The sequence below is a fragment of the Bos indicus x Bos taurus genome, chromosome 7 (genome assembly GCF_003369695.1).
Source record: "Bos indicus x Bos taurus breed Angus x Brahman F1 hybrid chromosome 7, Bos_hybrid_MaternalHap_v2.0, whole genome shotgun sequence".
Lineage (NCBI taxonomy): Eukaryota > Metazoa > Chordata > Mammalia > Artiodactyla > Bovidae > Bos > Bos indicus x Bos taurus.
In genome coordinates, this window is record NC_040082.1 from 59973377 (window position 1) to 60045465 (window position 72089).

Below are 72089 nucleotides of genomic sequence, written 5' to 3' on the forward strand. Positions count from 1 at the left end.
ACAAGGTTTTGGTGAGATGCAGCTTAATTTCAATAATAAAGCAAATTTCTTATGTAACAGTCATGTTCCTAGAATACTGCACATATGTTTCATGGAAATTCTTTTAAGCTTATGTGTTTATCTTGTTCAATAAAATTACTTTCAAGATATACTTTTTACTGTGTAAACTGGAATTGTTTCATGATTTTGAAGTGCAACCAATATAAGTGAAAACATATCAGGGGTGGGAGAAAATCCACCACTAATCTCAGCTAGACAAAGTTCTTAAAATCAAAAAGCCTATTCACACAAATTATATGTAATGACTGTAGTAATCAGTTTATTACACAGATTAATCATTCTTGAACGTACAAGCTCCAGAGGAGCAACTGGGTCTTTAAATATACACAAGTATTTCCATCAAATGAATTGTCACCCTTACATCCAGATAGACCTAAGCAGTTAAAAACATAAGAAAAATAAGAGCTATTAGCTATGTATTAACTGAGAAACCACATACAAACCAAAGAATATGGAAGAGAGAAAGAGGGGCTGAAAGATGAAGGTTGAAGGGTGGGGAGATGTAAAAGAGTTGGGAGCAAAGCCCATCACATGTTACTTACTAATAGCTCCAATCCATTTAAATGTTGACCAGTTAAACTTAGACCTTAAAATACAGGATGTGGGTAGAGTTTAATCTGGTTGGTCATAACTTTCACCTAAGACGTAAGTCCTTCGGAATAAAAGGAATACAGAAACAGCTTCATGTTTTTCACCTTGCTTTTCATAACTGTTTTGAGTTTAATAGTATTTCACTTAAAAAACAATCTCCTACAGGTCAGTGGAGCTTTTCTTCCCCATCCAAGAACACACCATACCCACCACCCCTCACCTTGCCGTTATCCAAATTTAAGTCAATAAGGAAAGCTTTTAGTCTCACACCTAGGTTATGCCTGGAGAACTGGCTTGTCACACACACACTTCTCTGCTAGGAGGCAATGTTGGTACAGAAGTACAGTATTTCTAGTTTGTTGTTCCAAGTATGTACAACACGCAGCACTGCTGTATCAGGTAAACATGTGCACAGGGGAAGATGAGGCGTGGGCTCATAGAAAGCAGTCAAATGGAAATCAAAAGGACTTTCTCTTTCAGAGTTCCCCTATCTTTATTTGTAGAGGTTATCCAATAATTTCTTTAATTACATCGCATACTTCTGAGTCCATTCCCGAGCTATTCTGTTGTACCTGTACACACAAAGAGAAGCTTGGCTTAACATAGGTGAGGAGTCAGTCAGAAAGCAACAGAGTTCATTCATTATCCCATCTAGTAACTCGAGGGGAAGAACTTATAGAACTTCAAGTGAAGCCATCTTCCTACTCCAAATTTCTAATAAATGTTAGAAATATCCGATAAACGCTATATAGGATTCTAATTAAATTTCAGCACTTGCTGGCGTATCTTCAGTCTCTACTTCACTGACCTATTTCTGAGGTGATTTTCAACCCTTGTTTTACTTATTTGGAGTTCAATATAGTTCTATATTATATGGTTCTTGAAATCACATAAAAATGATCAAATTGACATAATACTTTTCCTGCATCAATAAACCAACCAGTTCTGGCAGAACTTATTTTATTTTATTTTTTTTTTTGGCAGAACTTATTTTAACAATTTGGTTGCTAAAATGAATGGGTTTATTGCTTCAGAAGAACATTCCAGTAATAAAATAAGCAGGGCAAAGGATCTTTAATTTTTATAGATACTATGTAGATTCAGATTAAAAAAAAAAAACTAAGACCAACTGCTGTTAGAATACCCCATTCTCATTGCAGCTCCTTTTTAAAATATCTTATCTATATGCCTCTCTATCAATAATTCAAATAACTATTTAATCTTTTATATTTTAACTTTTGAAAATGAATCATTTTCTCCCCATCTATCTCCTTCACAATCTTATTGAATAATATGCAAAACAAACAAAAGATTACAACATTTCATTTACTATATCTTTTGATACCCTGACCACTTTTCAATAATTCATAATACAATTCTAAAACGTGCAAATTCTCCAAGTTTTATTTTAAAGGAAATTTGGGGTTTTGGGGTCTTGTAGCATTTATTTACTTTCTTTTTTAGATTATTCCAAATGGTAGAACATCAATTCTCTTTCCCATTAATTTATAAATACCTACCTAAGACAACTGGGCTCTTGATGCAAAATCTTTGCATGTCAAAAACCAAGAAGAAGACATAAAGCTGTTGGAAAATATATTGTAGAAAAGTTCTTCTAGACAGTAGGAATTATACAAAACGGAGATAAAATCATCTACTTATAATACTTGATGCAAATACTGCTGTTTCCTGTCCCCAACTGAGTATATTAGGACTTCGTTTTAAGTGTCTGATTCATGCTCAGACCTTAGACACAAACATCTCCACCCTATCAGACACTCTTCTGTCTGGAGACCATACTTACTTTTCTCTATCTGTTTTGTAGATCCGAGCAATCTCAGGCACTAAAGGATCATCTGGATTGGGATCACACAACAGAGAACAGATGGACAAAAGTACTAGAATGAAAAAAACATATAAATTAGTAGAGGATAAAAGCAAAAAGACTGAAAGAAATATGAGATGCCAACACACGAGAAAATTCTAAGACCCTATTTACTGTAGTGTTAGCAGGTTTCTAAGCTCTACCTAAGTTTACAGTAATAGCAATTAACAAAGATTCTAAGACTTCTCTAAGCTTGAACCAGTAAGAAAGCTGGCCCAAGCTGGTGAACTGTCTTGCCCCATTTCCCTGGTTAGTGAGTAATCAGAGTGGAATTATTAATAGAATACAGGTCTTTCAAATCCTAGACCAATAAGACTTTCCCCAGCTTATAAATTTCCATTTTTGGAAGCCCATGTTCAGGGATAAATGGCTTCCAAAATTCTAAAGACAACCACACTACTGAATGCTCTTAGTAAGAAATGACAACTATGAAATCCAACAATTATTGCTTTCTTGATGGCAGGTACCATATTTAGATGCAATCGATTTGTTTCATTTTTAGTTGAAAACAATTTAGTTTAAGAACACAGAGGCCAGTACTTGTCCCCAAATGGAGCTGGCCACACTTATTACAGATGATATGACGTATCTCAAACAAAAGTCTCAAATTATCTTCAGCAACGATTTCAAATCTCATCTCAGTCATTTCCTCAACGACAACCTGAAATGTGGCAGACAAATCTCAATAGTACAATTTCCTCTGTTTAAATTTGTTAACTTACGTATTCCTTTATTGAAGGCAAAGAGGAAGCCCAAGCCACTAATTATATTAAATCCAGTGGCCTCTGACATACCAAAATAAATTCCAATCCTCCTATTCTGATGTTAACAGAACTCAGCTATCTTATTTCTCTCTAATGTTCTGTAGCAAGAGACAATAATTCAGAGCCCACTGTACTCCCAAAACATCAATTCAGCAGGAAAAGGAATTTATTCATTTTCCCATCAAATCTATCCTACAGAGATCAAGGGCTTCTGAGAGATGAAGAAAGTTTACATGCCCTTTATCATTCAGTTGTTAACAAAAAAGCTATTTCCTTGCCTTAAGAGTATATGGAAAATAAAAAACATCAGGAAAGATGTTTTTTGACTCTTCATTCCTGTTGCCCACAATTCTGGTAGATGGCATTCCCAAAACATCTTCTCTTCCCATTGTCAGGTGTATCACCTGATGCCCTCTTCAAGCACAGAACATTCTAACAGCAATTAGGAAAGATTTCATGTATTTCCTGGAAATGACAACAGGGAGTTATAGATTTTTGATTGTTCATGAAATTATTGACTACAGAAGAAACTTGTCTGACCTATCAAGCTGGCAAGAATACAACTGACTCTTCACCTAAAATTAGATACACTACCAAATTAGTATAAGTTCCCTTTACTTATTGTCCAACTATTTAAAACAGGCAACTTTAAAGAGATATTTTTTAAATTATAGTTGATTTACAGTGTTGTGTTAGTTTCAGGTATACAGCACAGTGATTCAGTTTATACATATACATTCATTTTCAGATCCTTTCGTATTATAGGTTATTACAAGATACTGAATATAGTTTCCTGTGCTATACAGTAGGTCCTTGTTTATTTTATATATATAGTAGTGTGTATAACTATTAATCCCAAACTCCTACTGATTTATCACTCCCCATCCCCCTTTCCATGTCAACCATAAATCTGTTTTCTCTGTCTGTGAATCTGTTTGTTTTGTAAATAAGTTCATTTGCATCATTTTAAAAAGATAAGCTTTAAGTAAATAACCTTCTTCACTTTCTTTCCAGGAAAGGAAGGTAGGATGGTGGCTATCTGGATCTAGTGAAAGGATTTTTAGTACACTACTTAGTTCCTTTATTGGTAGAAAATTAATTTTGGCTTATAATATACTATACTTTCTTTTTCTATAAAGAGAGTAACTTCTATTTCTACAGCTTGTAGAGACTCTTTACTGAAGTAACTAAATTTTCACTTATATATATTCTTCTTCAGTAAATAACCAATTTCATTAGTGTCATAACTCAATCACTTCCAATTCTAAAACCATATAACCAAGTAGCTTTACGATAGAGTTAACCTGCTTCAAGTTTTCTGTATATTTAGGTCCCTTACCTATATACTCAAAGAGGAGGGCATTTTGGGTCTAGATTATTGCCCTTTAAAACAGAATATGTTAAAGAATAATTATATCATACATAGAATTTGGGTCTTTCACAGAAATGCTTGCCCATACTTCAATTTACAAAAGAGTCTTTATAACACTAAACCTAGGTACCCTGATAAAACCAAATTCAACAAAATGGTACTGTAGTTATTTTAAAAGATAGCTATCCAGACAGAACATACCAAGTCAAATAAATTAACAACCCTTATGACTTAGAATAACTGAAAAACAAAACAAAACAAAAAACACCACCACTAGGCACAGAAGGGAAGAAAAAAAAGCTATGATGACAATTTCAGCTATCCAGACAGACTCCCCCCACCACCATCCACCCACCCAACTCACCCACACACAGAGTCCCACCTCTCTTGGCCCCGTTTATAGCTAGATTTATATCTCCAGTTACTTAGTAAAATAAGAACAAACAGGTCAGGAAATCACAAGAACAGGCATATGAATACTTTCACAAGCAACCACTGAATGGCATGGAGGCCTACAAAAACAATAGGGGCCACTTATCTGTAAAACTGTTTCAGTCACAACTTTTTAAAATGTGGTCCTTTGATTTTTTTTGTTCACATTTTTGCCTAGGACCCCAGAAATCTTAATTTAATGCCTCAGAGTTTTTGTGCCTTTAAAAAATTAATGTGGAAGGGTATACAAGTGTTACCGTAATTATAACATGACAAATATCCAATACTTTTTACAATAGTGCCTTTATCCCAGTTATTTGGGTGCTTACAAGGAATCAGTTAACTATGCATTTTTGCTGCTTTTTAATCTCCAGAATAATAGTGAATAGTTTTTATCACCCCTACTCTATAGATGAAAACACTGTGGAATACAGAAGCTAATCCGTCTCAAATCTCAACCAATAAGATGTGGAGCGGAGATCCTAACACAGGCAGTTGCATCCAGAATCTACGTTCTTTACCATGAAACTATGTTGCCTCCTGTCTAAATGTATGCATTAAAGAAATGATAAAATTTAAGTAGAGAGGAAAAAAAAAATTTCACGTACCAAATTTCAGCCTCAAATACCCAAACTATTTCTTTCTAGCTATTTAATATACCTTCTATACAATGCAAGTTACAGTGTATAACATTTTCTCTCTTTCCTGCTTTTATCAAACACTGTATTTTCCCATTTTCCACAGTATTTGTAAGGATCAATATTCTTTTGAATGCATGTGCCAGAACCGAATGTGTTTTTTCTGCTGTTGAACCTGTATGTCATTTCTAATTTTCAGAAATAACATTGTTGCAGATGTAGATTTTAGCAGTTGGGTTTGTTTTCTTAGTACAAACAAATGAACCTAGAATTACTGCGTCAAAGGATGTTAATATTAATGATTAAATCTCCTATCTCTTAATACATACAGGCAGACTAAACAAATCTATCTGTAGCATATATAAGCAATCATTCCAATGTACTTCACGAAGTACTTCAATGTACTTTTTCTTTTGAAAAGAAAAAATGTTTAGTTTCCTTTTTAAAAGATCTTTGTTAATTAAAAAGGTGAAGTGAAAATGTTAGTTGTTCAGTCATGTCTGACTCTTTGTGATCCCATGGACTGTATGTAGTTCACCAGGCTCCTCTGTCTGTGGGATTTTCCAGGCAAGAATACTGGAGTGTGTAGCCATTCCCTTCTCCAGGGGATCTTCCTGACCCAGGAACTGAACCCGGGTCTCCCACATTGTAGGCAGATTCTTTACCGTCTGAGCCACCAGTGAAGCCCCAAAAGGTGAAGAATGGGTACTTATTTTAATTTTTATCTCCTTGACTATTCTGTTCCTTTCTGTCCATTCATCTACTGGGATCTAGGTTTTTCCTCTTACTGATTTATATATGTTCTTCATATCTGTTAAACATACTAGCCCATTATCATAGGTGTGTGCGTGTGTGTATGTGTTAGTTGCTCAGTCATGTCGGACTCTTCACAACTCCACGGACTGTAGTCCACCAAGCTCCTTTATCCATGGAATTCTCCAGGCAAGAACAACACTGGAATAGGTTGCCATTCTCTTCAAGGGATCTTCCCAATCCAATCAGCCCATTATCATACTTGTAGCCTATTTCTTGTACTGTATTTTGACAACATTTAATGATGGACGTGAGTCTGAGTGAACTCCAGGAGTTGGTGATGGACAGGGAGCCCTGGCGTGCTGCGATTCATGGGGTCGCAAAGAGTCAGACATGACTGAGCGACTGATCTGATCTGAATCCTCTTGTGATTTCATGTTGAAAGGTTGTACAATTTCAAATCAACAAGTAAGATAATATTCAGTTCAGGGATATAAAAAAATCTCCAATCTACTCATATAATTAGGTCGTATTTAAAAGAACTACTGGATCTTTCATCACAAAGTTAGTAACTAACCTTCTCCACACATTTTCAAACACACACACACACACAGATGCATGCACCAATATACCACAGACTAAGATGCTCACATAAACATATACATTAAATTGATTATCTTAGATGATGATTCTGTTCTTGATAGAAACCTAAAGACAAGAACAGGTAAAACTTTAAATAATGTGAATATGAATTCATCTATACTTTGTCCTTCAAGAAACTAATATTTTAATTATAGTACAAATATTCCTCTACAAGGGCTGTTTTTTTCCTATTCCTGAACACTATCTATCCTTTCCATTCATGGATCTCAAGGCTGGAAAGACATTACTTGTCTTCTACATTAACCATGCTCTTAAAAAAACGGATTCACAAGGGCCATATTCTAATCTATGCCTGAAGAGCAAGAACAATGGACAGAGAGCAATCACAGCACCAAGGAACACGTATGCTTAAAAATCCAACTCTCTAGTGGGTCTATACCCCAGATCAAGAATAAGGGGGACCACTACATTCTCTTAAAAAAGAATTTGACTAACCCTTTCAAGAATAAGTAACCTAAAAAAGACACAAACACACAAAAAAAATAGTAGGCTTTATGTTGATATCAAATATCTATTCCATTACCTTTTGAAATAGTTAGTGCTGGAGACCACTGTGACCGTAGAATATCAAGACAAATGCTGCCATTACTGTTAATATTTGGATGATAAATTCTTGTTGTAAATGCAACCTATCAAAACAAGGAAAACTTCTTATAAACAGTTTCATTAGCATTGTAGAAAGTAGATAAAAACATAGTTTGCATATTCCAGTTACCTTAGGTGGTTTGAAGGGGTAATCTGTTGGGAAATGAATTGTCAAGAAAAATACTCCACCCTGATAGGGACTGTCATTCTGTTGATAACAAAAAAAGTTGGGTTAAAATGAGTGAATTACCTAAACTATTTATTCTGAAATTAATCTGAATACTTACTGGCCCCATTATTGTAGCTTGCCAATGGAACACTGAAAAAAGAACAACAAAAAGTCACCATGAAGTAATATCAACAGTATACCTACACCATAACAACATATTATTCCCCATGTAATCTCAGTTCATTCATAAGAAACATGGTGAGTCATTTAAATTAACTTGGAGTCTGAGAAAACAAAAATGACTAGCATGGTGTAGAACACTGATAAGGTGCTCAACAAGAAAGTTATTTGGGCTAAAACGTCTTAAAAATTCATGACAGGGAGACAAAATTCTTGACAAGGCCGAAAGTTTCACTTTTAAACAGGCACTTCCTTACTGCAAAGGGTAAAAAAGAACCACAAGATTCAATTCTTTGATTGTATCATTTCCCCAACACTAATATCTATAATATACTTCTTTTATAGTACTGGTATAGAGCAGAACAGTAAACTTAAAGTAGATAATACTCAAATTAGGAAATGCTAGTTTTTTCCAGTGAGAAAAAAATGTCCAGTTCTCATGTGTAGATCTTTAGAATTACTGGTATCTCAATAAATAAAGAAAACATATGCTGGAAGTCCCAAGCTTGATTACAAACTCTAGGGATAATCCCAATAAATCATAAACTTGTTTAGTAAGGAAATTTTCTCTTCAAACAGCAAAAAACGGTGCATGTTCTGTTTCAAAGGTGATGCCACTAAGTACAACACAAAGATCAAAAACCCAGTCTTCACTTCTAAGCAAGCTACTAAGCACTTAACATTCACACTAGGATCTGAGCACACTAAAGGAAGCTGTCAATGGGATTATACACGAGCAACTCAAACCAGCTAACTCTTGATGCAAGGAGGTAATGTGAAGACTAGAAAGCCACACAAAAATCCACTCGGATGTCAGCCCAAACCCTTAAATTCCTTCTGATCATCTGTATGAGAACTGCCCCTATGGTTGGCTTGCCCCTCACTGGGGCCTGAAGCTACAAAGAGCAGTCTGTTTACTAGGGATTAAAAATAAAGGGTAGGTATTGCTGAGGCTCTCCTTTTTAGATTATTCACCATTAGTACTGAGAAAAATTCCTCTTAACTTCTGCCAACTAATTTTTTTATGGATTAAGTAGCTAAGGAGAAAGTTACTTTGAGTCACTAAGATCAGTCCTAGTATCTTCAACAAAGGTTCTATTAAAGGCCCCATATTAATTAACAAAAACCATTTGGAGACCTACCATTTTAAATCTTAATTGCATATTCTGCCACACTGGTTATATATAAGAAAACCTACTTAAGAGTCACTGACTTAGGTCTCTCTCTGGAATGCATTTAAGTTGCTTCCATGTCTTGGCTATTGTTAAGCAGTGCTGCTATGAACACTGGGCTGCATATATCTTTTCAAATTAGAGTTTTCTCTAGATAAATGCCAGGAGTGGGACTGCTAATCATATGGCAACTCTATTTTTAGTTTTTTAAGAAGCCTCCATACTATTCTCCACAGTGGCTGCACCAATTAGATTTCCACCAACAGTGTAGGAGGGTTCCTTTTTCTCCATACCCTCTCCAGCATTTATTATGTTTAGACTTTTTAATGATGGCCATTCTCACCAGTGTAAGATAATACCACATTGTAGTTCTGATTTGCATTTCTTTAATAACTAGCTGTATGAGCTGTTTGTATATTTTGGAAATTAATTCCTTGTTAGCTGCATCGTTTTGCAAATACATTCTATTCCACAGGTTGTCTGTTTTGTTTAGTTTCCTTTGCTATGCAAAAGCTTTTAAGTAATTATGACCCATTTGTCTGTCCATCACTAGGTGATGGATCCAAAAAATATTGCTGCAATTTGTGCCAGAGTGTTCTACGTTTTCTTCTAGGAATTTTAGAGTATTTGGTCTTACATTTAGATCTCTGAGTTTATTTTTATAAATGGTGTGAAAAAATGTTCTAATTTCATTCATTTACATGCACCTGTTCAGTTTTCCCAGTATCACTTACTTTTCTCCACTGTATATTCTTGCTCCCTTTGCAGTAGATTAATTGATCATAAATGCATAGGTTTACCTCTGGGCTTGCTACCCTGTTACACTGATCCATATGCTTTTTTCTGTGTGTGCAACCACCATACTATTTTTTATTACTGTAGCTTTGTAGTACAGTCTGAAGTCAGGAAGTCTTCTTTCTCAAGATTGTTTTTGCTATTTGAGATCTTTTGTGTTTCCAAAATTTTAAATTTGTTTTGTTCTAGTTCCATGAAAAATGCCATTGGTTATTCAAAAGAGATTGAACTGAATCTGTAAATTGCCTGGGGCAATATGGTCATTTTAACAATATCTATTTATGTCATCTTCAATTTCTTTCACCAGCATCTTATGGTGTTCAGAGTATAGGTCTTTTCAGCACAATGTTTTTATGCTCATTCATGTTGTAGTATGTATCAATATTTCATTCCTGTTAATCATCAAATAATATTCTACTGTATGGATACACCATATTTTATTTATCCCTTCATCAGCTGGTGGGCATTTGGGTTGTTTCACTTTTTGGTTATTATAAATAAAATTTCTATGAACAAGCATGTGTGAGTTTTTATAGGGATATATGTTTTTATTTCTCTTGGACACCTACCTAGGAATGAACTCACTGGTTCATACGGTAAACTCTGTGTTTTGCTTTTTGAGGAACTGTCAGACTGTCTTCCAAGCTGGCTGTACCATTTTGCATTCTACCAGCAAAGTATGATGGTTCAAATTTCTCCAAATCTTCATCAACACTTACTATTTGACCTTTTGATTCTACCCATCCTAGTGGGTGTAAAATGACACCTCATTATGGTTTTGATATGCATTTCCCTGATAATTAATGATGCTGAACATCTTTCCATGTTCTTACTGCATTTGAATATCTTAGAGAAAAAGCTACTCAGATCGTCTGTTCACTTTAAAATTGGGTTATTTATCTTAATAATGTTGAAATATAAAGACTTTAAAATCACTTTCTTAACAGTATCATTTGCTGTCCCTAATTTTTAAATTTTGATGAAGTCTACTTTATCTTTCTTTTTCTTTTATTGCTTATGCTTTAGGGGAGTTTAACTCTCCAGGGTAACCACTTTTCAATCTGAGAAAGGAATGTAGTAGTACCAACTATGGTAGAAGCAAAGGCAAATTACTTTAGCACACTACAGTACTGAACTTCAAAAGTGAAATCTAATCCCCAGACTTCAAACACTTTTAATTAAAAATCAGTCTCTCAAAAAAAAAAAAAAAAATCAGCCTCTCTCAACTCTGAGCAATTTACCTGAAATAAAAACACTCTTTCAAAACTGAATGACCACATTGATGCAGATGGATATGATACCATGGAATGACAAAACTAGAATCAGAAAATCTGAGAATAAGTCTACTTCAAGAACCACCACAAGTCTCTCACTGGATTCTTCTCTAAAACAGTTAACAATTTCTCTTCCAAACACTTAAAGAATTGTGAGGCAAATGAGATAATGTGTTTAAATACTTGGCCTGTCCTGTTTGATATCAAATACTATATATACTCAATAATACTGGACAGATCTAAACATAACATAAATGGGATTTTTTCATAACAAGTACTTAAGTCTTATAATTTATAACATCTGTTTCATCTATAAAGCAATCCTTGTACAAGGATTCTGCTTTGATTCCTAAGGATTTAGCAAACCAAAACAACAATCTTAAGAAAAATGAGGAAAAAATTAATCTTACACACAAGTCCATATAACCTCATTTATTTTCTTAACCTATATACTTCCCTTACACAAATGCTTCTAAATATACTCCCAAGTATATTCCACTTTTCCCCTATTTGCTAAATATTGCATTTTTGTGTGTGAGAATTAGTTACACAGCCTGCTCAAATATCCTCCATTTTTAAAAGGCTGAAAGATGGCATCAGGGGGAAAAGCTGTCTTGAGACAAAGTGGAACAAAAGCAAAATTATTATCCAACATGTATGGTAAGATACAATAAATTATTTCAAACAGGATTAAGAAGATAAACTGGACATTAAAGGTAAGTTGTAGCTGTCTTCACAAATATGAGTCAATACAAAGAAAGACACAGACCCACATACACACTGCCCCCCCCCAATCATACTTACTATTATCTAACTAAAGAACAATAGCTTGCTGTAGACAAAAGCTTGAATATTTTGTCTTAGGTAAATACCCAGAAGGGACAAAGGATAGGAAGGAAGAGCCAGAACAACTACACAGACAACATCTGGCAGAAGAATTCAAAATGAAATACAGTACAAAAGATGATGGGATACACATAAAACTGCACCTTTCATGGGCAAATAAAGGTAAATTGCGTAATTAACTCTTCATACAAATAATCTTGGCAGATATATATTTATTAGTAACAGAGTTCACCAAAGGCAGACTGTTATGCTGTTTTATGTTTTAGTATTCCTTTTAGATACTTACTATCATCTCCAACGGGACCTGCTGAACACTGTGCTGGGGGGTCCCGTGCCAGGTCATTCAATTCCTTCAAGAAGGAGAGAAAAAGAAATGTATTTAACATAAATGTAACTATTATCCATTAATAAAACCATCACTGTTACCAATAATCTCTGTCTCACCAGTAAAGCTTTTAGCAGCACTCCTTCAAAGTCAGAGAAGAGAAAGGTAGATTAATTCTTTAAAATATTTGGAATTCCTGAATATAAATGTATGTTTTTAAAAGTAGATCATTTTTGCTTTGTTTGAAGTTTAATGGGTATTAAATATAAGGAAAGTAAACATGGATCATATACTAAAGAGCCACAAAAACTGTTTCTTTGGGTTTTCTTGGGCCGCACCATGTGGCGGGATCTTAGTCCCCAGACCAGGTATTGAACCCATGCACCTACACTGGGAGTGTGGACTGCCAGGGAAGTCTCACAAAAACTGTTTTTAAGTAAACACTTTACTTATTATTTTCCAATAAAGATCAACAGCTGGTTTTTGTACCTCAAAACCATTAAGTTACACTTCAGATAGGAGTCATAAATGTTCCAAATTATACAGAACCATCTGACAAGATACTGGTATTTTTTCAGCTCATATCCACTACAAAGCTTCCAGAGGTAGTAGGAAAAACTTTAAAAGGGATATATTACAAAGGCTGGTTGGATATAACCCATCATAAAGTCTTGAAATCAGAGATGGAATTACATGTAGTCATGCTCTACAAGATGTCAGCTTCTTAGCTATTTTAACACAAGAACCCACAAACTTGAGATTTGTTACTGGGTGGGGATGCCTTAAAAACCACAAAGCAGGAAATCATACTATATTCCCTTTCCCTTTGGCTTGGTATGTGAGATAAAAACAAACTCTGAGGAAGGACTAGTTTTAATTATCTTTTAAAACTACAACGGTAAAACCTACCATTTAAGAAGTATTTCAAACCTTATTGAGTTATATAAATATTTTAAATTGCAACACAGATATTTCTGTAAGTTCCTTCTTCTGAGTTAACTTCTTCAACCAGTCATTACATCAATTATTTTGTTTTATCCTATTTGTAAGCTTGGAGGATAAAGCATAAAGTATAGAAATAAAGTTCTGTTAAGTTTTTTTTAAGTGCTGGGATTGAGATAAAGATTTAATAATATTTACTTTCTTTCACATCTCAATTTGAGGATTTTGTATTTCTCTACAACAGAGATTCCTTGCCCATCTCAAGGAGAAAAACAAAAAACCTACTGTACAGTTCACATTCCTAAATGTTTCTAATACAGGTCACTATAACTAGAGAGCTTGCTTGATGTGAAACACAAAAGTTAAGCCACTTCTTTTGACTAACTTCATCTAAGTTGAATATAAGGATTCATCAGGTGGTGATCACTTTTTAACATATCAAACCACTATGTTGTATACGAGACAGTAACATAGTGTGGTAGGTCAATTATACTTACTAACACTTTTAAGTAAGTGGTAGGGCTGTAATATGTATGTGTGTGCACGTGCGTGTACGTGTGTGCACACACGCATGCACTCAGTTGTGTCCTACTCTTTGCAACCACATGGACTGTAGCCCACCTGGCTCCTCTGTCCATGGAATTTTCCAGGCAAGAAGAGGTTAATTAACACTGCTGTACACTATACATAAAAGTTTAACAGAGTAAATCCTAAGAGTTCTCATCCCAAGGAAAAAAATTTTTCTCTTTATCTTTTATTTTGCACCTGTGAGATAATGGATGTTCACTAAACTTATTATCATGATAATAATTTCATGATATATGTAAGTCAAATCATTATACTGAACATCTTAAACTTATGCCAATTACATCTCAAAAAGCTAAAAGGAAAAAAAAATCCTTGTCCTCTTCATAAGTCAGTATTATATAATTAAAAAAAAAAAAAAAGAAAACCTTAACTCAAATTTGTGCTAATTCACAATTAACATACTCATTCCAACACTTCCTTGGTTGAAGGCACTCACTTAAGTATGCTAAGTGAAATGAGACATAAAAAGACTATTATTCTGTATGATTCCATTGATACACATTCTAGGAAAGGCAAATTTATAACAATAGAAACCAGATTAATAGTTTTAGGGGCTAGAGGGAGTTGGAGGGGACTGATTACAAAGGAACATGAGGAAAATCTGGGGGGCTATGGATATATTCTATATTATGACTTTGGTAGGGACTGCAAAACTGTGAATTATACTCATTAAAACTCAAACTGTATACTTAAAATTGTTGATTTTATTGTATATACCATAAAGTTGTTTACTAAAAGGGCATATATTCATTCATCTTCATATTATGCATACAGTATCTCTGAAGAATAGATACAAAACTAGTTCAAAGTATTTGCCTTCAGAAGGAAACTTTGCTTTGGGGGTAAGAATAGGAACTACATGTATTTCTTTTATACCTTTAACAAGTATATTTATTGTCTATTTAAAAAATAACGTACCAGTTCTGACTATACATTTGGATAAAAGAAAAATAATTCTGAAAAAGCTGTGACTATCTGAACAGTAATCAGAATAGTGAAAACCCAGTTAGACTAAATAAACACAGAAGCTACAAAATTTGAAGTTTCCCTGGTGGCTCAGTGGTAAAGAATTCACCTGCAATGAAGAAGACCACCTACAATGCAGGAGACACAAGTTTGATCCCTGGGTTGGAAAGATCCTCTGGAGAAGGAAATGGCAACCCACTCTAGTATTCTTGCATGAGAAATCCCAGGAACAGAGGAGCCTGGTAGGCTACAGTCCACTGGGTCACAAGAGTTGCACATAATTTAGCGACTATACGACCACAACCACAAAATCTGATGTCCCTGCGTTATGATTAAAACTGAAGGGGGAAAAAAAACTGAAGGGAGTTCCCTACTGGTATAGTGGTTAGGATTTTGGGCTTTCACTACCATGGCCTGGGGGAACTGAGATCTTGCAACCCGAGTGGTGTGGCAAAAAGAAAACAAAATAAAGATAAATCTTGAAATTAAAGGCACATCTATCTAAATCACTGGGCAGAAAAAAATACCCTATTACATCAGGCTGTTGGCTTTATCATATGGCTTTATACCTATACATTAATTTTCTTGACTTTTTATTTCCCCCCAAATAGTATTCAGATTTGTCTTGTATATCATACAGCAAATCATACATTACTGGGATTGAGAGTAGAGCTAGGACAAAACCCAAAACCAAGCAATTTTTCTGTTTATTGGAAAACTTTTCTGTAGAAAGAACAATAGAGAGAAAGTGAAAATGTCAGTCACTCAGTCATATCTGACTCCTTGTGACCCCAAGGACTGTACCCCACCAGGATTCTCTGCCCATGGAATTCTCCAGACAAGAATAGTAAAGTGGATTACCATTTCCTCCTCCAGGGGATCTTCCCAACCCAAGGACTGAACCCAGGTTTCCTGCATTGCAGGCGGACTTTTTACCATTTGAGCCACGTGGGAAGCCGTTATAGACAAAGTACATATAATTAAATTTAGGGAAAAAAAGGGAGGAGGGAAGTTTGACAGTTAAGGTAAAGAATCCTCAATTTCTAAAGAGACTTTATGGTCTTAACTTTGAAATCTAAAAAAATATTACAATAAAGGTCTTATTTTCAAAATAAACTGTGAAAAAAAAATAAACTGTGGATTTTAATAGAGTTCTCAATTAAGATTTTCTTCTTTGACATTGTACACTCCCCTTGTTTCTAGGTATACAGAATCATTATTTTTAAAGATTAAGGGTTATAGACAATTTTGATTATCTGAAACTTTCCCAAGTGTTTAATTTAGTTCAAACAGCCCTCAAACCTTATACCAATTAATTATTTTCAAGTAAAGTTTAATTCACTACAAACTTTTTTGTCCATGTTGTGTGGCATGCAGGATCTTAAGTTTCTTGACCGGAACTGAACTCCTGCCCTCTGCAGTGGATCGTGGAGTCTTAACCACTGGACCGCCAGGGAAGTCCTCAAACTTTTAAATACATTTCCTACTACTATTTTTTTTGGCTCAGGAATATGTTTTCCCATAAAGACACACAGGAATGATTATAATGCCTTGTATATTATTATCTTAAGAATACCTATTTTCCAAAGGATTAACCCTTCTTTAAAAGGGACCACTGTTAAAGAAAACAAAACATTAAAGCCTCTAAGCCTGGGATATTTCTGTATTACAGCACTATAGCAAGAAGAAAGAGGACTTCCTAACTGTGGGGAGGGGGTCCTACAAGGGCTATGCTGACTTTACTTTCCTTGTATCCTCAAATACTCAAATAGGTCATTAATTGCTAAAACTTAATGATATTAGCTATTTAAAAAAACCCTGTTTCCCCAGTCTTAACAATTATGAAGCAAAATATACATAGTATGGAACACAGATTTGTTTCACCATTTTGGTCTTACCCTATGGCAAATGGTAAAAGGAACAAGATGGGAAAATGAGAGATTGTAGTTACTTTCATAGAAAACTGGCTTCAAAGTCAAGCGTTAATAGTTCTAAAATTTCCTGTACAAATCAAAGGTCTTTGGTGGAAAATCAGCATATGAGACGATTTAAGCAGAAATTGTGATTCAACATCAGAAGAGATATCTAGACTAATCGCCCATTTTATATATATAAAAAGATACAAAGTAGCTAATCCAAGGAAAACTTATAATTAGAGTAAGGATATGGTTTACTATATATGTTCTATTATATCATGCTTCTTTAGTCTGAATCTAAAATAGTAGAAATGTACAAGTTAGAATATCTGAGAATCTATAACTGAACCTCCTTTAAGATGAATGAACAGCAAAAAAAGAACAGCTAGATAAGTAGTAGTTCTCAAAAATGAGACCCTGGCACAGCAGCATCATTATCACAAGAAAACTTATTAGAAATGCAAATTCTCAGGCTCCAACCAGACCTACTGAATCAGAAACTCTGTTGTTTCAAAGCCTAACAAGATGCATTTTAACAAGTCCCCCAGGAAATTGTGATGTACACTAAATCCTGACTGCCTTTATGTTTGACGAATTAAGAATCAAAGACAAAAGACAAGGCTAGAAAACTCATTACCAGCAAGACTCAAAATGAAGGGAAGGTGAAGGAAAACATGGCAGCACAGAATGAAGAACTCAAGAAAGGGGTGTTTTCCACATTTTCAAGACACAGTGAAGGCAAGCAGTCTGTCATTACCATAGTACTGCATTCTCCCTGCCCTACCCTATCTCACCTGGGTTGCAACAGAAACGCTAACTCATGTGTCCAGCATAATATCTGAAGTTAGTATTTAAAAATTAACTGCTAGAGTATTTAAAATTACAAATTTTTAAAACTCTGGAAATATTAGTAACTCAGTTATCCTAGATCAGTTTGAAAAAAAATTATGATTTCTGAAAATAGCAAATTACAGAATCTTTTATATCTGGTACTGATAGACTTAATCCCTTGGCACTCTGAAATATTTTCTATTTCCCTCTTAATAATGCTACCTTCTATTTTAAAGACAAATTGATAAAAAATCTATCAACAGCAATCTTTCCCTGAACTTAGTATAAGCAGAAGTAGTAACCTTATTTGAGATTAATGTCTGTACTCTTTTTAAAAAATTCAAGTCAACTAAGACTATAGAAAATACCCAGCAAAAACCTATTACTCAGCTTCAATTCAGTCGCTCAGTCGTATCCAACTCTTTGTGACCCCATGGACTGCAGCACACCAGCCCTCCCTGTCCATCATCAGCTCTTGGAGTTTACTCAAACTCATGTCCATTGGGAGAAGGCAATGGCACCCCACTCCAGGACTCTTGCCTAGAAAATCCCATGGATGGAGGAGCCCGGTAGGCTGCAGTCCATGGTGTCACTAGGAGTTGGACACGACTGAGTGACTTCACTTTCACTTTTCACTTTCGTGCATTGGAGAAGGAAATGGCAACCCACTCCAGTGTTCTTGCCTGGAAAATCCCAGGGACCGGGTAGCCTGGTGGGCTGCCATCTATGTGGTCGCACAGAGTCGGAAACAACTGAAGCAACTTAGCAGCAGCAGCAGCATGTCCACTGAGTCGGAGATTCCATCCAACCATCTCATCCTGTGTCATCCCCTTCTATTCCCGCCTTCCATCTTTCCCAGCATCAGGGTCTTCGCATCAGGTGGCCAAAGTATTGGAGTTTCAGCTTCAGCATCAGTCCTTCCAATGAATATTCAGGACTGATTTCCTTTAGGATGGACTGGTTGGATCTCCTTGCAGTCCAAGGGACTCTCAAGAGTTTTCTCCAACACCACAGTTCAAAAGCATCAATTCTTCAGTGCTCAGCTTTCTTTATAGACCAATTCTCACATCCATACATGACTACTGGAAAAACCATAGCTTTGTCTAGATGGACCTTTGTTGGTAAAGTAATGTCTCTGCTTTTTAATATGCTGTCTAGGTTGGTCATAGTTTTTCTTCCAAGGAGCAAGCATCTTTTAATTTCATGGCTGCAGTCACCATTTGCAGTGAATTTGGAGCCCAGAAAAATAAAGTCAGCCACTGTTTCCCCATCTATTTGCCATGAAATGATGGGACCAGATGCCATGATATTAGTTTTCTGAATGCTGAGTTTTAAGCCAACTTTTTCACTCTCCTCTTTCACTTTCATCAAGAGGCTCTTTAGTTCTTCTTCACTTTCTGCCATAAGGGTGGTGTCATCTGCATATCTGAGGTTATTGATGTTTCTCCTGGCAATCCTGATTCCAGCTTGGGCTTCATCCAGCCCAGCGTTTCTCATGATGTACTCTGCATATAAGTTAAATAAGCAGGATGACAATATACAGCCTTGACGTACTCCTTTCCCAATCTGGAACCAGTCTGTTGTTTCATGTCCAGTTCTAACTGTTGCTTCTTGACCTGCATACGAATTTCTCAGGAGGCAGGTCAGCGGGTCTGGTATTCCCATCTCTTTAAGAATTTTCCACAGTTTGTTGTGATCTAAACAGTCAAAGGCTTTGGCATAGTCAATAAAGCAAAAGTAGATGTTTTTCTGGAACTCTCTTGCTTTTTCCATGATCCAGCGGATGTTGGCAATTTGATCTCCAGTTCCTCTGCCTTTTCTAAATCCAGCTTGAACATCTGGAAGTTCACAGTTCATGTACTGTTGAAGCCTGGCTTGGCAAATTTTGAGCATTACTTTGCTAGCGTGTGAGATGACTGCAGTTGTGCGGTTGTTTGAACATTCTTTTGCATTGCCTTTCGTTGGGATTGGAATGAAAACTGACCTTTACTCAGTTTAGCCCAATCTAAACGCTGCTGCTGCTGCTAAGTGGCTTCAGTTGTGTCCGACTCTGTGCGACCCCATAGACGGCAGCCCACCAGGCTCCCCCGTCCCTGGGATTCTCCAGGCAAGAACACTGGACTGGGTTGCCATTTCCTTCTCCAATGCATAAAAGTGAAAGTGAAGTCATTCAATCGTGTCCGACTCTTCATGACCCCATGGACTGTAGCCTACCAGGCTCCTCCGTCCATGGGATTTTCCAGGCAAGAATATTGGAATGGGTCACCATTTCCTTCTTCAGGGGATCTTTCCAACACAGGGATTGAACCCATGTCTCCAGCAGGCGTCTCCTGCATTACAGGTGGATTCTTAACCGCTGAGCCATCAGGGAAGCCCTATAAATAATAAGTACCCCTCCTCTTTTTTAACTGTGTATCAAAGCCTTTGATTATGTATGGGTTTAAAAAAATTATTTCCTCAACCTATACACCCAGGCAGAAATAACTGTACTGTTCAACACACTGGAACTTGCAAACCCAATCATTGCCTAGAGATGGGAAAATTATTCCTAGAGCATGCTTAACCAAGAGGTCAATTCACCTGCCAACAATTTAAGAACACAGAGATGAACATGATAGAAACTATCTGCCATCTGAATCGTCATTCACCACTATCTGACAAGCCTTCTGTAAATACTGGAAACTAACCATATCGTGTAATTATGTTAAATGAAAATTAGCTTCATAAGGATTATAATGGTTATTCTACAACTATGTTCCTGCTGGTATCAACAGGGGCAACAGGCAGAAGTCAGTTTTTCCGAAGTCTTAACATCCCTTGATGTTTTATTATTCTGCTCTTAGGTAACTTTAAGCAAGTCATTCGACTTCTCCAGATCAGAACTCCCGTATCTATAAAACAATGAAGTTAAACTAAAAAAACATGGTTTGGTTATAGGTTTAAGGGTTAAATCAATTTGGGAAATGTTATAATCCACATCCTTATAAGAATATTCAAGATTCTAAGCAAGTTCTGAATAAAGGCAACACTATTGTTTGGGCACAGAACCAGGCTTTGCTTCTTTCTGTGGCCCATTCTTCCAATGCCATGTTCCCCACCCAAGATTTTATTCTCACAAATGCCTAATGTCTGCAGCAAAGTCAGAAATAAGTCTGAAGGAACCAAGAACACTTTTTATCCTAAAGAAATTTTTTTGTTGTAGAATAAAAGACTTTTAAACATGACATAAAGAAATCTACCCAACATGGCTAATACTGTCCTAAAGTTATCTATACCTTGTCCCCTCCACCCCCAATCTGGACTATAAATTACTTCAGTGTGGTTTTCTGTCTGTGGTAAAATACACAAACATAAAATTTACCATCTTATCCATTTTTTTTCCATTTTAAGTATACAGTTCAGTGGTATAAAGTACATTAATAACACTGTGATCAAAATGTTTTAAGAAAATGTTTATAGTAAGAGAAAGCACATTATGAATAGCTTTTCAGATATAGTTAATACAATATAAATTTCCTTTCTAAGGCAATCACATGTTTTTATTAATTTTTAAAGACAGTTTTTTTTTGTTTGTTTATGAAGTTACTTTTGTCAAATTCCAGGAAATCCTTACAAGTGCTATTTGTGTGACAATGTTGATAGCTCCCAGTAGTGATCAAATATATAGCGGATGTGTTTCTGGCTTAAAATACTTTTTCTGTATAGAAAGGGGTGGGGGGGGAGCACATATCTTTTAAAGAGGAAATGATATGCTATATAAAGATATTAGCAAAATTAGTCATTTATATAATCTTATCTGTTGCAAACTAAAAGTTTGCAAATACTGAAAGCTTATACAACCAGTGAATTCCCTGAAATTTCTATAAAACAAATTACAGCTGAGTCATAAGGATTCATATTTGTTTTGGCACACAAAGGAGAAACCAATATGAAATTCTGACATGCATGTGATTAACCTAATTATGAATCTGAGGATAAAAAATTGTTTTAAAAAAGCTAGGCCCAGTTCACTTTCATCTATCTTCACAATAGCACAGTTATGATTTTAAAACACATCAACACTAAATATTTTCACTTTAAAAGATTACTGTCCATATACTGCTTTTTTTTAGGATGAAAAAAAATCTTATTTCCCAGGGACTTCCTTCTTTTTCCAAGCAGCTTATTATTAACTATACTATACAAATCTAGCATTATATGGTATAGTAATACTTTATGATCAATTTTTTATTCACAACTATCAAAATTTATGTGTACCCTTAACGCTACCCCTGGAATACTTAATTCTAAATTCCCTGAGTTGGAGACAAGGTATAATACAATCTTTACCGCATTTTCCAGAGTGGAACTTAAGAGACACTCAAATGTCTGAATGAGTAGATGAATGAATGTCTAGCACAATATCAAGCCGAACTGATGTTTAAACACTGGCAAATGAGATGATAAACAAAAGTACATTAACAACTTCCAGGAGGAAGTCCAGTCCAATTCAGCCTAATCACCTACAGTGCCAGAAAATAGAAAGTCTATAGTGACAAAAATATATTCAGATTTAATTACTGAACATGAATGGAATAGGTGTTTTGAGTGAGACTGGGTAACACTAGAGAATAAGGAGTTCATTTCTTTGAGCACTTTAGCAATAACCACTTAGATGAAAATGTTCTAATTAAAGATAATATTCTTTGTTCATTACTGAGGATCAAGAACCTTTTCAAGACCTTATTTTACCTATATGAACTACCATTTACTCATTTCAAAGCTTTTTCTTCGTCAATTAGCTTTTAAATTTCAACTAGTTCAAGACTCCAGAACAGGGTTCTTGGAATACTCTAGGCACCCTCCTACCACACGCACCTTTAGCCTTCACTTAAATGTGCTGAGAGGTTTCCTAGAAGCCCCTTTCCCCCATTTTCTGTTAAATACTATGATGAAAAAGTGCAAGTTGCCTTAGCAACTCAAGATAGTTTATATGTATGATTATTTAATGTCTCTCGACCCAATGACAAATAGGAATTTGATATCCAGCACAGTTCCTGATACAGAGGGAGTCCCAGTAAATACCTGTTGAAGAACAGATTGTTACAATTACACACAGTAATTTTACGTATGCTGCTGCTGCTAAGTCGCTTCAGTCGTGTCCAACTCTGTGCAACCCCATAGATGGCAGCCCACTAGGCTCCTCTGTCACTGGGATTCTCCAGGCAAGAATACTGGAGTGGATTGCCATTTCCCTCTCCAATGCATGCATGAATGCAAAATCGCTTTAGTCGTGTCCAACTCTGTGCAACCCCATGGACAGCAGCCCACTAGGCTCCTCTGTCACTGGGATTCTCCAGGCAAGAATACTGGAGTGGATTGCCATTTCCCTCTCCAATGCATGCATGCATGCAAAATCGCTTTAGTCGTGTCCAACTCTGTGCAACCCCATGGACAGCAGTCCACCAGGCTCCTCTGTCCATGGAATTCTCTAGGCAAGAGTACTGGAGTGGGTTGCCATTTCCTTCTCCTTTAAGTACCTAGAGAAGGATAATACTATCTTTCATTGATTGTATGATTTTTTTTTAATATACCTGACATCAAACTGCCTACTATAATCAATGGTATGTCAGCTTCATTGGCAATATCTTTTTTTCTTAGTAGTACAACCTTCAAGGCTTCCTTAGTGGCTCAGACGGTAAAGCGTCTGCCCACAATGCGGGTAGACCTGGGTTTGATCCCTGGGTTGGGAAGATCCCCTGGAGAAGGAAATGGCAACCCACTCCAGTATCCTTGCCTGGAAAATCCCATGGACAGAGGAGCTACCCTGGTAGGCTACAGTCCATGGGGTCACAAAAAAGTTGGACATGACTGAGTGACTTCACTTCTACATCTTTCAATGGATAGCATCTTAGATTTAATGAAGTAAGGCACTTGAGAAGGCAGTAATAGTCTGATACTGCAGCCAAAGGATCCTATAAATACCTAACAAAGAACAAGTTTAGAATTTTGGCAATCAAGGACAAAGTAGAAAGTGCCTGAGTAAATGACAGTTATGATAGGAAAATCACAAGTCTTCCAGAAGACTAATTCTGTAATAATTAAGGGGACAAAAATATTAAGGAGGTACAAATGGTACCAGAAGCAAAACAGGCAAGTAGCGGCTTCTTGCTCTTGGAGCTGATGATGGCTGGTAGCTAAATTGTAAGGTTAGGTCAGACTCCACACAGGGTCTCTGTCAGGATCTGAAATTACCTCTCCTTTAGTTACTGAGGCAGTGGTCAGTGTTCTTCCACACTCTATTTCCAAAATGAGCCTGGCATATAGCCAAGTAGATAGGAAGAGTCTATGCGCTTATTACATATGCCAAAAGATTTCAGTACTAAGCTCAGAAGAAAACACTGAAATAACTAAGAAAAGAGCTCTGTTCTTGGCATTCGAATAACCAGAATCTACACCAGTTGATTCCACCTCAGTTAACAACTACACAACAAACTAGAAACCTAAAGAACTCTTTTATGGCACTAATCACCATGTACCACAGTCCAAAGTCTGAGAAAATGGGGAAATAAACAAATGACATTATCACTATGTTGGTGTGCTTCTAGGCTACTTAAAAGTGGCAGGACAATGAGGACCTTAAAAAGAGTTAAAAACGACATCCTTTTTCTCATTATACTCCATAAAACCATGAGACCCTACTCGCCCCTAAAATAATTCACGTGTACTATTTTTAGTAGTAGCATATGGTTAAGTTCTGGTACTCAGATGCTTTGAAATATATAAATACTATTTAACTAGGGCTTCCCTTGTAGTTCAGTTGGTTAAGAGTCTGCCTGCAATGCAGAAGACCCGGGTTCAATCCCTGGGTCAGGAAAATCCCCTGGAGAAGGAAATGGCAACCCACTCCAACATTCTTGCCTGAAGAATCCCATGGACAGAGGAGCCTGGCAGGAGTTGTAAGTCCTGCATGGAGTCCTAAGTCCATGGAGTCGTAAGAGTCGGACATAACTTAGTGAGTAAACCACTATAAGACTGTAAATCCTCAAAACTTAAAAATAACACTTTCCATGGACTTTACTCTTCACTATTCCAAAGCACAGCTTCTGTTTCATGAGTTCTCTAACACCAACTCAAGGAGTTCACGACGATGAATCAGCATGTGCTCAGTTGCTCAGTCATGTCCAAGTCTTTGTGATCCCATGGACTGTAGCCCACCAATCTCCTCTGTCCATAGAATTTTCCAGGCAAGAATACTGGAGTGGGTTGCCATTTCCTTCTCCAGGTGATCTTCCCGACCCAGGGACTGAACCCAAGTCTGCTGTATCTACTGCACTGGCAGGTGGATTCTTTACCACTGCACCAGCTGTTCAAGATAATGAATCTATCCACAGTTAAATCAGTCTTCCTACAGGTTGAAATCTCTATAAGATGTGACCAACACTCAAGTAAACTTAAATTGTACTCTGCTAGATGACTTGCTACATACTTGCTTGGGATTGTACTTTAGAACAACTATAAAGACAGATAAAAAAATGACTTGTCCATCCCTTAGGAACAGTCCAACCTCTAAAACATGACACTAAACAGTATTAACCAAAGCATGAATAGGTACATCTGAAGAAATGTCTTTTCAAAGTTACATTTTAGGTTAGCCTAGAGACAGGAGAGTTCTCTGTCCACATTAAAATCACTTGATATGCCATTTAATCAACTATATGCTACACAATAATAGAAACATGTACTACTATCTTGGGGAAGGTACTATAGTATCACGACAGTAAGAGAAAACAACGGTTTCCTTTTTGCTATGATGAAATTCTCAGTATAAAGGGATTTCCATTTTGTCTGCAGCAAAGATTAGGGGAGGGCCAGACAGAAAATTCAAGTCGATAGTTAGGCTGGAGAAAGGTTTGGTACTATTACCTGCTTCAAAAACATTTTAAATTCCTGATGTTAACAACAAAGCTTAGTTCTCCTAAGCAGTTTTTGATATGGCAGATCTGACCAATTAACCTACAGAGAATGTTTAACCTATATAGGCATTATAGTGGTGCTACTTGAGGATTCTGAGAGCACTTTTTAACAAAGAGGAGGTGACAGGCAGAAGTTGTTCTTTGTTATGGTAACAGGAAAAGTATGAAAACATTATGAATCAAGTAGAAAAGAAAAAAAACCCCAGCATATCCTAGTCAGCCTTCGGAGAAGGCAATGGCACCCCACTCCAGTACTCTTGCCTGGAAAATCCCATGGATGGAGGAGCCTGGTAGGCTGCAGTCCATGGGGTCACGAAGAGTCGGACACAACTGAGCGACTTCACTTTCACTTTTCACTTGCATGCATTGGAGAAGGAAAAGGCAACCCACTCCAGTGTTCTTGCCTGGAGAATCCCAGGGACAAGGGAGCCTGGTGGGCTGCCGTCTATGGGGTCGCGCAGAGTTGGACACGACTGAAGTGACTTAGCAGCAGCAGCAGAAGCAGTCAGCCTTACGTTATCAAGATCATGAGTTATGTGACAGTCTTGGAAAGAATAAGACTGGTAGTATAAAATTATTTGTTCCTACAACAAGAGTACAAACTTCTAGTTATTAGATAAATAAGTTCTGGGGATCTAATGCACACGGCAATTATAGTTAACAATACTGTATTATATATTTGAAACTTGCTAAGAGAGTAGATCTTAAAATGGTCCCAACCACACAAAAAAAGAAATAATTATAGGACATGATGGCAGTGTTAGCTAACACTATGGTGGTAATCTTTTTACACTATGTAAATATCAAATTCACACTGTATAAGAAACTTACACAATGTTATATATCAATTATATATTTTATTAAAAATAAAGCAGGTAAACAAAGCAACTTAGGTTATTTTGACAGGAAAAGACAAACCCCCAAGTAAACGGTTATATACCTCTTCTCAAAACAACCACATTTTTACATTTCACATCCAACAAGCCTTTCCCTTCCCCTCTACTCTTCCCTTCCTCCCTCCTATTGATTGGCCAAACAAATCTTCATAAAAAACTTCTCTGAATTAAAACTGGAAAAAATGTTATTAATAACTTAATATTACTCAACCATTCAGAACTGTTTTTAATGAATCCAAAGAAGCAAAATTCTACTACTACAGAATTAAATTTATAACAAGGGACCTTATCCAAGAAGTAAATATGCCAGTATAAGACAACGCTTACTACAACTTCTCTTGCAGTAAATAATCTCCAAAGATCCCAACAATTTTTCCTTCCCTGTAAGAATATACCACTTCTCTTATTAGGAAGTAGTCTATTTCCTTTCCTCCTGAATCCCAGCTGGCCTTGGATCTTGTTCAACCAAAAAAAAATTAAGCAAATATGACACTGCATCAGTTACAAGTCTAGTGTTGAGACTTGACAGCTTTTTTTTCTGCTCTTTCCACCACAGCAGCTCTAAGCCACCACACAGAAAGTCCAGGCTTTCTTGCTGGAAAGGCCATTTGGGGGACAGTGGTGCACACTGCAGCCAAGTCAGCATCAAGGCCCCAGACACATGAGAGAGATCTTCTTGGACCCTCTAACCTTGAACACAGCCACCAAGAATAACCGTGGCTGATAACACAAGAAACAAAACCTTCAAGTCAATCCAGAATCCTAAGAAATAAATCACTGCTGTTTTATGTTTTGGAATCATTTGTTATACAGCAAAACTAACTGATAAATATCCCTAGGCAGCCTCTAAAAATAATAAGACTCAATGATAGATCCTTCCAACAATTATTACCATAGCAACTTCTCAGCAAAACAATATCAATTTCTAATTCTGCAACATACTGGAAAACAAACACACACACAACCCCCACCCCAAACTACCCTGCTACTGAAAGTTACTGGCCCAAGAAAGGTGGAATGTCATGACAAAAGTAGTTTATTTCAAGTGATCCACATTCCTTCAGAATTGACATTTCAATATATTGCCCAGGGTTCTTTATAACACCAAATAATATTCATGAACTATTTTAAAAATATGTAAATGTCCAATACTTTTATCAGCCACATAAACAGAGTAAGATTCACAGGAGTTTTGTATGACTTTTAAAGTGTTTATTCTTTTAGAGTTATAATTCCCAGAAATTAAATTTTTGTGTAATACAACAGCATGTGTTTAGAAATATATACAGGAAGAACCACTGAATGTACCTCAGACTTCCTTATCTCAGGATTTCTCAATCTGGGAAATGACTGACATTTGGGGCAGGATAAATCTCTGTTGTGGGGGCCTGTCCTACACACTGTAGGATGTTCAGTAGCTCCCTGGTCTCTATCTACTAGATGTCAGTAGCACCCAGTAGCCTCCGAGCTGTGACAGTTAAAAATGTCTACAACGCCAAACGTCACCTGGTAGGCAAAACTATCCCTACTGAGAACCAATGCATTATCTCTAAGTAACACATTCTGAATTCTTTACAGATAAAATGATATGACATTTGGGGTTGAGTTTGAAATAATCCACAAAGGTGGAAGAGGTAATCAAGAATAAACACAAAATGACGGGTGATGGGACACATGGTGATATGTTGTAGACTACTGAATATCTGGATATATCTGAAATTTTCACTAAAATTTATTAGACACCTGGTGTCTCAGATGGTAAAGAGTATGCCTGCAATGTGGGAAACCGGGGTTGGATCCCTGCGTCTGGAAGATACCTGGAGAAGGAAATGGCAACCCACTCCAGTATTCTTGCCTGGAAAATCCTATGGACGGAGGAGCCTGGGGGGCTACAGTTCATGGGGTCATAGAGTCAGACATGACTGAGCGACTTCACATTTTTGTGTACCTTTATATAGCCTGTTATGGTCAAAATAATGAAAAATTTTAAAGAAAAAAGTTAATTTGGCATTAACTTACAAAAATAAAGAGCCTCTTTCTACAACCAAACACTCCTACTGACTATAAAGAGAAACTCTCACCTATGTGCATCAAGGCAACACTGAGCTTCAGCGTCTTTACTAATAAAAACTTGGAAACAAAATGTCTATTATAGGAGGAATAAATTTTAAATATATTGTTGGAATATTTATATTCATTGAAAATGCATGCTATTTAAAATGTATACATTTCCATAACATCTATGTAAATTGACAACATCCAAAGCAGTATTATATGTTGTTTATGGGTAAAAAGCTGAAAATAAAAACTAAAAATGACATCTAGATCACTTCCCTGATTCTACCAGTGAATGTCCTTCCCATCCAAGCAAACCAAAGGTTTGTTCTCCAGAGAAGATAAAACATAAGATCTCAGAACTCAGAGACATGGAGCATAGTTAATGGCATGAATGATGTATGGAAATCAGAACGTTAAGTGAATGTTTACATACACACTTTGTCCTGAAAACATACACACAATGTCCTGAAAACATACACACAATGTCCTGAAAACATGGGAAGTTTGACCTATACATTCCAGGCAGGAGATGAAAAGACCCTTCTCAAGAAAAACTGACCAGCACAAGATAAAGAGCTATATGACTCACTGACATCAGTGATTCATCTGGAGAATAGCCCTGCCAGCAAACCATAGAGTTTCAGTTGCCAAACCTCACTCCCCTATGCTCAGACCCTTTAATCAGCTTTTTAATGCCCTATTCTAAAATAAGGATAAACAACAACAGTGAAAGAAACTGGCCATCTTCAACATCACTCAACATATAAAGACCAAAACAACGGGAAGAAAAAAAAAAGCAGGAAAAAGCAAAGACCATGCAGGGAGAAGAAAAAAGTTAAAAACTATCATGAATATCTTTAAAGCTAAGAGAAGCTACTGCTTCTATGAAATAAGAGGAAAATCCTTAAAACAAGCAAGCAAGCAAACATTCTGAGAAAGTCTTTCCAAAAAACAGATAAAAGATAAACATGGAAAACAGAAAATATAGGAAAACTAGCTCAAACACTCCCCAAATTTACCTGTAGATTCCATACAATCTCCATCAAAATTCCAACTGCCATTAAAAAAAACCTAGCAGAACCTAAAATTCATAGGGAATGCATGGGATCTAAAAAACCAAAACAGTCTTGGAAAAGAACAAAGTTGGAGGAGTCACACTTTCAAATTCCAAAACCTAATACAAAGCTACAGTATTCAAGACAGTATGGTACTGGCATAAGAAAAGACATACAGATCAATGAAACAGAATTGAGAGTCCAGAAATAAACCCATATATTTATGGCCAATTGGTTTTTGACACAGCTGCCAAAACAATTCAATGTGGGAAAGAATGATCTTTTCAACAAATGGTGCTAAGACAACTGGATATTTACATGCAAAAATGAACTCAGATGCCTACTGAACACTAGATATAAACATCAACTTAAAATGGATCAAAGACCACCATCCCATTCCATCAGGATGGTTACTATTAAAAAAAAAAAAAAAAAAAAAAAGGGCCAACAAACCAACCAAAAACAGAAAATATAACTGCTGGTGAGGATGTGGAGAAATTGAAACCCTTGTGTATCACAAGCAGGGAGGGGGAGCAAGGGCTAAATGTAAAACAGTAGAGCCACTGTAGAAAACAATACAGTAGTTTCTCAAAAATTAAAAAATAATCACCATATGATCCTGCAATTCCACTTCTTGGTATATACCCAAAATAACTGAAAGGAGGATCTTTTAAACATACACCCATGCTGACTGCAGAATTACTCAGAAGAGCTAAAATGTGTAAATAACCCAAGTGTCCAACAGCAAATAAATGGATAGGCAAACATGGTATAAACACACAACAGAGTACTAAATAGCCTTAAAAAGGAAGGAAATTCTGACACTATAGAAGAATCTTGAGGACACTGTGCTAAGTGAAAAAAATCAGTCACAAAAAGAGAAATACTACTTCCATGAGTAACCAAGTCAAAATCATAGAGAGATAAAGTACAATGGTGGGTTCTTAAAGGCTAGGGAGAAAGGTAACTTTTGAAAAATGAATTCGGGAGATAGCAATGGTTGTACAACAATACAAATATATTTACTAGCAATGAACTGTATATTTAAAAACAGTGAAAATGGTAAATTTTATATGTATTTTACAAAAATTAAAAATTGGAAAACACAGATCAAAGATCTAAATATAAGAGTTATAGCTAAAAAACTCTTAGAAGGAAATAATTTTAAATATTTTAAATAAAATTACCATATGATCCAGCAATTCCACTCCTAGGTATATATTCAAGAGGAATGAAAATATGTTCACACAAAAATCTGAAGATAAATGTTCATAGCAGTATTATTCTTAATAGTTAAAAAATTAAAACAAACCAAATGCCCATCAACTGATAAACGGAAAAAGAAAACATGGTATATTCATACAATGGAATATTATTTAGTCAGAAAAAGGAATTAAGTACCGATACACGCTACAACTTGGATAACGTTGAAAACACTGCCTCAATGAAAGAAGCCAGATACAAAAGGTCATATGTTGTACGATTCTATTTATATGAAATGTCCATAATAAGCAAATCCATATAGACAGACCCAAAAAGACCAACTGAATGTCAAGCAAAACAAATGAAAATTGACCTACACACCAAACATCAGGAAATTTCACAATACTGGGGACAGAGAAAATCTGTAAGCTTCCAGAAAGGCAAGTGGTAACATATATAGGATCACAAATCAGAATAGTTTTGGACTTAACAGAAGCTAGAAGATAATGAAAATACTGATTATAAAAGTAAAAAGAGTGCCTCAGACTCTGAGATTCAAGTCATGTTCATGATTCAAATGCCAATACACTGTTACTTGTTCCTCAAAGTTTGAACAATTTTCTTAACCTTGTATTAATGTTGTATGTAACCTCAGGAAACTGACCTACTATAACCTCAGTGATGATATATTACTGCCTTGATATAATGGGTAAAGTAGAGGAGGTTGCACAACCATCACTAACAACAATGTACTTTTATCGAAACATGATTATTTCTAAATATATGCAAAGACCCCAAGCTCATAAATTATCAAGAGAACCCATGGTTGCTGACTAAACTTTAACACTGAAGCTAAATTAGGTAGGTCTGAATCTTAAGCTGGATAGTAAGCGCCTAGGTGTTGGTCATTACCAGTATCTAAAACTTACATAATAAAAGATTAAGCTTCAGGATTTTAAATTATGATTGTTTCCAATTATTTCTAAGAATGGAGATGAGTTTACACAGGCTTCTGGAATTACCAAAATTGTTTCATAATAATAACACTAAACTAAAATTATGGTTTTAGTCTTTTCAAAAAAAGGACTACAGAAAATGCCATATTCTCTAACTGGGAAAAGTGCTATGTGGTCACAGTCACTAGACTTGATTTTTCCATATCTGTTTTAAAAAACAATTAGCACTACTATTTTAAAGTTTTTAATCTAAATATTTATGTCAAATAAGTCCTGTATTTTGTTTTTTAAAAATAGGGAGGCTATCCACACTGGGATAGGCGTAACTCAGTGCAGGATGTCCAAGTCAGGAAGGACGGAGTTAAGAAGGGCACCCCTAGGAGAGAGGGGAGCAAAGAACAGTATCTATGCAGGAGGGCCACAGCAATGGGAAGTTGATTATACACAGAGGAACTGATCAAATGAGTAATTACATTAATGAAAGCCAAGTTTTTCACTGTAAGAAAAGGAATGTCAATATCGAAAAGAAAAAATACAGGATGAATCCTATGGTACTGGACTGGAATTAAGATTCATCAGTGTAAATTCATGGTCTCTGATACACAGAGAGAAAAGCAAATCTACACATTCACATATTCCCTAGCTACATCCACTAATTACACTGAGAAAGTGTGGAAACAGTGAGATTCCAAAAGCAATCAGCATACCTAGATGATTACAGAGCTAGAGCAGGGAAAGTGTAAGAAAAAGGAGGAAACATCTTTTGTGCCAGAACTTAAAGAAGTGCTCAACTGATGGGGAAAAAAGCAAACTGGGGACAAGTTGAGCATTAAAGTAAATGATAGTAATCTAGTATAACTCACATGAATTAAAAACAAGAAAGCACGAGTTCACACAAATATAAATTTTAAAATGAATAAATTAAAACTTCTGAGTAAGCGCATGGTACCCAAATTGGCTCCCAGTGATCTTTAACTCCTGGTATTCACTCCCATATTCACTCCTCTGCCACACTGCCCTGGGGGGGAATCTGTGAGGTCAACAGAACACAGTAGAAGTCATGGTATGTTGCTTCTGAGATTAAGTTAATAAAAGATACTCCAGCTTTCACTTGGCTGCTCCATCTCTGGCAGATCACTCTGAGGGAACCCAGCGCTATGTCTCAAGTACACTCAGGCAGCCCTCAGTGGGGAGAAATGTATGTGGGGAGGAGATGAATCTGTAAGTCCAGCAACCCATAAAGAACTGAGATCTGCCAATAACCACGGGACCCTGAGCCAGAACCACCAAGCTCTAAGCAGCTAAGTTTTAGGGTATTTTCTTATGCAGCAATAGATAAATTAAAAAAAAAACAACAACACAGAAGAAGTACATATATTCAAAGTGTCTCTGAACAAATTATTTACTCATTATAAAGGGGAAAAAAAGTAACTTCATAGTATGAAACCCTGGTAGATACCCCCTTAATCAAGTGACAGAAGTGAAAATTCTCCATAATGGGTCAAACTAAAATTGAATAGTACCTGACAGGATGGAATGAAAAAAATGAACCAAAATCACGCATCACTAGATAGGATGCAGAGAGGGAAAGAGTAATGCTTCTGTGACATTCCTAACAAAGATGCGTGACCTAAACCTAATCTTGAGGAAATAGCAGAAAAACACAAACTGAGGGACATTCTACAAAATAACTGGACTCTAATCTTTAAAAGTGTCAAGGCCATGAAGCAAAGGAAAGACTAAGGAACCAAAGGAAACTAAACGAGTAACTATGGACTGGATCCTTTTCTACAAAGCACATTATTGGAACAACTGGAAAAACTTAAACGGGGTCTGAGGATTAGATTGCAGTAATATTTCAATGGAAATTTCCTAATTTTGATGTCCATGTTTGTAAGAAACATACATTAAAGTATTCAGGGTTGATGAGTCATCATGTTGGTACCTTACTCTGAAATGGTCAAAGAAAAAGATGTTCTAGGTATTGTATTTGCAACTCCCTGTAGGTCTGAGACTGTTTCAGAATTTTAGAAAGTTAAAAACAGAAAAGCCTAAAGGCAACTACAATCTAAAACAGTCATTTATTAGAATTTGGGGATTAGATGGTACACTGCATTGAATGCTCCTCAAAATGACATGTGACACATCTTAATTCCTATCACCTATAAATGTTACTTTAGTTAGAAAAAGGGTCTTTGTAAACATACTTAAAATTAAGGATCTTGAGATAAGATCATCCTAGATTACCTGGATGGGCCGTAAGTATCCTTTTAAAAGACAAAAGAGAAACCACACACAGAGAAAGTAGTGTGAAGACAAGGCAGAGACTGAAGTGATGTGGCCACAAACCAAGGAATGCTTACAGTCACCAGAAGCTGGAAGAAGGAAGGAAGGATTCTCCCACATAGCTTCCAGAGGGTGTGTGGCTCTGCTGGTATGCTGATTTTGGATTTTTGGCCTCCAAAACTGTGAGAGAATAGATTTCTGCTGTTTTAAGCTACTCAGTAATTTATTGTGTCATTTATTACAGCAGCCCTACGAAGCTGATACAGCTGGTGTACATGAGGACATTTAATCTAAAGAAAATCACTCACTCCCAATAGTACACTATTATTTTAAGAAATCTATTTCTAAACTATTATCACTGTGGCTTCTGTAAAATTCAGCTTTGATTTCAAATTTTTTTATCTGATATAGGCCCTTAAAAAGTTGACGAAGGAGTGTTATGATTTAAACAGGTACTGACGTTCTGCAAGTGGCAGGGGCGGGGAGGGGTATGTGCTCAAAGGACAGAAGCAGATACTTCTATCACAAGATACTGTTAAGAAAATTGTTCTTACATCTAAGCTTACAAAAACATCACATGTACTGGAAATATATTAAGATTACAATAGATAGTTTATTGAAGAAAAAATTTGGAATTCAATCCCTTTTTCCGATTAGAAGTATTATAAAACATAATTTTTACAACATCAGGGTGTACATTTTTTTCCTTCTTTTTTGACTGGGGTGGCAACAAAGTAAAATGGAAAACACTTATCACTGACACCATCTAAGATTTCAAGATTCTGCCAATTTCACAGGTCAACATTACTGGGCAATTAAGCCAGTGGTAATTAATATTAACAACTATCTTTTATGTGGTCCATATTTCCTTTCTACTCATCCCTTACAGGCTTGCAAAGTATATGACATTATCCTCATTCTATAGGCAAGAAAGCTGAGACCAAAGAAAATCAGTGAAGTAACTTGCCTAAGGCCACACACACAGGGTTAGAACATGACTGAGTAGACATGGAGCTCCAAAATTCTACTAGTTTTTCCACCATACTACTTGCTGTTGACATTCACTAAATGCTGCTGGCAAAAACTGAATGCCTACTATGTGTCAGGTACTGGGAATATAATGAATAAGACAGGGACTTTGCCCAGAAGAATTCAGTCTAGAGGGGGTAATAATCAATCATGTCTATATACTAAGAAACAGTTCTATAGTAGAACCCTATTGCCTGCATGCCTGGGGCATGCTTCACAGAGAAGTGGTCTGTTGGATATCCAAGGATGAATAAGAATTCAGAAGGAGGAGGGGGTGGGTTGAGAAGGCATACAGAAAAGCACAAAGACTAAAGGAAAATAATTCTGAGAACTGTTTCAATTACAGTAGTATTTCTTATGAGATGCTAACATGTATTACAGGGATAAAGATGGCAATATTTTTGTCCTAAATTTTACCTATCTTTAATACGTGTTTTTAAGAAATACTACATATTTACACTAATATAAAGCAGTAATATGCCTCAAGAAATTTGCACACTACAAAGCAAATTATATCTATGCTCTGATGCACAAACAGCATTTAACCATGGGTATTATCTATTTAACTTCAGTGATTTATTCTGATTATAATACACATTTGAAAAGTTATTTAATCAAAGCATATTGAACACTAATATTTCTACTATACCAATTCATTCCCTATGGGCCTATAGCTAGAATATGGAAGTTTTAAAGGAAAAACAGAGTCCTTTCTTAAACCCAAAAATAACAGATTATTTTAAAATAAAGATAAGTAAAGCAAATACTTTTTTTTTTAATTAAGTGACCTGTCTGTCCATGAGACAATAATGTTGGTAGTAGTCTAACTGCATGAATATTGCAAAATATGCAACTTTAATTCTTTCTTTCGCTGCAGTGCACCTGTTTAAAACAAATGTCGCAGTATACTGTAATGAAAACAACACAGAGTAACACATCTTTTTTTGGCCACACTAAGTGGCTTGTGGGATCTTAGGTCCCTATCCAGTGATTGAACCCAGGTGAAAGTGGGTGTGAAATGAGCAGTGAAATTGAGGGGTCCTAATTACTGGACCACAGGGAATTCTCAACAGTAACACATTTAATGCAGCATCTGATGATGATCCCTTTTATTTTCTTAAAATACTCTTCTTAGTTGTTACTTTACAGCAAAATGACAGTGAACAATACTTCCTCTTAATGTATTTTGTTTGTAAATAATTTCCCTATTTTTGTGCTTGTAATATTATATATTAATTTATCTGGGGTCATGTGTGCTGTCAATTTTAATCCAAGTATACATTATTTCATGAACTCTTATTTGTATCCATCAATAATATTAATTTAAAATTATTCTAAAAAAGTTAGGAAACACTAACTTTATTAGAACACTAGATATGCAGAAGGAGGAAACAGTTTATCAGAAGCCGAGGGAAATGAGTAATAATCACATCAACTGTTACAGAAATTAAATAAAAACTGAGGTATCCATTGCATCTGGCAATAAAGTAATCATCAGTGACCTTACTGAACAGTTCCAAAACAGTGAATAGACACTATTCTGTCAAGAATTTTGGCACTGAAATGTCAGAGATGGAAGCGTTAAAGAAGAGGAAGGAAAGGAATCAGCTCTAGTTGGGGAGAGGAGGTTAAAAGCTTTTTTTTTTTTTTTTTTAAGGAGGAAAGTCTTAAATAAGTTTGGATACTGAGAGGAGTCAAAGAAGAGAGAACTAGGAGAACAGGGACAATTACTAGAGAGCAAGGACCTGGCAAAAAAATAGGATGAATAGCAAAAGTTAGCTTGCAATGAGAAAAGCAGAGCTTCTCCCGAGACAACAGGGAAGAAGAGTGATGGCCAAGGTATATTTGGAGCAATGGTTGGCTCCCTGGTCAAGACTGAATGCATCTGAATCCTGGCTCCTCATATCATAGCCATATAATCACAGGCAAGTTTGTTTACTTCTCCAAGCCTCCATTTTCTCTTCTAACCTGAGAACAGAATTCTCACAGGGTTGTTCAGAAGATTCAGTCATTCTGATGCACACTGAGTACTCTGAAGATTGTAGCTGTGAGGTCTGGTTTTTCTTTTTTCTTTTTAAAGTCTTCAAAGGAAATTTGAAAGGATTCATGCAGATTTCTATTTTCTCTACAGAATAGGTAATTGGGTCACCTACTGAGATTAAAACAGACTGTTTAAGGAGGTAGGACAGTGATTCTTAGTCTTTTGGAGAGATTAAAAAACCCATTTGACTATGATGAAAGATATATGGAGGATAGAACACCCAAAATTTACATAGTTTCTTATTTTTCTGCTTTATGGGAATTAAAACACTGAAAAACAAAACAAAAATGGCATTGTTTTAAGGGAATTCATAGACACCTCTCCAACAATAAAAAGAGATGCCAAAGGTAAAATCTTCTGGTTCCAGAGCATAAATACTCAATTGTTTGAACAAAAGAAAAAATTGCATTCCCTGGGATTACACCCCTAATGACTGTGTAAGGGTACAGTGCCTGCCAGAAAAGACACTGAGCAGTCAAGAAATCCAGGTTCTTAATCCGGCCCTACTAAGTCACATGGCCTTTTTAGGCCGTAGCTCTGAGATGTGATGCAGAGCTAAAATTTTATGATTCTATTACTTGAAATCTCACTTGATTGTGTATACTGAAGAAGAAACGGTACTTTATTTTTCTATGTAATATTTTTAACATGGTTTTGAAGGTTAGCCTGGGAACCTCACCACCGAAACTTTATTTCTACAGAAAAAACAAGTGTGCGCCTTCAATTTTGGGATGAGGCTGCAAAGGTTGCTGGCAGCATCAAGCATGAGTCAGGTATTCCTATCCTGAGAACTGCCTAGGATATTTTAGCAGCCTTCTCTCTCTGGACTAAAATATCCAGAATTGGACTTTGTCAAAACTTCCTCCTTGTCAGTCAGCAGTACAGTAATACACTTTGGGAGATTTTAAACACCCACACACCCACCCCACTTTGGGAGACTTACACACACACATACACAACCCCCCCCACCCCCACACACCCCTAGATTTATGAAGTTAATGAAGGCTGTTTAAATTATATTTAAATAGCAACCCCAAACGAGCCAAAGAAAGTTTCTCAACTCAACAAACCTTTGTGAAGCAACGAATCGTTTCTAAAGGAAAAAAAAATCTTCCCAGAGATTTCAAGAAGCTTATCTTGTGGAATAAGAAGGGATGTCTGTTTTCCAATATATAACTAATACAGTCATCTTCTGTCAACCACTTATTATATTAAAGTTCCAAATACTCCACAAGACTATTTGCTAATTTGTTTCATCATTTTGACTGGAATAAACTGAATCCTTACCTCTGATAAGATTAATGTAATGTATCATATCACACTTCTATTTTAAAATAATCTTGAAACTAGTACTATTATGATATTACAACTCCCTTCCCATATCCTTAAAATTCATCCTTTGGTAACTGGCAATCGTAGATATTTTGAAAGTATGTAGTCTACAGAAAGATGATTCATAACATGAAACAGATTACAATGAAGAGTAAGTTGTAAGCATCTGCCTGGGATCAATGTGTCTACTAAAATGGTTTTTCCTACAACCATAACCATACAAAACTTCACTGAAGAAGTTAACTAAAAGTTTACCCCAAAAATTACTTAATTGTGCCTATTTACATAAAGCAGTACTTCCAAACTTTGAAAAAGACAGAAAGTATGGTTCAAATGATTTAATCCTTACGTTCCTGGTTACTTGCTGAACCTCAATCTTTTGTTAATTTTAATTCATACATTAAACTGGTACCTACCAATCTACCAAAAAAAGTGTGGAGGTGTCTTTTGGTTTTGCTGTCCTTGTTTTTAATTTGAATTGGTTGCCAGAACTCTGGTTTTGTGGCTTACCTCAAAAAAAAAAAAAAAAAAAAAAATCTGGTAACTTTGGGCACAGATCCTGGCAATAGCAACATTTGGAGGGAGCTGAATAGCAGCTGCCCTCTTCTAAAAGCATGTGCAATTTCTAGTTCCCTCCAATTCCCTTTGCTCACTTTGGTTACCTGCCTAGTCATCAGAGTTTGAAATTTTATTTTACTGGAATATTAACTAACTGACTGGGGTTTTCAGGAAATTTAAGACGCTTTAATCATAGAAATACAGTAAATCAAGCGGTAGTCCTGGCATTAAAGCTATGTATACCAAATGTTAATTATATCTAGCAGGACATCATTAAAATGTACAAGTCACTATTATTGTTAAGAGCTTTTAGTATCCTAACTTTGGTCTGTCTTCAATTCCTCATGATATTTAGCCTTTTACTCCTCCTCAAAATAAAGAAATTTACCCTGTATTTCAATATTGTGGCACTGTAAGAGCACAAAAAAGCCTCCTGCACTGTATAACAAAAAGTAAAGAAGAAAAACAGGAAGCAAGTTTAAAAAAAAGGTCTCTGATCAGTCAAACAGACCACACAGTTCACAAAACACATGAAGCCCTCTTCACTCAGAGCCTACTGGATCTTATTTTAGACATAATTTTAATAAGCTCAGTGATCTGGTTTCCCAGCCCACAACAGATGAGACGCAGCCAACTGGAAAAAGGCTGGGGGTGGTGCTGCTAGAGGCAGACACTCAAAGCATCAAAATCAAAGCTGAAGACCCATAATGTCAGCAGAAAACCTCAAAATGTAGCAGGCCGGGGCCATTTGGTGTAGATACAAACCATACCAAAGGGTCCCAAACCCTTCATGGAACCATAATGGATGTTCAAAATGAAAACTCTTTGGTAAACTCTGTTAAAGCATATACGACCTTAAAGTTTCTATCAAAATAAAGTCCATCAAGAGCTTTTTCCAAAAAAGTCATGGCATTTAAAGGACTGTGAGATTCACACAACACTATTACCCTTTGTCAATGAAACACAAGACAAAGAATTCCTGAAGCTGCCTTGGTCAAAAGTATTTGTTCTTAATAAAATTTTATTAGAACCCAGATGCAGTAGTTCATGCTATCCGAAGTTGTGAGGTATTTAAACAGAACTACTTTCTCAGAGAGTAGTAACTGGGAAGATTCAAGACTAAGACCAATTATGTAAGCCAAGTCTGTCTTTGGGGGACTGCACCGCAGATACATTACTAGTGCTGAGGGTGAGATAGGACTGGTCTTATCCATAGCTAGGTTAAGTCTGTATTCAATTTAAAATTAGTGTTATACAAAATGCTTGGGGGAAAAAAATCTTCATTTTATTTTCACAATATTATTGACTAGTATGTATACCAAAAATTAAGTTTATTTTTCAAATCCCTGGCAGTCTAAGTTGAGCCATACTTTGAGGACAGTTCTAGATTATAAACCAGGTGAAAAAAGGTTAATAAAAAAACTTGAGTTTTAAAAGTTCAAATAATCATGGTATACACTTGATTTTTCTTACTAAAATTTTAATAAAGGTATCTTTTAGAGAAAAATCTAGCAAACATGCATTATCTCAAAAGAAGGCAAGGAAGACGATTAAAATGCATGTTTTGAGTGCTATTTCCTTCTCTAAAAAAACCTCCATAGCACACATATCACTCAGAGTAGAGATTAAGGGCTATATCTCTTGATCTGTAAGTGATCACACATTATATTTATTCTTCTTCAGGTTTTAAAAGTGCACAATCTTCTACAAGTATAATCTCAAGTTGATAACTTCTCAATTAGTCCTCAAGAATCTATTAACTCCTTCAAGCCTTAAAAATGCTATTATTTACTTGCATAACTTGTCCTCAGTGTGCTCCTGCCCCTTAAAAAGTTTCAAAAGAGCTCTACTTAGGGATGAGCTTCTTTTAACAATCTGCTTCACTTTAGTACAAGATTTACTGTCTAAAGTCTGCCCTTTTTCATTTGATAGAAATCAAAGTCAAAAGAAGTTGGTGAGGATCTAACCTAATTTACAATAACCACTGGGATTAATTCCACAGGAAAGGTCTTTGATCAAGAATAAAACCAGGACCAACTGCTGAACTCAAGTGTTTAAACTGACCAGATCTCCATTTTTACTGAGTTCTCTTCCCCCTTGCATCTCCATCCCATCCTAGATAATGTATCCCAGGATCTACTACTTACTGGCTAGAGGTTTAGTACAGCCTCTCCAAGTAGCCAAGTCAAACACGAAACAAATCATCAGTGCCGCTTCCCCCCTCTAAGTAAAAAAGATAGTGAGAGATAATAGGAGGTTATAATATTAGAAGGAAGCGAAAAAACCCTAAATTTTAAGCGAAGTCCATAATCTAGAAGCAACATTACAAAAGCTTCCGTAGAGACAACTACAGATAACCCTTCATTTTAAAGGGCAAAGAAATCTTTTCTAATGGAAAAATCTAGCAAAATCCCTTTTACATTAAAAGGATCTCCCAGAAAACATCACCTAATTTAAGCGTTAAAACCCATTTTGCGAAGAGAATGTAAAAGGAAACTTTGTGAAATTCTCTCCAGTGGTTTTCAAATGTTCAGGTTTCTACCTCTACCCTTGACAATACCCTTTCTATTAAATCCACTCCTGCAAACTGAAGTATGTTTCTGACTACATTTGGCAACCTCACGGAATAAAATGCTTCTCCCTCCACCTCCCTCCTTCCTTATAAAAGTCATGCTTATTTCCTCAACTTCCTACTTAGTTTCTGGACGAGCAGAGTGGACGGAAGCGTGCGGCCGCTAAACGGCAAGCGAACTCAAGAAATATTTCTGGATCGGACAAAAAGGTTTCCTCATACGGGTCCCAAGCTCAAGGGGTTCTGCGGAGTGAACCTAGGCAGGTGGGGATAGGGGGTGCACAGGCGGAGATGGGGCACAGAGCCCTTTCGACCTCCGTCGATGGGGCCTTCCAACGCTCCAGTTCCAGCACCCCCTCCTGGCACAGCCGGACAATGGCCCTCTGGCACAGCAGTCCCAGGCCGGGGAGAGGCCCTGGGACTCCATACCACGCGGGGCCTAGAAAGGAGGCCGGGAAGGAACGTTGAACCGGCGAGCATACCTCCGGCCTAAGTGCGGGCAGCGCGCCGGGGCCTCTACGGGCGCCATCACTGGGAGTGGGGTGTGAAGGCCGCCCGGCCGGGCCATCGCCAACAGCCCGGTCCGAAGAAGCCGGGAGTCCGGCGGAGAAGACGGCGGGAAGTGCAGGCCGCAGCCAGCTCGGCGGACCCGCCTAGCTGCCCGAACACACAGCCGATCCCTGGCCGCTTACCTTATGGATTCTCTTCAGAGCCATCGTGGGAGGTGGGTGGCGGCGGCCCCGGGGCGGGGACGGGGGCAGGGGAGGGACGGGGAAGGGGCGAGGGGGCGCGAGGCCTCCTCGGTGATTGCGGATCGGCCGGAGAAGATGGGGAGGGCCGGAGAAGATGGGGAGTTCCGGAGCGCGGGTCCGGCGGGACGGACTTATGGCCGGGGCCAACTCGGCTCCTGAGCCTGCCGCAGCGGTCACCGCATCACCCGGCGGCGGCCCCTTTATGCGCTGCCGCCCGAGCCGCCGCCGCCGCCGCTGCCGCCGCCACCGCGGTAGCTGCCTCTTCCTTCTAGGCTCAGCGCCGCCTCCTCAGCCGCCGCGGATCCCTCCGCCGGGGAGCAAGAGCTCAGGCCTCGGGCTCGGCCGGCGGCTCTGGGTAGGACAGCCGGAGGGACTGCCTGCTGCAGGTGGACCGAGAGACGCGCGGGCGGGCGGCGCCGCCGGGGTGGGGCAGCCGGAGCGCGGGGTGGGCCCAGGACGAGGGGCAGGTCGGGAGAGCGGGGATTGGCGGGCCGGGGGAAGGGAGGGCCGGGCCGCGCCGGCGGCGGAGGGATACGGGCCGCCCCTGTGTACCTCACGCGCCGTCGCTGTCGCTGCCGCGGACGGCGAGAGGATGACGCCGCGAAGCGCAGAGGAGAAATCTCGCGAGACCTGTGGCGCGGGTCGCAGAGGCTTGCCAGTAGTGGTCCTTGATCGCCTTGCCTGTGGGCTCTCGGCTCTCATTCGCGTGATACATGAGATGAATAAACGTTTAAAAGCGAATGTTTTCCAGATCACTCGACCGTCCCCATAGCATAAACCTACCGGGGAAGAGCACGTAGGGCCATAGGAGGAAAGGACTTGTCCAAGGTCACACAGCTCCACAGTGGCATAGCTTGGGACTTCCCTCAAGTCTAGAGTCTGGTCAAATCTCTCTCGGGAAGCCGCGTGATAACAGCCTGGGCACCTGCGGGACTATGGTTCTACATGCACACCGCCGGCAGCCCTGAGATGGTTTTCCCCAGGAAGGCCCCAAGTAAGTGACAATTTGAATGTCTCCCAGTCTCTGGCTTGTCAGGAGAGGTGCTCCACTTGAATTGTTACAAATAAGCAATAAAGCTGTTCAGTTCAGTTCAGTCCCTCAGTCGTGTCCAACTCTTTGCGACCCCATGAATCGCAGCACGCCAGGCCTCCCTGTCCATCACCAACTCCCGGAGTTCACTCAAACTCAAGTCCATCGAGTCGGTGATGCCATCCAGCCATCTCATCCTCTGTCGTCCCCTTCTCCTCCTGCCCCCAATCCCTCCCAGCATCAGGGTCTTTTCCAATGAGTCAGTTGTTCGCATGAGGTGGCCAAAGTATTGAAGTTTCAGCTTTAGCATCAGTCCTTCAATGAACACCCAGGACTGATCTCCTTTAGGATGGACTGGTTGGATCTCCTTGCAGTCCAAGGGACTCTCAAGAGTCTTCTCCAACACCACAGTTCAAAAGCATCAATTCTTCGGCGCTCAGCCTTCTTCACAGTGCAACTCTCACATCCATACATGACCACTGGAAAAACCATAGCCCTGACTAGACGGACCTTTGTTGGCAAAGTAATATCTTTGCTTTTGAATATGCTATCTAGGTTGGTCATAACTTTCCTTCCAAGGAGTGAGCGTCTTTTAATTTCATGGCTGCAGTCACCATCTGCAGTGATTTTGGAGCCCAGAAAAATAAAGTCTGACACTGTTTCCACTGTTTCCCCATCTATTTGACATGAAGTGATGGGACCAGATGCCATGATCTTTGTTTTCTAAATGTTGAGCTTTAAGCCAACTTTCACTCTTCTCTTTCACTTTCATCAAGAGGCTTTTGAGTTCCTCTTCACTTTCTGCCATAAGGGTGGTGTCATCTGCATATCTGAGGTGATAGATATTTCTCCCGGCAATCTTGATTCCAGCTTATGCTTCTTCCGGCCCAGCGTTTCTCATGATGTACTCTGCATATAAGTTAAATAAGCAGGGTGACAATATACAGCCTTGACGTACTCCTTTTCCTATTTGGAACCAGTCTGTTGTTCCATGTCCAGTTTGAATTGTTGCTTCCTGACCTGCATATAGGTTTCTCAAGAGGCAGGTCAGGTGGTCTGGTATTCCTATCTCTTTCAGAATTTTCCACAGTTTATTGTGATCCACACAGTCAAAGGCTTGGCATAGTCAATAAAGCAGAAATAGATGTTTCTCTGGAACTCTCTTGCTTTTTCAATACCTCAGCAAAAAACTTGCACAATGTGTGCCCCAATAATTAAAACCAACTTTACGTTCAGCTCACCATCAAAAGCAAGCTTAGAAAACCTATTCTGGATAGCACTGAAACATGTAAATTATCATATGTGAAACTGATCACAAGTGCAAGTTCAATGCATGAGACAGGGTGCTCAGGGCTGGTGCATTGGGATGACCCTGAGGGATGGGATGGAGAGGGAGGTGGGAGGGGGGTTCAGAATGGGGAATACATGTTCACCCATGACTGATTCATGTCAATGTATAGCAAAACCCACTACAATATTGTAAAGTAATTAGCCTCCAATTAAAATAAATAAATTTTTTAAAAAGAAAACTTATTCTGGGATTACTTTTAAAAGATAGAGGCAAAAAGTGAGTTCACTGAGCAACTACTCTGTGTGGAGCCCTGCAACCAGGACCAGAGAAATATAAGGCTGACTGGTTTTATAAGGCCTGGTCTGGGAGATGCTTTTTACCTGGTTGAGGACCCTGAAGACACAAAGAATAATAAGTAATATTCTTCTGGGCAGTGATGACTACATTCCCAAGTCTCCCCCAGAGGTTCCTGATTCTAAATCTGTTCTTTCCTCTGTCTGGAAGGCACCTTAAAGATCACTGATTAAGAGAGGAGAAACTGGAGCCCCTAAGGAAAAGGATCTTTCTAAAAGTCATGCCATAAGTCAGCCGCAAAACTTTTAACGCCTAACCTACTAAATACAGGTTGGACCCATAAGGCAGGGCCACCATGGATCCAGTGTCAAAGAAGGGCAAAGCTATGTCCAATAGCCCAGGATGGATAGGTTTTAGGTTGGAGGTAGAGAGGAAGATTCCAAAGTCCTAAATCTTTTCTTCCTAAGAACTGTAATGGGGGAGGTACAAAAATGCTCATTGGTCACATTTTTAAAACTTTTTTTCAACAATACTTTGCATTAAAAAATAATTTACATTTTTCATTACAAGAAATACAGATAAGGAAATAAGCAATACAGATAATACAGATAAGCAAAAGGAAGGAAATAAAAGTCTACTATACTCCCATCATCCAACAATTAACCATTTGTGACATTTGGTTTTTGTCCTTTCTGTGTTTTCCCATTATATATAAATATATACTTTTCTTTGAAAATGTAGGATCATACCATTATACTATTTCGTCATATACCTGTTTAAAAAAAAAATATGGACTTAAGGTGTACAACATGTTGATTTGATATAGGTAAACATAATGGCATGATTACAGTCACGACAGTTAACTTCTCTATTCATTTTGTGTGTGTGTAGTGAAAACACCTGAAATTTTGGTAATTTACTTTTAAAAAATATTTGTTTTAGTTGGAGGATAATTGCTATACAATATTGTGCTAGTTTCTGCCACTTATCGACATGATATCATCCATAGGTATGTATATGTCCCCTCCCTCCTGAACCTCCCTCCCATCCCCTACCCCATCCCACTCTAGGTTGTCAGGTAACTTACTTTTAAAATAAAAAATATATGGCGAATCTTCCTGTGTCAAGACATATTTTTCTTATATTTTAATGGTTGTATATTCCATCATAAATGTACCATATTTAATTGTCACATTTTGGGGGACATTTAAGTTGTTTTAATATTTTTACTATTAAAAATATTACTATATGGAACTTCCCTGGTGATCCAGTGCCTAAGACTCCATGATCCCAGAGTGGGGGGCCCTGGTTCGATTTCTGGTCAAACTAGACCAGAACTAGATTCTTCCATGCTACAACTAAGAGTTCATATGCTGCAACTAACAACTGATGCAATCAAATAAATAAATAAATAAATATTAACAATGGAACAATTGACTGGTTCAAAACCAGGAAAGGAGTACATCAAGGTTGTATTGTATTATACTGTCACCCTGCTTATTTAACTTATATACAGAGTACATCATGCAAAATGCCAGGGTGGATGAATCACAAGCTGAAATCGAGATTGCTGGGAGAAATATCAACAACTTCAGATATGCAGATGATAGCACCCTAATGGCAGAAACCAAAGAGGAACTGAAGAGCATCTTAATAAAGATGAAAGAGGAGAATGAAAAAGCTGGCTTAAAACTCAACACTCAAAAACCTAAGATCATGGTATCTGGTCCCATCACTTCATGGCAAACAGATGGGGAAAAAATGGAAACAGTGACAGATGTTATTTTCTTGGGCTCCCAAATCACTGTGGATAGTGACTGCAGCCATGAAATTAAAAAATACTTGCTCCTTGGAAGAAAAGGTATGACAAACCTAGACAGCTTATTAAAAAGCAGAGGCATTAGGGCTTCCCTGGTGGTCCAGTGGTTAAGATCTATCTGCCAGTGCAGGGGACTCAGGTTCGATCCCTGGTCCAGGAAGGTCGCGTATGCTGCAAGGCAGCTGGGCCCGCATGACCTGCATGCCCTAGAGTCCATGTACCATAACTGGAGAGTAGTCCCTGCTCTCAGCAACTGGAGAAACCCTTCACACAGCAATGAAGACTCAGAACAGCCATAAATAATAACACAAGCAGAAGATATTAAGAAGAGGTGGCAAGAATACACAGAACTATACAAAAAAGATCTTCATGACCCAGATAACCATGATGGTGTGATCACTCACTTAGAGCCAGACATCCTGGAAGGTGAAGTCGAGTGGGCCTTAGGAAGCATCACTATGAACAAAGCTAGTGGAGGTAATGGAATTCCAGCTGAGCTATTTCAAATCCTAAAAGATGATGCTGTGAAAGTGCTGCACTCAATATGCCAGCAAATTTGGAAAACTCAGCAGTGGCCACAGGACTGGAAAAGGTCAGTTTTCATTCCAATCACAAAGAAAGGCAATGCCAAAGAATGCTCAAACTACCGCACAATTGCACTTATCTCACATGCTAGTAAAGTAATGCTCAAAATTCTCCAAGCGAGGCTTCAACAGTATGTGAACCATGAACTTCCAGATGTTCAAGTTGGTTTTAGAAAAGGCAGAGGAACCAGAGATCAGATTGCCAGCATCTGTTGGATCATCAAAAAAGCAAGAGAGATCCAGAAACACATCTGCTTCATTAACTATGCCAAAACCTTTGACTGTGTGGATCATAACAAATTGTGGAAAATTCTTTAAAAAATGGGAGAACCACACCACCTGACCTGCCTCCTAAGAAATCTGTATGCAGGTTAAGAAGAAACATTTAAAACTGGACATGGAACAACAGACTGGTTCCAAATCGGAAAAGGAGTATGTCAAGGCTGTATATTGTCACCCTGTGTATTTAATTTATATGCAGACTACATCATGAGAAATGCTGGGCTGGATGAAGCCCAAGCTGGAATCAAGATTGCTGGGAGAAATAGCAATAACCTCAAATGACACCACCATTTGTTATTGTTATCAGATGACATCAATAACCTCAGATGCAGATGACACCACCCTTATGGTAGAAAGCAAAGAACTAAAGAGCCTGTTGATGAAAGTGAAAGAGGAGAGTGAAAAAGTTGGCTTAAAACTCAACATTTAGAAAACTAAGATCATGGCATCTGGTCTCATCACTTCATGACAAATAGATGGGGAAACAGTAGAAACAGAGACTTTTATTTTGGGGGGCTTTTATTTTCGGGGCATATTGAGTGCAGCACTTTCACAGCATCATCAAGGTCTATCTAGTTAAGGCTATGGTTTTCCCCGTAGTCATGTATGGATGTGAAAGTTGGACCATAAAGAAAGCTGAGCACTGAAGGATTGATGCCTTTGAACTGTGGTGTTGGAGAAGATGCTTGAGAGTCCCTTGGACAGCAAGGAGATCCTACCAGTCCATCCTAAAGGAAATGAGTCCCGAATATTCATTGGAAGGACTGATGCTGAAGCTGAAACTCCAATACTTTGGCCACCTGATGCGAAGAGTTGACTCAGAAAAGACCCTGATGCTGGGAAAGATTGAAGGCAGGAGGAGAAGGGGACGACAGAGGATGAGATGGTTGGATGATATCACGGACTCAATGGACGTGAGTTTGAGTAAACTCTGGGAGTTGCTGAGGGACAGGGAGGCCTGGCATGCTGCAGTCCATGGGGTCGTGACATTGTACAGGAGATAGGGATCAAGACCATCCCCATTGAAAAGAAATGCAAAAAAGCAAAATGGCTGTCTGGGGAGGCCTTACAAATAGCTGTGAAAAGAAGAGAGGCAAAAAGCAAAGGAGAAAAGGAAAGATATAAGCATCTGAATACAGAGTTCCAAAGAATAGCAAGAAGAGATAAGAAAGCCTTCCTCAGCGATCAATGCAAAGAAATAGAGGGAAACAACAGAATGGGAAAGACTAGAGATCTCTTCAAGAAAATTAGAGATACCAAGGGAACATTTCATGCAAAGATGAGCTCGATAAAGGACAGAAATGGTATGGACCTAACAGAAACAGAAGATATTAAGAAGAGGTGGCAAGAATACACAGAAGAACTGTACAAAAAAGATCTTCATGACCCAGATAATCACGATGGTGTGATCACTCACCTAGAGCCAGACATCCTGGAATGTGAAGTCAAGTGGGCCTTAGAAAGCATCACTACAAACAAAGCTAGTGGAGGTGATGGAATTCCAGTGGAGCTATTCCAAATCCTGAAAGATGATGCTGTGAAAGTGCTGCACTCAATATGCCAGCAAATTTGGAAAACTCAGCAGTGGCCACAGGACTGGAAAAGGTCAGTTTTCATTCCAATCCCAAAGAAAGGCAATGCCAAAGAATGCTCAAACTACCGCACAATGCACTCATCTCACACACTAGTAAAGTAATGCTCAAAATTCTCCAAGCCAGGCTTCAGCAATATGTGAACCATGAACTTCCTGATATTCAAGCTGGTTTTAGAAAAGGCAGAGGAACCAGAGATCAAATTGCCAACATCTGCTGGATCATGGAAAAAGCAAGAGAGTTCCAGAAAAACATCTATTTCTGCTTTATTGACTATGCCAAAGCCTTTGACTGTATGGATCACAATAAACTGTGGAAAATTCTGAAAGAGATGGGAATACCAGACCACCTGATCTGCCTCTTGAGAAATTTGTATGCAGGTCAGGAAGCAACAGTTAGAACTGGACATGGAACAGCAGACTGGTTCCAAATAGGAAAAGGAGTACGTCAAGGCTGTATATTGTCACCCTGCTTATTTAACTTATATGCAGAGTACATCATGAGAAACGCTGGACTGGAAGAAGCGCAAGCTGGAATTGCCAGGAGAAATATCAATAACCTCAGATATGCAGATGACACCACCCTTATGGCAGAAAGTGAAGAGGAACTCAAAAGCCTCTTGATGAAAGTGAAAGAGGAGAGTGAAAAAGTTGGCTTAAAGCTCAACATTCAGAAAATGAAGATCATGGCATCCGGTCCCATCACGTCATGGGAAATAGATGGGGAAACAGTGGAAACAGTGTCAGACTTTATTTTGGGGGGGCTCCAAAATCACTGCAGATGGTGACTGCAGCCATGAAATTAAAAGACGCTTACTCCTTGGAAGGAAAGCTATGACCAACCTAGATAGCATATTCAAAACCAAGATATTACTTTGCCAACAAAGGTCTGTCTAGTCAAGGCTATGGTTTTTCCTGTGGTCATGTATGGATGTGAGAGTTGGACTGTGAAGAAAGCTGAGCGCCGAAGAATTGATGCTTTTGAACTGTGGTGTTGGAGAAGACTCTTGAGAGTCCCTTAGACTGCAAGGACATCCAACCAGTCCATTCTGAAGCAGATCAGCCCTGGGATTTCTTTGGAAGGAATGATGCTAAAGCTGAAACTCCAGTACTTTGGCCACCTCATGTGAAGAGTTTACTCATTGGAAAAGACTCTGATGCTGGGAGGAATTGGGGGCAGGAGGAGAAGGGGACGACAGAGGATGAGATGGCTGGATGGCATCACTGACTCAATGGACGTGAGTCTGGGTGAACTCCAGGAGTTGGTGATGGACAGGGAGGCCTGGCGTGCTGTGATTCATGGGGTCGCAAAGAGTCGGATACAACTGAGCGACTGAACTGAACTGAGCGACTGAACTGAAACATAAAAATATATATTTTTTAAAAGCAGAGACCGCTTTGGCAGCAAAGGTCTGTTTAGTAAGCTGTGGTTTTTCCAGGAGTCATGTACGAATGTCACAGTTGGACCAGGAAGAAGGCTGAGCACCAAAAAATTGACTCTGATGCTGGGAAAGATCAAGGGCAAGAGGAGAAGGGGATGACAGAGGATGAGATGTGGGATGGCATCACTGAATCAATGGACATGAGTTTGAGCAAACTCTGGGAAACGGTGAAGGACAGGGAAGCCTGGCATGCTGCAGTCCATGGGGTGGAAAAGAGTCAGACACAACTTAGTGACTAAATAGCAACAAAAATATTGGTATAGTGGATATTCTGTAGTTAATTTTTGTAAAACTCTGAGGGCTTTTGGGTATAAATTCCTAGAAATGAAATTGCTCTGTCAAAGACTAATCAGATTTTTACATCTAAGTTCATGAGGGATAAGAATTTATAATTTTCTTTTCTTGTTATATCTTTGTCAACTTTTCATATCAAGGTTATCCTGGCCTCATAAAATAAGTTGGAAAGTGTTCCTTCCTCTGTGTTTTGAAAGAGTTTGTGTAGGATTGTTATTTTTTTCTTCCTTAAATAAATATTTGATAGAATTCACCAGTGAAGCCATCTAGTCCTGGAGTTTTCTTTGCAGGAGGAGTTTGATAATAAGTTAATTTCTTTAATATGTATGGGGCTATTTAGATTTTTTTTCTTCTTGTGTCCATTTTTCAAGGAATTTGTTCATTTCATTTAAGTTGTCCAATTAATTAGAATAAATTTACTCATAGTATCTAATTTTTCCTCTACTACCTGTAGAAGAAAAATTTCCTACTCCAGGGGATCTTCCTGACCCAGGAATCGAATCTTGTCTTTTGTGTCTCCTGCATTGGCATGCAAAATCTTTATCGCTAGTGCAATCTGGGAAGTCCTAACAGTTACATAGTATTTGTTACTTATTTCTTTTTCCAATAGTGTGTAGAGATCACACAATATAGATAATGGATGTGCTATAGGAAGAAAATAACATCTGTGTTTGGTGATTTCTGAGATAGGATTATGAGGGACTTTTGCTTTCTAAGTCAAACATTTCTGAAATGTTTAAAGTTTTATACTGAGCATGTATTATTCTTATATAAAGAAAAGAAGTTTTAAAATCTATAACATGAAATAGCAAAAATTGGATACAGTCTAACCATTCACCAATTAAAAAAGGTTAATTAGAGTACTAAATTAATGCTACAGGATACTATACTATCATGAAAAGAATGATTAAATCCATATGTCCCACTGTGGAAGAACTATCATAATATTGTTGAGGTATAAAACAAAAACTGCAGCAAAATGTAGTTTATATAATTCCATTTTTGTGGGTTAAAAATGTCCAATAAAAACTCATGGAGCTGCTTACACTGGAGATTTTCACAATTTATTCTAATGAATATCTTTTTTTTTCCCCTTAAATATTTATTTGACTGCACCAGGTCTAAGCTGTAGGGTCTTTACTTGTGACATGCAGTCTTTCTTGGTTTCAGCATGTGGGATCTAGTTCCCTGGCCAGGGATCAAACCTGGATCCCCTGCACTGGAAGCCTGGAGTCTTAGCCACTGGACCACCAGGCACGTGCCTGACGAATATCTGAATAGAAGTTTTTTTTCATCTTTATGAAATTCTGGTTACATCTGTATATGTGTTAGAATGTGCATGGGAAAATATCTGAACAGATGAAGACCAAATTTTTAACTTAATTATTCCTGGGGAATTACTTGAAGAAAGTGAGGGAAGGCACTTGCACTTTTTGCTTTACATACTCCTCTATATTATTTACATTTTAAAATAATGAACATGGAAATTCCCTGGCAGTCCAGTGGTTAGGACTTGGAGCTTTCACTGCATAGGCCACAGGTTCCATCCCTGGTCTGGGGAACTTAGGTCCCCCAAGACTCAGGGATGGGCAAGATAACAAGATGATTTTCTTTTGTTTTTAAAACCAAATAGAAAAATAAAATTCCTTGTCTTCTATGAGGTCCCCTAAATCACTCCATTGATTTCAAGGACATTTTTGCTGCCTTCCCTCCCTCTCAGTGGATAAAGAAAATGAAGTAAGAACAGTCCAAAGCCTTCAGGCAAACTGTGTCCAGTCCACATGACAGTATTACTGATTTCCCCTTTAATTTGCATTGAATAAACTGAACTTTTGGTTGAAGTCACTTTTGTTTCAAGGAGAAAGCAGACAAACTTTAATGCTAGGCACCGTCTCATGACCTTTTAACATTAACACGTCTCTCAGGAAAAAACTGGGATTTGGCGGCAAAGCTCCGCGTGAACATGATCACTTTTTAAATGTCTTATTTTTGACGATGCCCTAGAAGCATTCTTTTGGAGAGGTTCTTGGTCCCATAAAATTTAGCCAATGGGAAACAGGAACTAGAGACCTGAGAGATGAGACTGGTTTCAACAATCTTCAGCCGTGAGTGAGAAAGCTGCATCTACAGCCAGTCGCCTCCTCACAGCTTGCAGCTCTGTCCTGGTCCCAGTGTCTCTGCTGCGGGTAGCTGCAGCCCTCCCGCCAAGTGGGGCGGGGGATGAACCCGAATGGTTGGTCTTTCCTCTGCATCCAGCCCTACCTACAATCCAGGATCCACACAGATTTAGAGGGATGATTGGGCTCAAAGAAAGCAGAATGATCAAAGAGATGGACACAGAACAGGGCGAGGAAAGGGAACGTTCTAATAGGCTGGGGGCTCACCTGCCAAGCTTTAGCTTTCAGAATAATATTTTGACATTAGTAAGGTAACCCAGATCCATCGTGAGGCATGGAAGAGGGTCTGCCTCAGTAGCTTTACTGCTTTACCTTTTAATATTTTGTCTGATTTTTAAAGTTTTATTTATTGTCAAACAATACAGAAACTTATAGAGCTGAAAGTTAAAGCCACCTTCCCTAATTCTACCTTCCTAGAAATAACTACCATAACAAATACTGTGTGTCTGTCCAAATCTTTTAATGCAAATATTGTATATATAAATATACATATGCTATGATGTAGTGGTTAACGACTAAAAAGTTAGCCTGTTAGATACAGACTAACTTTGACAATTCAGCCTTATCCCAGACATCAGTTTTCTCAAATGTAAACTGAAGATAATAATAAATAATAGCTCCTTTTTAAAATTTCAAAAAAAAATTTTGTAGACATAGATTCATACTACCTTTGTGGTTCTATAAATGTAATTTCAAATGAATTTTTAAAATTCTTACAGATTCACAGGGAGTAGCAAAATAGTATAGAAAGTTCCAGTGCCCTTCATTCAGTTTCCCCCAATAGTTACATCTCACATAATGATAGTACAATATCAAAACCAGGAAACTCATGTTGGCACAGTGTGTATATACAGTTTAATGTCATTTTATCACATTTCTGTGATATCACATATGCATATCACATATGCAGATTTCTGTGACTACCACTGGAATCAAGATGCAGAACTATTCCAAAACTACAAAACTCCTTCACAGTACCTGTTACAGCCATGTCCACCGACCATCAACCTCAACATCTCTAACCCTTGACAGTTACTAATTTACTTTCCGTTTCTGTAATTTTGTCATTTCGAGAACGATATATAAATGAACTCATACTGTATGTATGTATGAGTTCTGAGATACCTTTTGAGACTGGCTTTTTTCACTCAGCAAAATATCCTTGAGATCCATTTACGTGTCTCAACATTCATTGTTTTTTATTGCTGTGTAGTATTCCATTCTGTAATGTACTTAAAACTTTTTTTAAAATTGTAGTAAAATACGTGCACATGACAAAAATTGCCATTGTAATCATTCTAAGTGTACAGTTCAGTGGCACTAAGTATACTTACATTATACTTAATGTACTTACATACAGCCACTACTACCACCCATCCATAGAAATCTTCTCCATCTTGCAAAACTAAAACTCTGTACCCATTAAAAAATAACTCCCATTTCTCCTTCTCCCATCCCCTGGCAACCACCATTCTACTTTCTATCTCTATGAATTTGACTACTCTAGATAGCACAAATAAGTAGAACATACAGTAGTTATCCTTTTGTGACTGGCTTATTTCCCTTCACATAATGTCCTCAACAGTCGACCATGATATAGCATGTCAGAATTTCCTTCCTTTTTAAGGCTGAATAAAATCCCATTGTATGTAAATCCATTCATCTGTCGATGGACATTTGGGTTGATTCTACCTTTGGCTATTGTGAAAAATGCTGCTATGAATATGGATGTTCTATAATGTACTTTTGTTTGTTAAAACTGGATCATGCCACCTATTAACAAAATAGTACATGAAGGGAAATTTTTCTTTATAAAAGTAGTCTAGCTAATATTTTAAGGAGTAATGAGAAAGTATCAGCATTTTGTGACCTCTAATGAATTAACTGAACTAGGCATGGAGCGTAAATGGCTGCTAATTTTTTAGTAAGAGACAATCAGACACTATTTACCTTCTGGTAGAAGTACACCATACCAACTATGAAGCAGTGTTGCCATCAAATCTCTACATCCAACTATGTAGTAACAGGAAATACAAAGGACAGAAAAGCCGGTCAAAACTGCCTCAGAAATCCAACCACAAAATTCAGATTGTGAGAACAGTAACAACACAGTTTCTTTAGCAAGAAGTTGCAAGTAAGGACACACACACACACAGAGAAAACTTATGAATTGAAAGATATTTAAGAATCCCCACCAAAAACTTGTGCAAATGTTCATAGCAACATTATTCATAATAGTAAAAAAATGGAAAAACCTAAATATTTATCAGCTGATGAACAGATGAAGTGGTATGCCCATGCAGTAGAATATTATTCAGCAATAAAAACATGCTACAACATGGATGAAACTTGAAAATATGCTCAACAAAATACACCAGTCATGAAAGACCACAGATTGTATGATTCTGCTTATGTGAAATGTCCAGAATAGGCAAATTCATAGAGACAGAAAGCATATATGGGGTGATGGGGAATTTGGGAGGTAATGGCTAAGGAGCAAAATGTGTTAAATTTTACTCTTTAAATAAATGAATTATATGGTATGTGATTATATATCAATAAAATATTAAAAAGTATTTAAGAAGCATATGAATCAATCACAACATGTGAATCCTATTTATATTCTGATTCAAATTATTAAAAATAAAATTTATGACACAATTGGAAAATTGAACACTAACTAGATACTTGAGGATATTAAAAAATTTATTCAGTTCAGTTCAGTTCAGTTGCTCAGTCATGTCCGACTCTTTGCGACCCAGTGAATCACAGCATGCCAGGCCTCCCTGTCCATCACCAACCCCCGGAGTTCACTCAAACTCAAGTCCATCGAGTCGGTGATGCCATCCAGCCATCTCATCCTCTGTCGTCCCCTTCTCCTCCTGCCCCCAATCCCTCCTAGCATCAGAGTCTTTCCAATGAGTCAACTCTTCGCATGAGGTAGCCAAAGTACTGGAGTTTCAGCTTTAGCATCATTCCTCCCAAAGAACACCCAGGGCTGATCTCCTTTAGAATGGACTGGTTGGATCTCCTTGCAGTCCAAGGGACTCTCAAGAGTCTTCTCCAACACCACAGTTCAAAAGCATCAATTCCTCGGCGCTCAGCTCTCTTCACAGTCCAACTCTTGCATCCATACATGACCACTGGAAAAACCATAGCCTTGACTAAATGGACCTTTGTTGACAAAGTAATGTCTCTGCTTTTCAATTTATTACTATTTTTAAAAGTGGGATGACAGTATGGTTATCACACAATGGGATGATAGTTATGGTTTTTAATAGGGCCTTTTACTTTCAGAGATACATACTGAAATATTTTTATAGATGAAATAATGTCTGGGATTTGTTTTATTTTTTTGTTTTGTTTCCGATTGTTATTATTTTCTTTTTTTTTAATTTTATTTTATTTTTAAACTTTACATAATTGTATTAGTTTTGCCAAATATCAAAACGAATCCGCCATAGGTATACATGTGTTCCTCATCCTGAACCCTCCTCCCTCCTCCCTCCCCATACCATCCCTCTTAGTCGTTCCAGTGCACTAGCCCCAAGCATCCAGTATCGTGCATCAAACCTGGACTGGCATCTCGAGTCAGGAAATAAACAAGTGAAGGTACAAATGAAACATGATTTCCCATGACATAATAATTATTGAAGTTGGGTAATGGAGTTATGCCAGGCTGGATGAAACACAAGCTGGAATCAAGATTGCCGGGAGAAATATCAATAACCTCAGATATGCAGATGACACCACCTTTATGGCAGAAAGCGAAGAGGAACTGAAGAGCCTCTTGATGAAAGAGAGGAGAGTGAAAAAGCTGGTTGAATACTCAACATTCAAAAAACAAAGATCATGGCATCCAGTCCCATCACTTCATGGCAAATAGATGGGGAAACAATGGAAACAGTGACAGACTCATTTTCTTGGGCTCCAAAATCACTGCAGATGGTGACTGCAGCCATGAAAGTAAAAGACACTTGCTCCTTGGAAGGAAAGCTATGACCAACCTAGACAGCATATTAAAAAGCAGAGACATTACTTTGCGGATAAAGGTCCATCTAGTCAAAGCTATGGATTTTCCAATAATCATGTATGGATGTGAGAAAGTGAAAGCGAAAGTTGTTCAGTCGTGTCCAACTCTTTGCAATCCCATGGACTATACAGTCCATGGAATTCTCCAGGCCAGAATACTGGAGTGGGAAGTCTTTCACTTCTCCAGGGGATCTTCCCAACCCAGGGATTGAACCCAGATGTCCCACATTGCAGGTAGATTCTTTACCAGCTGAGCCACAAGGGAAATCCAAGAATACTGGAATAGGTAGCCTATCCCTTCTCCAGCAGATCTTCCCGACCCAGGAATCGAACCGGGGTCTCCTGCATTGCAGGTGGATTCTTTACCAACTGAGCTGATATGAGAATTAGACCATAAAGAAAGCTGAGCACTGAAGAATTGATGCTTTTGAACTGTGGTTTGGAGAAGACTCTTGAGAGTCCCTAGGATGGCAAGGAGATCGAACCAGTCAATCCTAAAGGACATAACTGAGCGGCTGAACTGAACTGAATGGAGATATGAGAACTTATTGTAATCTAGTCTGTCCACCTTTGTGTATGTTGAAAATTTTCCATAAAAATATGTATTAATGAACATATTTCCATGTCAATATATGGAGATGTACTTCATGCTTTCTTTTTTTTTTAATAGTGAAAACTTTTATATTTGGAATTAGCCAGATGGACTCAGTTTACATGATCCCGATTTTGTTGGCAAGATTCAAAGCATCCTAGTCAGGAGCCAGTTGAACATATGCCTTCTTTTCTCCATCAGGCCTGATCAGGAGTTGACCTTAGCCACATGGATGTCATAGAACTTCTTCACAGCCTGTGTAATTTGGTGCTTGTCAGTCTTGACATCCACAATGAATACCAGTGTGTTGTAGTCTTCTATTTTCCTCATGGCTGACTTGGTGGTGAGGGGGAATCTGATGGTGGCCTAGTGGTCAAGTAGTCGGACACAACTGAAGCGACTTAGCAGCAGCAGCAGCAGCAGGGGCACTCTTCCAAAGATATTTGGGCTGCCTCCTGAGCCACAGTGTTTGGCTGATGCCAGGAAGGTGGGTGACATCTGGATCTTCTTTTTTGGTGGATGTGGATGCCTTTGAATACTGCTTTCTCGGCCTTCAAAGCCTTTTGTTTGGCTTCGGCTTTAGAAGCGGCAGGGGCTTCCTTCTTCGCCTTCGCCACCATCTTCATGAAAAAAGGTTTCTGTATTTCATGCTTTTTAAGAGCTATATAAACTTCCATACTTATATAAACAATTCCCTATTAGAGGATATCTGGATTGCTTTCAAAATATTTAATATTCTAAACAATGCTGTAGGAAATATCTTTGTCTCTGCTCATCCTAAAGGAAATCAGTCCTGAATATTCATTGGAAGGACTGATGCTGAAGCTGAAACTCCAATACTTTGGCTACCTGATGCGAAGAACTGACTCATTTGAAAAGACCCTGATGCTTGGAAAGATTGAAGGCTGGAGGAGAAGGGGACAACAGAGGATGAGATGGTTGGATGGCATCACCGACTCAGTGGACATGAGTTTGAGTAAACTGCAGGAGTTAGTGATGGACAGAGAGGCCTGGCTTGCTGCAGTCCATGGGATCGCAAAGAGTCGGACATGACTGAGCGACTAAACTGAACCGAACTGCCCAACTAGCCATTTCCTTAGAATAAATTTCTAGAAGTAAAAGTGTTAGGTCAAATGATGTGAATGTTTTAGATTTTTATATACATGGAGAGATTGTTTTCCAGGAAAATTCTTGCACTTACTTATTTTCCCACACTTACAATAAAATATTGGTCACTAGCAATCCTTTCCTTTCTTATAAAAAAAGCTTTATTGCCATATAACTTTTATACCATCAAATTCACTCATTTCAAGAGTACAAGTCAATGATCTTTAGTACATTAGTTATAGTTATAAAACCGTAACTCTATAAGTTATGCAACCATCACTCTATAGGTTATAGTTAGGCAACCATCTCCACAAATTAATTTTAGAATATTTTTATCACCCCATAAAGAAACTTAGTGTCCATTTACTGTCAACCCTTAGTTCTACTCCCAGCCCTATATGAACAGTAATATACTTATCTCTATAGATTTGCCTTTTTTGGACATTTCATGAAAGTGAAATTATATACAATGTATGTTCCACTTAGCATGCCTTTAAAGTTCATCCATGCTGTACTGTGTGTCAATATTTTGTTCCTTGTTATTGCTGAATAGTATCCTATTATGTGGATATGCCATATTTTGTTTATGCATTCATCAGTTAATTGACAACCGTAATGCTGTTTCCACTTTTTGGCTATTGTAAGTAAGGCTGCTATGAATATTCACATGCAAGTCTTTGTGTGGGCCTGTGTTGTCATTTCTCTGGGTAGATACCTAGGAGTAGAATTGATGTGTCATATGAAAATTCTGTTGAACGTTTTGGATAACTGACAAACTGTTTTCCAAAAGATCTGCATCATTTTACATTCTCACCAGAAGTGTAAGAGGATTCTGACTTCTCCACATTCTGACCAATGTTTGTCTTTTTTTTTTAAATAGCCATCCTAGTAGGTATGAAATGGAAGCTCATTTTGGTTTTTATTTGGGACCATATTAATAATCCCAAGACAAAAATATAGGTGGTTTTAATCCTGTGGGATAAACCCTATGAAAGTAAAAGTCACTCAGTCGTGTCCAACTCTGCAACCCCATGGACTATACAGTCCATAGAATTCTCCAGGCCAGAACACTGGAGTGGATAGCCTTTCCCTTCTCCAGGGGATCTTCCCAACCCAGGGATCGAACCAAAGTCTCCCGGACTACAGTCAGATTCTTTACCAGCTGAGCCACAGGGGAAGCCCAAGAATACTGGAGTGGGTAGCCTATCTCTTCTCCAGCAGATCTTCCCGACCCAGGAATAGAACCAGGGTCTCCTGCATTGTAGGCAGATTCTTTACCAACTGAGCTATCAGGGAAGCCCTGGGGTAAATCCGATAGCAACAGTAACAACAACAACAGTCATCATTTTTACTGAACCCTGACTCTGAACTTTATTCTCATTTAATCTTCCAAACCACCCTATGAGGCAGATACTACTTTTAAGATGAGTAAACAATTTCCAGACCAGGAAGCCAAGGCTTTGGTAAAGATAAGCACAGACAGTTGTGTAGCACAAAGGAGGGGTCTTCATTTAGACTGTGGGGTTCAGGGAAGGAGTTTTGGAGGGGACAACCTCTCATTTGAAAACTGAGTTACACGTAGGTGGTACCAGGCCTTGTTGAAGAAGTGCTGCCTTTCTAGGCATAGGAAAAGCAGGCACAGGGGCTTGTGAATTGGGGGAGCTATTGTGGCCATTCTCTCCCCTGAACCAGCATCCAGTTCCAGAATTCCCAGGACAAGCATCTGTCCCCTGCCAGCTCTGCCTGTTTCTCCCCAAGGCCCCTTTGTCATCTTGTAGACCAGACCCTGCAACCAAACTACCCTTTGAGAATGAGGGGTTACTCCAAATACTGCCCAGCCCCTGGGAATGGATGACCTGTCACACTCATGTGAGTGTGGCCTGAGTAAGATCAGCATATCCAGCTGCCAACACCAAAGCCAGACTGGAAGTCATGCATGTATGTATGTGTGTGGGGTCTTCTTGGTAAGCCACACCCTCCCCCAGCCCCAGAATCTCCACCTTGAGGTTTACTCCAGGGAATCAAAATTTCCCTTCTAAAATATAAACAACCCTTGCAAAGGGACACTTCAGCCCTTAACTCCTTAGGACAAATTGTATGAGTTATTTTATAGAGAATAATGAGAAAGATACCTTCTCTATTTCTGAGAAAGATACCTTCTCTATTTCAACAAGTGTTCATGGAGCCGCTATTTTGTGCTAGCTCCTATGCTATCAATACTGGGCACCAAGATGTAAAGGAGATAAAGCTCCAGCCCTCATAGAGCTCACATCCTAATGAAGGAGTGTTTAAAGTTACTGTAACCAGGTAACAACTGCTGCTGCTACTGCTAAGTCAGTTCAGTCGTGTCCGACTCTGTGCGATCCCATAGACAGCAGCCCACCAGGCTCCCCTGTCCCTGGGATTCACCAGGCAAGAACACTGGAGTGGGTTGCCATTCCTTCTCCAGTGCAGGACAGTGAAAAGTGAAAGGGAAGTCGCTCAGTCGTGTCCAACTCTTAGCGACCCCATGGACTGCAGCCTACCAGGCTCCTCTGTCCATGGGATTTTCCAGGCAAGAGTACTGGAGTGGGGTGCCATTGCCTTCTCCGACCATGTAACAAATTACCCCAAAATTCAGTGAAGTAATAATTTAATATGCTCATGGATTTCCCAGGTCAGAAATTCAGACAGGGTACAGAGTAGATGGCTTATCTCTGCTCTGCCATATCTAGGGCTTCTGCTGGAAGCTCTCTATGTGTGGTGGTTGGCCCTGGCAGACTGAGTCCCTAAATGGGGCCAGAGGCTGAATATTTGAATGTAAAGGGAAGAAGAGTGCCCTGAGGATGAGACTCTGAAAAGGACTGTGGCGCTATAATAACAGCTCATGTTTCTTTTTAATAATTTTATTTATTTAAGTATTTATTTTTGGCTGTATTGTGTCTTTGTTGCTGTGCAGGCTACTCTCTAGTTGAGGTAAGCAGGCATCTCATTTCAGGGGCTTCTCTTGTTGCAGAGCATGGGCTCTAGGGCACACATTTCAGTAATTGAGGCACATGGGGTCAGTAGTTGTGGTTCCCAGGCTCTAGAGCACAGGCTCCTTAGTTGTGGTGCAGGTACACAGGATTAGTTGCTCTGTGGCATGTGGGATCCTCTCAGACCGGAGATGGAACCCATGTCTCCTGCATTGACAGGCAGATTCTTTACCACTGAGCCACCAGGGAAATCCCTCAGCTCATGTTTATTAAGTGCTTCAGTTCAGTCAGTCAGTTCAGTTCAGTCGCTCAGTTGTGTCCAACTCTTTGCGACCCCATGAATCACAGCACGCCAGGTCTCCCTGTCCATCACCAACTCCTGGATTTCACTCAGACTCATGTCCATCGAGTCAGTGATGCTTGGAGAAGACTCTTGAGAGTCCCTTGGACTTCAAGGAGATCCAACCAGTCCATTCTGAAGGAGATCAGCCCTGGGATTTCTTTGGAAGGAATGATGCTAAAGCTGAAACTCCAGTACTTTGGCCACCTCATGCGAAGAGTTGACTCTTTGGAAAAGACTGATGCTGGGAGGGATTGGGGGCAGGAGGAGAAGGGGACGACAGAGGATGAGATGGCTAAGTATGTGCCAAATATAGGGAAGACATCCCATGTAACCCAGGAAACTGGGTGAAAATGGAGCTCCAATAAAAAAATTTTTTAATTACTCAAATAATTTTTTAAAATTATGTGTTTTCTTTTAATAAAGAGAAGCATACTGTTTTTTGCTTCAACTTGCTGTTTTACATGTCAATATATCAGGGACATCTTTACATGTTAATTCAGAACTATACTTTTCTTTTTAAAGACTGTAGAATCTTTCATAGTAAGGATTCTATCATAGGTAACTTAATTAATCCCCTATTGAAGGAGAAAATTAAGGTTAATTTTTCTTGACACGTTTGTAGGATAAATCCTAGATGTATTATTACTGGATGAAAGGATATGCAAATTTAAATTTTCAGTGGGTATTGCCTGGTTATTTGCTAAGGAGGCCATAAGATTTACACTCTCTACCAACAGTATTAATAAATAAGACCACATGTTTCCCTACACCCAACAATATCCCTCATCACAAATGGGTTAGGTATACCTTTTCATATGCTTTTTGGCCACTTATATTTTATGCTCAGACACGTGCATGTCTATATCTCTCAAGCTGGTGTCTTCATTTGTAAAAATGGGATTGTAGACAGATGGGAATCCCAAGTGTGAAAATTACAAAATCAAGAATGAATGACCCCTCCTACACTGTTGACGGGAATTACGTTGGTACAGCCACTATGGAAAACAGCATGGAGATTCCTTGAAAAACTACAAAAAAAAAAAAAGAGAAAGAGTTATCATATGAGTCAGCAATCCTACTCCCAGGCATATATCCAGAAAAGTCAGAAGCTCTAATTTGAAAAGATACACACACCCCAGTGTTCATAGCAGTACTATTTGCAATAGCCAAGACATGGAAGCAACCTGAATGTCCTTCAGGTTGAATGAATGTATAAAGGAGATGTGATGTATACACAATGGAATATTACTCAGCCATAAAAATAATGAAATAATGCCATTTGCAGTGACATGGCTGGACCAGAGATTATCATACTAAGTAAAGTAAGTCAGACAGAGAAAAGCAAATATCATAGAAATCACCTACATGTGGAATAAAAAAATGATTAAAGTGAACTTATTTATAAAACAGAAATAGACTCATAGACATAGAAAACAAACTTACGGCTACCAAACAGGACATGCGGAGAGGGATAAATTAGGAATTTGGCATTAACAGGTACACACTACTATGTGTAAAATAGATAAACCACAAGGACCTACTTTATAGCACAGGGAACCACATCTTGTACCTATAATGGTGAAGAATCTGAAAAAGAGTAACTGAATCACTTTGCTATATACCTGAAACATTGTAAATTACCTATACTTCAATTGAAAAAAAGAAAAGAACGGGGCTTTCCTGATGGTCCAGTGGTTAAGAATCTGCCTTGCAATGCAATGGACACCGGTTCGTTCCCTGGTTCAGGAAGATCCCACGTGCTGAGGAGAAACTAAGCCTGTGAGCCACAATTACTCAGACTGCCTGATGCAACTACTGAAACCTGGGTGCCTAGAGCCTGTGCTACCCAACAAGAGAAGCCACTGCAATGAGAAGCCTGAACACCACAACGAAGAGTAACTGCACTCACTGAAACTAGAGAAAGCCTGCATGCAGCAATGAAGACCCAGCATGCATCCAAAAAATAAAATTAAATAAATAAATCTTTAAAAAAAAAAAATGAAGGGCACTGCCTCCTACCCTGCAGATGAGAACTGCGCACAAGATGGCTCCCTTTTTGAATAAAGCCCCTGGCCCTGAAGGGAGGACACTAGGGACTTCTGCCGAGTGGCTTTTGAGCCTTATTTGTAACTCACTGGAAGCCCCCACTGATGGTAGCCAGTGACAAACAGCATCCACGTTCATCTGTAAGAAGTTGACACAGCTTTATGTCAACTTAAAAAACACAACTTATGTGTTTAATATTACAAATTAAACACAAGAATCCTTGAGAGGCCTTGAGGAAGGCTCTAAAAGTGGGCCCACCCAGTCCCTCCTTGAAAGTGTGTGTCCAAGAGGCAGAGTTACCCACCAGATGGAGGTTTTGCCCCCACTGCCATTTACTTTGCTGCATAATATTGCACCAGTGGCTTCCCCAACTCTGAACACAGCTTCTTTACCTGGGGATAATAATAGCACTGACCCAATGGGATTGCTGCAGAATCTGGTGAATTCATGTGCCAGGCACCAGGCACGTAACTAGGTAGTTATTATTATTCTTACAGGTCTCTGACAGAAGGTTTCTAACCTCTCTGTAAGTAGCTTCAGCTTCCCTGGTAGCTCAGATGGTAAAGAATATGCCTGCAATGCAGGAGACCTGGGTTTGATCCTTAAGTCAGGAAGATCCTCTGGAGAAGGGAATGACTACCCACTCCAGTATTCTTGCCTGGAGAACCCCATGGACAGAGGAGCCTGGGGGACTACAGTCCATGGGGTCGCAAAGAGTCAGACAGGACCGAGTGACTCGCACACACATACACACATACACACACGTAGCTCTCTTACATCGCTGTCAGTGGGTAAATAAAATCCCTCTGTAGTCTAATCTCATCCCTCCTGCTGATTCAGCTCCTTCACTTGAGTTCTGTAGCTAGGGAAGATTATTTTTAAGACCCTCTGTAACTTACTCTTTTCCCTCTGGTTCCAGGCACAGTCTGTCAAACACCCTTGGGGAGAGACGGAGGCATGAGAGGCGGTGGTGCTCACAGTAGCACCTCCCATTCTTTCTTTGCCCACACCTGTGTCTGGAGATTACATGCTATCTGCTGGCATGGGGAGAGGAGAACATTCTCACCTGGCCCAGCTTCTGCATGTGGCTTTCACCTAGTTCCACCTGGATCTTGATTTATTTTTGCCATGCTGTGTGGCATGTGGGGTCTTAGTTCCCCAACCAGGGATCCTAAAATCAGAGGCTTAACCACCAGACCACCAGGGAAGTGCCCCACTTGGTCTTTAAACTTTGCATGGCAAAGCCCTAGGGGGACTGTTGACCCCTTCCAGAGAAAGAGGGGGTGGATGATGGGGCTAGGTTTAGGATTGGGCCTCTGCCTATTGCTTAATAATCATCATAAAGGCCTTTCTGGCCTTGGAGCTTCCTGAGGGGCTTTCACATTCAAGATGCTCAGGCCTCCTTTGATCCCTCTCCCTCCAGTGGTGGACCAGTAATACATAACAGTGGCCTCTTGTTACTGAGCACAGAGCACAGAAGGGACCGTACCTTTAGCACTTGGTAATAATAATAGCTAGCATTGATTGAGTACTTAATAGGTACCAAATCCCTCACAACTATTCTGGGAAGAAGATACTGTCACAGACAAGGAAAAGAAGGCAGAAGGTCCTTAACAGTTCAAAATTATGGCAACCAAAGGGCCCGATTGGCATTTGAAGTCCTGCTGGGATTCTGAAACCAGTATGCGCCACCTCCCTGCAGCCTGCACTTCCAAACCTGTCAGTCCTCTTCCTTCTGCAGTGCTTCAGCTTTTCCTGACCTCCTCTTACCAGGAAATTTTTCCAGGCCCCTCTCTCACCTCCAAGACACCCACTGGTATTTTCAGTACCCTCCATCCTCTATCGTTGTCCCTCCAATTATTTAAGACACTTCTGGGGTCACAAAGCGATCCCTCCCAGTCCAGCCACCCCTCCATCCGTTCTGGGGCACGCGTATGCAGGCACATGCTTGCACACCCCCTGTTCCCCATCTCCAACAAAACAGGCTACAGCCATTACAAACTGTGCAGCAGCAGATTGTAGTGACAGAAACAAATGTTTAGAATGTCTTTTATTTAACTTTTCATAGTTTTGAAGAAAATGATAAAACATTAAATATTTCTTGCTGTTGCTTATCTGTGGTTTCTGATTTATTTGCAAATGAGCATGTATTAATCCTGTAGTAAAGGGAGAAAAGCCCGTATTTGGAAAAACTTGGGTAGAGATAGGAGTTAATGGCCTTTGACTGGCTTTATATTTACCCTCCGATGGATTCTTGCCTCCCATGGCCCAATAAACTCCAGAGTAAGAAGCCCCAGCAGATTTAAACTTTTGGGTCAAAAGAAAAGCAGTAGAAAGAAAGAACACCCAAGAACCTTGGTAGTCTCTTTTTTGATACTCTTTGGTGTTAGCAGTTGTATCTCTGATGACCTGGAGAGTCAGGGACATGATCCTGGCAGTGCCAATAGGGGGCTGGGGAGAGGGAGTCCCCTCTCTTTCTCTGATATGGATAATTGATGCCTTTTAATTCTTATGCAGGTAGACCTCCAAAACAAGTTTCCCAGAAGCCCCCTTCCACAAAATGGGCCCCTTGTTATTCCCTGGTACACCAAGGGCTGAGCTACCTCCTCCAGAGGTTCCAGCCTCTCCCATGTTATCCTCCTGCCATTTCTCCAGCTCTCCTCCTTCACTGTCCTTAGTTCAGAAGATGAACTCAGATGGTAAAGCATCTGAACTGCAATGCATTTCGATCCTTGGGTGGACAATCCCCTGGAGAAGGGAATGGCTACCCACTCCACTATTCTTGCCTGGAGAATTCCATGGACAGAGAAACCTGGTGAGCTACAGTCCATGAAGTCACAAAGAGCTGGACAAGATTGAGGGACTAACATTTGCAGTTTCAGGCATGTTAAAGCTCTGGGGTCATTGTAGGGTATGTAACAGGCAGGCTTTTGAGATGAGTCTCAGATGGCATCTGGGGTTTTCCTGGTGGCTCAGTCAGTAAAGAATCCGCCTGCAATGCAAGAGTCCTAAGTTTAATCCTTGGGTTGGGAAGATCCCCTGGAGAAGGGAATGGCAACCCACTCCAATATTCTTGCCTGGGAAATCCCATGGACAGTCGAGTCTGGCAGGCTGCAGTCCATGGGGTCGCACGAGTCGGACACGACTTAGTGACTAAACCACCACCATCAGATGGCAAAGAGAGTCTTAGTAGGTAGGAAAAATGGGAAAGAGTCTATAGGCCAAGGCACAGAGGAATCTATAATAAAGCCAAAGGATGGGAAGTGACAAGAAATGAGACTGAAAGGTCCTTACAGGCCAAGCTAAAGGTTTGCATGGGATCCTGAGGGCAGTTGGAAGTCACTGAAGAGTTTGGGCTAGTGAGTATATACCAGAAACACAAAGAGAAGTGTTAAATAGCTGACATTTATTGACCACCTGCTTTGTAATGAAAAGAGTTTATTTCATTTAGTCTTACCAACAATTTTATGAACTAGTATTATTTCTATATGATTTTAAGGGAAACTAGAGTATGGGACGGAGAAGGCAATGGCACCCCACTCCAGTACTCTTGTCTGGAAAATCCCATGGATGGAGGAGCCTGGTAGGCTGCAATCCATGGGGTCACTAGGAGTCAGACACGACTGAACGACTTAGCAGCAGCAGCAGCAGCAGCAGAGTATGGGAAGATTGTTTCCTCAAGCCATAGCAAGGTGCTGATCCCGGAATCTATTCCTTTAATTGTCATGCTATCAGACCTGAGAAAGGGCAGGGATCAGTGAAGAGTCCTGGAGATGACTGGGAGACAGAATGAACCACTGGACTCCATGACTGCCTGGACGTGGAAGTGAGGATGAAAACCTCTCAAGGATGATGCCCAGTTTTGCACACCTAGGAAACGCATGCAAAAGCACACATTCTCTGGGCCAAAGTACAGAGATGAGAGCCAGAGCCAGCCAGTCAGCGGACCCATTCTGATGGGTTGGCCGTGTCCACAGGGGAGGCCCAAATCAGCCACACAAGGGGCGCTATAACAGGAGCAAGTGGCCTGCCTTCCTGGTCCTTTCCCAGTGCTAGCCAAGCAGCAGGAGGGGCTGAGGGATGCTTGGAGCAGGGCCATCTAGCAGAGCCCGGGCCCTTGGCAGCTAAGCCCCATGAGGGGACTGCACAGAAGCATGCCAGGAATGGCAGCTGCTGGGGCGGGTCACCAGAGGGATGGAGGAAGGGTATGGATCCAGCTGTGGGCCAGGCCTCTCTGGTGGTCTCTGTCTTACTATGGATGAGGGATGCACCAGGCTGTGTGGTTTCCCCGACTCTGGGGTTCCTGAGGGGTTGTACCTTCCCTACCCTTAGGCATCAGGCATTGACAATATGATCTGACCTCTCTGACCCTTCAGATTCCACGTTGAATCCCTTTGTTACCCAGCTCAGGTCTTTTTGCTTGAAATGCAGCAAAGCCACTCTACTGATACTTAATTTCAGTAAAGGACATTACAGTGTTTCCTGCAGGGCACCAAACAAGGAGAACCAGGTGGCTAGTACTCAAAAGGCCCAAACTCCCCAGTAGCTTTCAGGCAAGGGTTTTAAAAGGTAACAAGAAGGGGTGAAGGTTACAGGGAGTATAATCAGCTCCCGGACATTTTTCTGAATGGCTGGTGGTGAGGTAACAGGTGATGCTTCAGGAATCTCAATCATTAGCCTTCTGGTTCCAATCAGTCTGGAGTCTACATGCTTGTGGGCAGCATGTCATCATCATACTCCACTGGGTGGGGGTCTGAGTTTCTGCAGAACAACTCACATTTTTGTCTATATCCCTTCAGACTCATTACTCTACTCATAACTGCTTGAGTCTGCTCTTTGGAACTCAGGGAAGGCCAAACAAGAAATGGGGGCTTGTACCTGGGAAGGCCCCGCAGGGTCCTGCTCAGTTTCAGTCTTCCCTTTTCTTTGATAGTCCTCAATGCTGAGGGGGACAGGGATGGGACAAGAAAGGGAATAAAGCTTTGGACAGAGAGGTTAATCATAAATTCAGCATGGGAACTGGGTTTTAGGAATTCCTCACACTCCTTGGACTTCCTGTACTGGGTTTTGGCCCCTCACCATTTCCTTGCCCTCTGGCCACCTCATTTCCCTTATCTCACAGCTAGCCCATTACCAGGTCCTGTGGTTGCTCCTGCCCGCCTCCCTCTTCTCCCAAATTCAGCCACTTCTCTGGCCCCACTGCCTTTTTCTCAATTCAGGCCAATACCTACTCAAGGCTGGAAGGTCACATCAGCCAGCGGTCCTGTCCTCTTTCTACACTGCAGCTGGAGGAGGGATCATTGCAGAGATTCTTGTTGTTCCCTGGATGAAAGCTCTTCAGTGGCCTTCTGATTCCTTTGGTATAAAGACTAACCTCATCGGACTGACCCACCAGCCTTTCACAGCATGGTCCCTGCGATCTCCAGCCCGTCTTCCACAATGTCTCCCTCACATGCTGAGCCATAGCCCCACCCACTTCAGAATCACTAGTGGAGCTTGTTAAATGTGAAGATTCTGGATCCCCACCCCCAAGTCCACCAAATCAGAATCCCTGAGACTGGCACCCCTGTCTAATAAGCCTCCCATGATTGAAACCTACTTCTTGCAACTCCTCCAAAAGCTAGGGCTCTTGTAACAAATTCAACAAAACCTTTTAAAATGGTCCACATCAAAAACAAAAATCTTAAAAAAAAAAAAAAGAAGAAGCTAAGGCTCTCTTTCCTCCTGGGCTGTACACAGGTTCCTCTTGCCCGGTGACTATACCTCCTCCACGTCCTTCATACTGAGTTTAAAGGTCACCTCCTTCCGGCCCTAGGCTTACTCCTAAAACAGTACTTATTAAGTGGAATTTTGCCTGTCTGCTTCTTTGTCCCCACCCCTATCCCCAACCAGAATGTAACCTCCTATGGTAAAGTGCCTGGCACAGAAAAGGGACTCAATAAATACTTCCTGAATCCCAAATGAATGAATATCTGGGCATATTCCAAGCTCAAGGATCTGGCATGGTGCAGGAAGAGAGAAGAGCAACCAAGAATAAACTGGCCCTGAAGATGGAGAAGTGGAAGTATCCAGGGGTTAGGAAGTAGGGGTCCTTCCAGTTCCCCTCAAGCTGCTACTCAGAGGGGTCTGATTAAGGGCACAAGTCCCCCCCAAGGATGCCAAGGAGAACCTATGTTGGTGGATCAGCTTTCTTCTCTGTGGCCTTAAGAACTCACCCCTGCTCTTCTGCTGGGGGTTTTGAGTCCCCCCTACCCCTGTACCCAGAGAAGGCAATGGCATCCCACTCCAGTACTTTTGCCTGGAAAATCCCATGGACAGAGGAGCCTGGTGGGCTGCAGTCCATGGGGTCGTTAGAGTCGGACATGACTGAGCGACTTCACTTTCACTTTCCACTTTCACGCATTGGAGAAGGAAATGGCAACCCACTCCAGTGTTCTTGCCTGGAGAATCCCAGGGACAGGGAAGCCTGGTAGGCTGCCGTCTCTGGGGTCGCACAGAGTCGGACACGACTGAAGTGACTTAGCAGCAGCAGCAGCAACCCCTGTGCCACCCAGGGGAGCTGGGGATGGCATCTTGGTACTCCAGCAGCACTTTGTCTCTCTTGGCTTTTTGATCCATCAGAAAAATCTCAAACCCAGTCCAGACAAGTGACTCATTACAGCTTTAAGGAATGAAAGCTGCAAAGCCAGCCTCCGATAGCAGCACGTAGAGAAGACGCTAAGAGAAACCAGTTAGCAGATGCCCTCTAGAGCCAAAAAGAGGTCTTCCTCTGTGTCCCGGGGCTTCTCTGGACACAGAATCAAGGTATTCTGCCCTCTGTGCTCAAAGATGTCTCCATCTAGTTGTGGGAAGGACTTGCTGCTAATTCGCTTCAGTTGTGCCAGACTCTGTGCGACCCCAGAGACGGCAGCCCACCAGGCTCCCCTGTCCGTGGGATTCTCCAGGCAAGAACACTGGAGTGGGTTGCCATTTCCTTCTCCAATGTATGAAAGTGGAAAGTGAAAGTGAAGTCGCTCAGTGTGTCCGACTCTAACGACCCCATGGACTGCAGCCCACCAGGCTCCTCCGTCCATGGGATTCTCCAGGCAAGAGTACTGGAGTGGAGTGCCATTGCCTTCTCCACTGGGTCTTAATTACAACAGCAATAACAGCTGTCATTCTTACTGAACGCTTGCATGTGTGCCTGCTAAGTTGCTTCAGTCGTGTTTGACTGTGCGACCCTATGGACTGCAGCCTGCCAGGCTCCTCTGTCCATGGGATTCTCCAGGCAAGAATACTGAAGTGGGTTGCCATGCTGTCCTCCAGGGGACAAACCCAACCAGGTTTGTCCCTAACCCAGGGATCAAACCCACATGTGTTAAGTCTAACCTGCATTGGCAGGAGAGTTCTTTACTACTAACACCACCTGGGAAGCCCACTGAATGCTTACCCTGTGCCAAACATTGTTCTAAGCATTTGGCTAGCAGCCTCTCTCACACCTCAAACAATCCCTTTGCAGATTAGGAAACTGAGGCTCAGGGAGGTTAAGCCCATCCTTACAGTGGAAGGGATGGATATAAAGCAGAGTGGTTGAGAGGAGGGCTCTGGGTGGGTTGGGAGGTGATGCACACTCATTTCTTCAGTTGAAAGGAAAGGCATGTTCTTGGGGTGGGGGAGTGTCATAAGGTAACGGGAAAGCCCTGCTTGCCAGGCTAAGGTGCTTGTTGTAATCGGTCCTCTAGGCTCCATATCAACTGTTCCTTTCCTCTGTTTCTATGTTAGGTGGTCAAAT

At 39.4% G+C, this 72089-nt stretch overlaps 1 protein-coding gene across 2 annotated transcripts; it reads right to left on the reverse strand.

Moving 5' to 3' along the window:
* Nucleotides 1-292: 292 nt before the first annotated feature.
* Nucleotides 293-42959, reverse strand: UBE2D2 (ubiquitin conjugating enzyme E2 D2). Of its 2 annotated transcripts, XM_027546307.1 has the most exons (7): nucleotides 42381-42959; nucleotides 12466-12529; nucleotides 8031-8062; nucleotides 7874-7951; nucleotides 7682-7787; nucleotides 2456-2549; nucleotides 293-1223 (listed from the first exon to the last, which is right to left on the reverse strand). In XM_027546307.1, exons 1-7 carry the CDS (start codon nucleotides 42402-42404, stop codon nucleotides 1178-1180), a joined length of 444 nt encoding a protein of 147 aa, XP_027402108.1. In that variant the 5' UTR covers nucleotides 42405-42959; the 3' UTR covers nucleotides 293-1177. The 2 variants fall into 2 exon arrangements, with proteins under 2 accessions (XP_027402108.1, XP_027402107.1); XM_027546306.1 differs by lacking the exon at nucleotides 42381-42959 and having other exon boundaries at nucleotides 12466-12580.
* Nucleotides 42960-72089: the final 29130 nt, after the last annotated feature.

What these genes read in the sequence shown, in the direction of transcription:
- UBE2D2 (XM_027546306.1), bottom strand. Translation starts at nt 12,565, where the DNA reads ATGTTAAATACATTTCTTTTTCTCTCCTTCTTGAAGGAATTGAATGAC. An exon ending in AGCACTAACTATTTCAAAAG is followed by an intron (nt 2,550 to 7,681) that starts GTAATGGAATAG and finishes TTTTCATTCTAG; the next exon opens with TACTTTTGTCCATCTGTTCT. An exon ending in TACAAAACAGATAGAGAAAA is followed by an intron (nt 1,224 to 2,455) that starts GTAAGTATGGTC and finishes TTGTGTGTACAG; the next exon opens with GTACAACAGAATAGCTCGGG.